Genomic DNA, 60,948 nt, shown 5'->3' on the forward strand with positions numbered 1-60,948 from the left:
TGTACCATCAGGTTCAACCTATCCTTGTCTTTATTGTTGTCACAATGACCTGAGTACGAAGATGACTCTCCTGTGTTGAAGTGTTGGCGATGACAGACAGATTCCCCTCTAACTGGAGTGATGGAGTCACTCTTTTAGTCTTCCCAGGCCTCTATGTGCTCTGGCCCCTCTCACAGTCCATTTGTAGTGTTGCTAGGTGGTAGCTGAGCACTCGGGCAAGAACCTTGAATCCTACTCCAGTCCACTGCTTGTCTTTCTCTGTGTCAGCCTCTGGTCACCATCATTCTACTTTCTTTCTTTTGTTTTTCAATCAATCAATCTTTCTTTGACAATAATTTTCTTTATATTCTCCCCTTTCTACTTCCTAGTCCTTTCAGTTTATCTTTTTTAAATTTCTCAAGTGATATCATGCACCATTCATCTTCCAGTGTGCATTTCTATCTTATATTAGTTAAAATAGTGTGCTCTGGGTTGATCTATGCTGCTATAAATGACAGGATATCCTTTATCCTAAAGCCTCACAGCATAGTGGTCCATTGCATGATAGCATCACATATTTTGTTCTTCACTGAAATATACCTGGGTTGTTTCTCTATCTTGGCTGTTATGAGTAGTTCCACAGTAACCACAAGAAAGCTGCAAATGCCCCCAATTTACAGGCTACAATTTCTGACTCTATCTATCTACCTACCTACCTATCTATCTGTATTACACACACACACACACACACACACACACACACACACTCGAGATTTCTGGATAATAGGATAATTCCATTTTTAGTTTTCTAAAGACTTTCAACATTTTCTCCAAAATCATTTTACATTTAAAATGTAGAAGACATTATTTTATGTTAAAAAATACAAAGGGGTTGAAGGTGAAATGATGAAAAAAATGACATATCATGCAAATTAAGGCACCAAGAAAACTGGGTAGTAACATTTTTAAAAAGTCCTTAAAACGTTACATATCTGGCTTAGGAAGCCTGAAATATATACCATCTGACTTTGTTTAAAAAAAATGGCCATCTTATGGTAATTCAAAAGGATGTAGGAAGATGTATAAAAGTGTTATTTTGTTAAAAATATAATTATTTAATCATTTTATTTCTATTAGGTCTTGTACTCTGAAAACATTAGAATAGCTCCTGCATGTTGTTCATGAACAAATAGAATGTAATATTTATTTTAATATATGAAGAAACATTTCCCTAATTTACATCAGTAAACAAACACCATAGGAAACTGTTCTGAATGAATCCCTTGTCTTACAATAGGAAAAAGGGAATTAGAAGTAAAAATGATTGTCTAATGGTCCACAGTATGAACTATAGCTTCTGCTCTTCACACAGCATCTCTCTGCAAATATGCTCACCTCATTTCTTATTCCCCAGTTCTATGGTTTCTGCAGTAAGACACAAGTGAGTGATTTCAAGAATTCTCTAATGCTACAAATGTTGCCACATAATACATTCTGTATCTTTTCCCTCCTCTTCTTAGCACTCTTAGTACATTGTGTCCTTAAGAGTATCCTTTGACCTCCAGAGGGAGGTTGAGACATGTCCTAAACAGAACCTAGACATCTTTTCTGAGCTGAAAGGTTCTTATAGAAAGATATAAGAGTGATCTGTATCTGTATGGTTCCATCACTCACTGATTCAGGAAAGTGATGCCCAGAACAGCAGGACTGGAAATGCTCTAGTGATTCATTTTTGCTTTCCTCGGTTGGAACGACAGAGATTTCTTGTTAAAGTGAAAGTCAAGAGAGACACAGCATAGGCTGAGTACATTCAAAAAGAGGTCCAGCATGAGGACAGATGAGTAATATCGTGACTACGGATGGGAACAAAGGAATCTTTGTTCTTAATCTAGAGATGGCCCAGGTAGGAATATAATTTTATATTCCAGTGCCTGAATGTAATGTACTCCTGAGAAAGGAAGTATACAGATGCTCCATTGTTCCAGAACTAGGGCCCATGATGGGGTTTTCTGTGATTTAGACGTGGGTACATCAGTTAGAGAAGTCTGGTAGTGAGCAGAGTGTCCTATAGAACAACATCAGAAACTGTGGGTGTAATTCCTGGTTTCCTCTTGTTACCTGCATGACCCTGGACATCATAACTGAAGAGAAATAATGTTTGACAGTGTTGTATGCCCTTCTCCACACTTTCAGTCTCCCTCTGACATCTTTTATAGGATTTTGATATTCAACGTTCACAGAAGAGTTTGGCAAAAGGATTTTTAGTACCCAGTGTCTACCTTTCAGAACCAGAGGGCAGACTGTCTGGAAAGAATTAGGACATAAGGTATACACTACAACAAAAGATTTGGAAATAAAGGAGTCTCATTACATGCCCATCTAGTAACAAATACAAATGCCATACCCTAGGTGTTAAGGTACGGAGGGAAGTTGTTGGTGGGACTCAGCATGCCTGGGCTCCTTGTGCCTGGAGAAACCAAGGGAGCAAAGTGGAGTCAGCATTCAGATTAACCAACTGGAGATAAGAGGACACGAGCTGGCTGTTTGGAACCGTGGGCTTACACAGGGACACTTTGCTCAGCCTGGAAGGAGGGGACTGGACCTGCCTGTACTGAATCCACCAGGTTGAATTGAATCCCCAGGGGAGTCTTGGCCCTGGAGGAGATGGGAATGGAGGAGAGGGGATGGGGGTGAAGATGGGGGTGGGGGCAGGAGGGGGGAGGACAGGGGAACCCATGGCTGATGTGTAAAATTAAAACACAAATATAATCAATTTTTTCATAAAAGAGGACATCCTTAGTCACAGACAGGGAGCCAAGCCTCTGTGAGGATTACAGAATCATTAGGCATTTGGGCCAGTGTCATAAATCACTGATGCCATGGAGCTTTCTTCCCTGTCCTCATGTCATGCGAAGCCCTTCCACTGGCAACAGCAACAGAGTGCTGTCCATTGTCCTATAGTTGTGACAACCTGCTGGGAACCAAAGTTCATTTTACCTGAATCTAATTTACACAGTGTCTTGTCTTGAATCCTGTTTTAGATCTTGATATTAGGGAGGGAAAATATGTTAAAGTTCTTTAAAAATATTGAAATTCATAATAGAGGCTATGGAACATTATTTGCCCCTCTCCTAAAATATCTATTGTGATTATGTTGGGATTTCTAGGATAACCCAAGATAATGTCCCATTTTATGATGCTAAACTTAACCACACAAATGGTGTTTCATTGTTCCCCCAAAACTACACATACTTAGGTCTGGAGGACATTCTCTGAGAGTTATTAGTCTATGTATCTTAGATGTTAATCTATACTTTTGACTGACAAATATACAGAGAAATCCTTAGATGATCTTTCATCCATGCCTTAGTATATTCACTCCTCTAATGTCCACCCCATAGGTATACAAGTGGCCCATGATGCTCATGAAGACTTGACACTTCTAAGGTAAGCTAGATGGCAGCAACCAAGCTAAAGTCTAAAGTTTTGTAAGGCTATCCTTCCTGCCAAATGCTGACTACTGCCAAAGTGGGTAGCTCATCCCAGCTCGTTAGTCTAAGGGATGTATGCAGCTTATAGATAAGACAGTAGCTGAGGTCCTTGGAATATGGCTGTGTACTGTACACAGATGCACACTTAGGTGAGCACTGGCCATCCTTCAAGTGCTGACTCACCTCTGCCTTTGTGTCCATCTATGTCTCCTCAACTTTACCCAACTGATGTTTACCTTTAAGTCCCACCTCTCTCTTGTCTTCCTAGTCATGGAAGTTTGCTGTGTCTTGGGAATCACATTATCTCTTAGTGCATGCTCTCTTGTTTCAATTTTTTTGCCAAGTCATAGTACCTGGGTGGGTAAATGCAAGAGCAAACAAGTGACTCTGCTTTTTGCTGTCAGTTCATTTCTTGTTTTCTTTTGTTTTGTTTTGTTTTGGGACAGAATTTCTCTGTGTAGCTTTGGAGCCTTTCCTGGAACTCACTTTGTAGCCCAGGCTGGCCTCGAACTCACAGAGACCTGCCTGCCTCTGCCTCCCGAGTGCTGGGATTAAAGGTGTGCGCCACGACCGCCAGGCATTTCTAAGGCAAGGATAGAGAATGTTTAGCTGACTAAATGAGGACAGATAAAAGCCCTGAAACAAATTCTAGAAACAAGATCATTATAATAAATACTTTAAATTTTTTAAATAAAATTTTCAAGGTATTATCTACATACTTTTAAATATTCACCACAGGTGGAAGAGTCAAGCACGTCATTTCCTCAGCTGGGATGAGAACTTGCTCTCCTACTCCACACCCCTCTGTGTACAGTCTTTAGCTGATTTATGGTAATGTTATTTTCATAATGTTAAGCCCTTCCATTTCTAAAATGACACTGGCATGTTCCGTGTTTGCCAGTCAACGTACACACACGTTACTCTAGCTTTGCCCTCATGACTCTGAGAGCGTTCAACTCTACAATGTCCGGAGCAAGGGATGAGCACTACCCTGGCTTAGATTCTGCCACTTGGCCTTTTCATAACTCAGTCCACTCTCCTTGTGACTCAGTGCTGTGTGTGTGAAGCCAGGCAATGAAGTGTACAAACTCTCCCCTGCTGCTTTCAGTCTCTCACAGAGAATAGGATTGGCACTCCAGACACCGAGCGAAGGGCAGCTCCAGCTCAGTTTGTTTGTCTGGCAATACATGAGGAAGGAAAGTCACTTAAGATCTACAAGAGACTCTTCCCACAGGTACCTGCCCACCTTCTAATACCCAGGTAGACATCAAGAATGTGGACTCCGTCTAGCAGTACAACTGGTCCAGCTCCCTGAACGAAAGTGGCTGCTTGTCTCAGCATGTCTCAGCATTCCACTCTCCTCTTCCAGCTTCACAATGAAATAGTTAATACGGGAAGGCAGCCTAGATTAGTGTGCAAGTTACCTTTTGTTTGCACCAGACAAAATGTGGACTGAATCCCAGTTCTTCCTACTTACTAATTACATGGCCTTGGGCAAGTTATTTAATTTCTGAAAGCTTCAGTTTTTGCCCTTGTAAAGCAAGAATGAAGACATCTTGCTATAAAGATTAAATAAAAATAATAAAATAAGCTACAGGAAACGTTTAGCATTATTAATAAGAATATACTGAGATTCTATCATGAAAAACACCATGTTTAGCACTATGGAAGCAGACAAAGAAATACACTTCTGTCCTCTAAGCATGCTGCAGACGAATGAGCAATGTAGGCAATAGCAAGGCAAGTAAAGACAATAAATGAGAAAAGATTTGAATGATGATAAAATTGGAACAAACACAACTGGTAGAAAACTTAGAGAAACCTCCCTGACAAGATACAGGCGGCACCCCTCCCCCGCTACCCATACCCTCCTGGAGAAGTTTTCAAGAGTACAGCATCAGAACTATGAAAGCACACCTTTCTGTCTTTTCTGCAATATTAACAAACCACTTTCCCATTCTTCCAACTTCTTATGGTGTGGATTCTAAGTCCTCAGGCTATGTAAGTAAATGAGCAAAAATAATATCTTTCTACCTGGTTAGTCTGTCTTACCCTGCTATTACAATCTTTTTCATGGTTAATATTTGTGAGTGTGTAAATTAGCATACATTAATAATTTCCTAAACATATGTTAGACAGCTCTAACATTTAGCATGGTGTGTGTGTGTGTGTGTGTGTGTGTGTGTGTGTGTGTGTGTGTGTGTGTGTGTGTTTAAGTACTTGCATGCTAGCCCTACAGTCAGTGGATAAACTGTGAAGACAGAAGATTGTCTACATACTTGATGACGAAGTTGCTGGCATATGTGGGCAGAGTTCCCTGAATAGTTTGTGGGCAGGTGGCTGGGTCATCTCTCAGCTCACTTGCACAAAAGTTACATAATTCCCCTGTCCTGAGAATGTCACAAGGAGACAATGGAGTGTTGTAACATGAATCAGGATATCTAGTTTTAGTGTTACCCAGCTGTGACAAATGTATGTAAAATCAGGCAAATTTTCTTTGATCATTTCTCAATCAGCAAAACCAGTGACATAACCCATATCTATAACTTTGTAGAACAGAAATGTGGTTTTCATTGCCAAATATGGTGCTTCTTACACACAAAGTAACAGGAAATTGGTATGTACTTGACTTGGTTGTTGAGAAGCTCAGATAGAGAAAGTTGGAAAACTCCAATATGTTGTGTGTGTGTGTGTGTGTGTGTGTGTGTGTGTGTGTGTGTGTGTGTGTGTGTGTGTGTGTGTGTGTGTGTGTTTGTCTCTCTTGTTGTTGCTGTTTTGGAGTGTTGCTTTTTTTGATACTAGAGAATTATCATTATCTCTAAAAAAGTTGATGGGTCAGTCATTCCTTCTTTTTCCAATCTCTTCGGATTTGGTTTCTAAGTCTCATGTGACTTTCCCAGCCAGCACTCCAAGCTAGTGAATCATTGACAATATCTCCCACAAATATATCTAAGTAGAGAGTTTTAAGCATAGCAGAGTAACAATGGGAAACAGACATTTCCAGATTTTGAGCTTCTCAGAATAAGAAATTGTGTGTATTTGCTAGCTACATTCCCATATATTTAAATCGTTCTGACATCCTCTTCTTTCTTCTGGAATAAAATCCACACCTTTAACAACCACCAGCACTCACATCCTGTAGCCATGGTCTGTCTGGAACAACCTGTGTTATGACCCCATCGTGTGGCACTTATTTCTAGTCTTCTGGCCTGCCAAATCCGTTCCTGCCTGGGCTCTTCCTCTTCTCCTTTTTCATGTAGTACTCCTCCTTTAGAGATTTGTGTGAGGGTCTCATCTCTTTTTCTTCATTCTTAGTTTAAATCTTACTTCCTCACCAAGGCCTTCTCTTCACATGCTATCTAAGGTTCTGGATCTCCAGCCCTGAACGTTATAGCTTTTATCACAAGCTGAGTTTGAATCGGGCACCGTTTCACTTGCTTGTTTACACATTTCTTCTCTGGAAAATAGAACCTGATGTTCCAGGTGATTTCCGCACAATTGAACAACCAGTGACCACGTGCCATCAATCAATCAGAACTGACACCCAGTAAGGCTCCCATTTATGATCAAGCAAGTCTGGACTCTTAAGTTGCTGGGAATGGAGTGATCTTGTAGTCCTGGGGGGGGGGGGCAAAGATGACAGCACAATGTGTGGACTATGAGACTCAGGCGAATGGTGTGCACTACTTAGTATAGAAGTAGTTTAGCATTTTACCAGTCAGTATTGGCCTTCGGTCTCTACTAGTTGGAGAGCACTCTGCTGAGCTCCCATGGCCAGCATTACATTCTGTCCCATGACTATCCCTCACATGGCAGTGTAATTAAGTAGCCTGAGTCTGTTCCATGCACCGTTTTCTCCAGTTTGATATGATGTAGAAAAGTCAGACGATTATCATTTAGAAGAGTGTGCAGATAACTTATATTCATGTTACTCCAGGGAAGATATGCTATATTTAGACTTCATAGTCTGCTCTAATGAGAGCTAATACCTGTAATTCTTCATTAGTCATAAAATGTAGACACCATTTCATTCTTACAGCCCTGCTAAGAGGTTGTCAGGGCTAGAAGTATATCCATTTTTCTTTTGTGTCTTGTGTGTACATGTGTGTGCTGGTATGCATAAATGTTTATGTGTGTGCAGGCATATTTGTGTGTGTGTGTGTGTGTGTGTGTGTGTGTGTGTGTGTGTGTGTCTGCCTCCATGTAGAGGCAAGAGACCAGCTATCAATATCAGGTGCCATCCACATTGTTTTTGAAGACAACCTTTCACTGGGACCCAGGATTCCTCCTGTTTCTGCCTGCTCAAAGCTAGGATCCCAAATGTGTGGTACCACTCCTCATTTTCACCCAAGTGTTTTTCTCAATCTCAGGCCCTCATGCTTATGAGACAAGCACTTTACTGCCTGAGACACCTCTCCAGCCCCATGCTCATTGTCTAGTTGAGTAAACTCAGCCTCCTATAAGTCAAGCACTCACCAAAGATGGGCAGAGATAGGAAAAGCGCATATCTTCAGGGGTAAGATATTGTCTATTGGTTGTGCTCCCAGATCTGGGTGGGTCTGAGCCTGAGTAAGGAGGCAGCAAGGACATGGGTGTAAAGATCCTGAGCTCGACAGCTAAGGCTGAAGATATTTTTATAGGACAACTGCAGCTGCTTTATGGAGAACAACTGAACCCCTCAGACAAGAGCCACCTAGCCTCAGAGGATCTCAAGGGGCCTTGAAATCCTGACCCAAAGACTGGGAGATCAGAAAATGATCAACTTAAGGATTTGTAATGGGTACAGAATCAATATTCTCAGGCACACTAAAATCAGCTCTGGGGACAAGATTGTCAAGAATATTTTCTCAGCAACATCGTTTGGCAACAAAGAAAGGCCATAATAGGAAATTGTGACGTCACCCCGATGGTCTAGGTTTAAAAATAAACATTTTCAACCTGGGAAGTGAAAGGACTCAGAGGTCTGTCGCCACCACACATGGTAAACAGAGAAACAATGTCTAGATGTCTTTAGCCAGAATATGGATGAACATTTTTATAAGTGTTTATTGGTTATAAATATATATTTTTTTAAATTTATTTAAGAAATTTTTAAATGCATTTTACATACTAACTGCAGATCACTCTCTCATCCCTCTTCCCACTCCCCTCTAGCCTCCCCTCCCCAGCCCACTCTCCAGCCCCTCCTCCAAAAGGGTAAGGGCTGTCATGGGGAGTCAGCAAAGCCTGGTATATTCAGTGGAGGCAGGACCAAGCACCTCCCCACCCTGCATCAAGGCTGAGCAAGGTGTTCCACCATAGGTAATGGGATCCAGAAAGCCAGCTCCTGATCCCATTGCCAGGGGCCCCTCACACAGATCAAGCTACACAACTCTCTCCCTTATGCAGCGGGCCTAGTCCAGTCCCATGGAGGTTCCACAGCTGTTGGTCTAAAGTTTGTTGAGTTCCTATGAGCTTGGTTCAGTTGTCTCTGTAGATTTCCCCAACAAATATATTTTTAAATGCATTCTATAAAATGATTAAAATGGAATGATACTGTGATTTCAGCTGTGTGGTAAATGCTTAAATATTAAGTGACCTTCCCCCACACTTTATTCTGATGATCAATCTCAGGGCCCCTCCTCATATATGCTAAGCAAGTGTTCTATCAATAAGGCACATCTCCAGCCCAAGGCATTTATGATTTTTATAGATCACTTAAAGAAAGAGGGTAAGTGAATAATAGTAAAAGTTTTTCACAAACATGCTACAAATGAATGATTAGCCAGTATCCTTTGAGGGGAACTCCATTACTTCATGTGATTGAACTCATTTTTGACATTCTAATGCTTAATTTCATCACTTGCTACCACACGAGGATAGTACTGAGACCTGTTTAATAAGTTTGTGGAAAGTATTCAATGGCTTAATGCATGGAAAATATTCAACACAGTACTTGGCACAAATTGAGAATCAATAGCTGGTGTTTGTACCTTTTATGTGGAACAATGAAATCTTTGAACTGTGGGAAGCTGTCATGGAAAGCAGAAAGCCCATCATCAGTGAAGGTATGTGACTGGACCGACCAGGTGAGCAATCACTATGGATGCTGTACTTACCTCAATAGTGGAGAGCTTAGATCACGTTTAAGGTCCTTTCCCTTAGAAGATTCCTGTGCTTCTACTTTAGATGAATTGTAGGACATAAGAGAAATGTGAGACTATCCTTTCCCTCCTGCATATTTGGAAGACACTTAGTTACTGACCATCTGGCTCAAAGAGCCACTGCTCTGTAGCACCATTGTTGGAGGTGCCACTCAGACCAGGCCTCATAATCACCCACACCACTCCACTATCCAAAAGAGCTGATTGAAAACCACACAGCTATTGTCCCATACTTCTTGCCCAACCAGGAAAAGTGGCTGCTGTGTCTTCACAACCGTGGGAAAAGGATTCTCATAAGTACAGAGAGGATCCATCCTGTCTGTCCCTCAGTGGAACTTGGCTTCTTCCCTGCAATGGCTGGTGATAGGCACCAAATTGTACTCTGAGAACTCAGCCTGTGGGAAAGCCTTCTTTGAACAAGCTGACATACGTTCCTCTTTAGGGTTCACCTGCATATTCCCACTCATCTCAAGCCATAGAGGGCAGGTCTCACCCTGCCTCCCATGAGAACCCATCACAGGCATGCAAACGGCTGGAGTGTTTGCACAGTGGATTTTGGCTCCCATGTTGTTCCCCCTATTCTTGCAGGCATACCTTTCCTGGCCAGAATAGATTCCAGTGCCCTTCCTTGCCTAATCAACAGCACTATGCTTAAATAGAATTCATCTGTGTCTTATCATAGAGACTGGAAAATTTAAGGCCTCTTTTCTTCCTCAAGGAAACTGACCTTTGCTCAGTAACAGCTTAGCTGAAATGTAGAGAGAATTGATCTGAACCCTTCAGTGACAGATCATGTAGCATTTTTTGATACTCTTTAATGTTCTGGCCCCAACACACATATTTCTTTTTCATTTAAATTTATTATTATTATTATTATTATTATTATTATTATTATTTTGCTATTTCACACAATATACCTCTCTTAATGCATACTGACATCTCTTACTTTCCCACAATTCTGGTCCATAATGCAAATAAATCTCTCTGGCTTTCCCTCCCTTCCTCCCTCCCTCCCTCCCTCCCTCCCTCCCTCCCTTCCTCTCTCCTCTCCTCCTCCTCCTCCTCCTTCTCTCTGTCTCTCTCTGTCTCTCTCTCTCTTTCTCTCTCTGTCTCTCTCTCTCTCTCCCCCCTCTCTCTCTTTCTGTCTCTCCCTCATTCCTTACCCCTCTTGTATGTTCATTTCTATTAATTTTGTTTTTTTTCTTTTTTATTATTAAGAAAATTTTCTATTCACTTTACATACCAACCACAGATACCCCCTCTTCCCTCTTTCCACCCTCCAGCCTTCCCCCAAAACCAACCTCCATCCCCACATTTCCCAAGTCAAGGTCTCCCATGGGGAGTCAGCAGAGCCTGGCACACTCACCCGAGGCAGGTCCAAGCCCCTCCCCCCTGCACCAAGGCTGTGCAAGGCCAACACACATATTTCTAAAAGATTTCTTCTAATCTTGCTTCAGCTGTACTCACTCATACATTAGGGACTCTACAATCTCATGTCTGTGCTAGCCGTCTTCTGGGTGCTAGGCTCAAGTACAGTGGCATGTTTCAGCCTCATTGTCCTTAGGACACTTACTTTCTCTCAAGTTATCTGGGGTAATATTATACTTCAGGAGGTTATTAAACATTTGAATAAATGAATGTGTACAAAGCACTTAGTATAATATCTGACAATATGCATACTATTGGTGATGGTGGATAGAAAAACCAGCAGAGAAATGAAATATACTGAAAGTGGAATTTTGTATAGAATTAAAAATTCAGATGAGGGATTGGAGAGGTGGCCCAGCAATTAAAAGTGTGTACTGCTCTTAAAGAAAACTTTAGTTTGATTCCCATCACCCACATTGGAGAGCTCACAATTGCCTGCAATTCCACCTGCAAGGGATCCAATACCTCTGGCCTCTGTGAGCGCTGCACTCCCACACCTACACCCACATACAGACACACACTTAAACTAAACATTTTTTAAATACAGAAGAAGTTTAGAAGTACTAGTATAGATTAGGAGACACCATCCAATAGCTTTGGGACAATGACTAAATAATCTTCAAAGTAACTTTTGGTCACTCATTTTTTTTTTAAATTATTCCACATATTCGGCATGAGCAACCTTATGCCCTATGGCTAAAGTCACTTCTAGATTCCGAATCTATTTCTCTGAATTCCCAAGAGGAAGTGAGTTCATGGAGAGGTTAAATAGTCAAGGGATGAGGGATTGCATTTGGAAGTGGTAGCAGCATGCTTTACGAGGGCTGATGCAAGCACCAAACTTGCTATGAAGAATGATCATGTGAACTTGGAAGGGTGGTTAGTTCGGCAAGACATGTTGAATAGCCCTATTCAAAGTGCTGTTTGCAGGCTTATGCTTGCTTTACAAACTCCTACTGGTCAACTATGTGATAAGGATAGAATTGAGACTATACCTGACAATAGCTGTGCAGTGGTCTTCTAATGAACAGCGCAGGCATGCAGTTGGCATGTGTATATGCCTTTTGATTTTATTTATTGCATTGCTTTGTGTTGAATAGAAAACATACAAAAGAAAATGGAAATATGAAAGAAAGCAAAAGCAGTCAGGTCTTCATATCAACTATTTTTTTAACCAATGAGACAGTGGTCTGCACTTGCACTGACTCCTGGGTTAACTTTGAAACTCCAAACAATTCTTTGGGAATTACTTTCCTTGCCTATGAAACAGCTTAGTATAAATTTCCATGTAGCTTTGATGGCTCCCTGAGTATAAGTATTCTCAATATTTTTGGAATAAATTAGCTGAATGGAACTCCATTACTTGATTTTGAGGCAAACAATCTCATTCTCTAGTGAAAATTAAACCATATCCTAAATCCTGTCTGTGTTTCTTCTGATCTCTAAGAATAATACCTGTTAGTCTTCACTTCAAACAGTTTGTTTTCTTGGTATTTCCCTCTGCATGCTAGATATCATTTATGAGAAGCCTTCCCCTGTTAGGTGTTCATAGGCTGATGATTATGAAGTTGTAAAAGATCCCTATGAAAACATTCTCCAAATAAAAAGTAAAACATCTAGCCACTATGAGGAGCTTGGATCTCATTGTAGGAGTAATGGGAAGTCACAGAGTGAAACTAAGACTTTTTTGTTTTGTTTTTCAAGACAGGGTTTCTCTGTGTAGCTTTCCCCTTGCTCCACATCCTCTCCAGCATAAGCTATCTTCTGTGTTTTTGATCTTAGCCATTCTGACAGGTGTAAGGTGGTATCTCAGAGTCGTTTTGATTTGCATTTCCCATATAATTAGGTATGTTGAGCAATTCCTTAAATGTCTTTCAGCCATTTGAACTTCCTCTGTTGAGAATTCTCTGTTTAGTTCTATAGCCCATTTCTTAATTGGACTGTTGGGCATTTTGATGTCTAATTTCTTGAGTTCTTTATATATTCTGGATATCATCCTTTTGTCAGATGTGGGGTTGGTGAAGACATTCTCTCATTCTGTAGGCTGTTGCTTTGTCTTGTTGACCATGTCCTTTGCTCTGCAAAAGCTTCTCAGTTTCAACAAATCCCAATGATTGATTGTTTCTCTCAGTGTCTGTGCTACTGGTGTTATATTTAGAAAGTGATCTCTGGTGCCAATGCGTTCAAGAGTACTTCCTACTTTCTCTTCTATCAGGTTCAGAGTAACTGGATTTATGTTGAGGTCTTTGATCAACTTGGACTTAAGTTTTGTGCACGGTGACAGATATGGATCTATTTGCAGCCTTCTACACATTGACATCCAGTTATGCCATCACAATTTGTTGAAGATGCTTTCTTTTTTCCATTGTACATTTTTGGCTTCTTTGTCAAAAATTGTATGTTCATAGGTGTGCAGGTTAATGTCAGGGACTTCAATTTGATTTCATTGGTCCACATATCGGTTTTTATGCCAGTACGAAGCTGTTTTTATTACAGTAGCTTTATAGTAGAGCTTGAGGTCGAGGATTGTGATGCCTCCAGAGGTCGTTTAATTGTACAGGATTCTTTTGGCTGTCCTGGGTTTTTTGTTTTTCCATATGAATTTGAGTATTATTCTTTCCAGATCTGTGAAGAATTGTGTCGGTAATTTGATGGGGATTGTGTTGAATCTGTAGATTGCTTTTGGTAAGATCACCATTTTTACTATGTTAAGCCTGCCTATCCATGAGCATGGGAGGTCTTTCCATTTGCTGACATCTTCTTCAATTTCTTTTTTCAGGGACTTAAAGTTCTTGTCATATAGGTCCTTCACATGCTTAGTTAGAGTAACCCCAAGGTATTTTATATCATTTGTGGCTATTGTAAAGGGTGATGTATCTCTGATTTCCTTCTCAGCCTGTTTGTCTATTATATATAGGAGGGCTACTGAATTTTGAGTTGATCTTGTATCCTGCTATGTTGCTGAAGGTTTTTATTAGCTGTATCAGTTCCTTGGTTGAATTTTGGGGGTCACTCATGTATACTATCATGTCATCTCCAAATGAGGAAAGCTTGACTTCTTCCTTTCCAATTTGTATCCCCGTAATCTCCTTATGTTGTCTTATAGCTCTGGCTAGAACTTCAAGTACTATATTAAATAAGTATGGGGAGAGGGGACAGCCTTGCCTTGTTCCTGATTTTAGTGGCATTGCTTTGAGTTTCTCTCCATTTACTTTGATGTTGGCTGTTGGCTTGCTGTAGATTGCCTTTATTATGTTTAGGTATGTTCCCTGTATTCCTGATCACTCCAAGACCTTTATCATGAAGGGGTGTTGGATTTTGTCAAATGCCTTTTCTGCATCTAGTGAGATGCAGAAAATCATGTGGTTTTTTTCTTTGAGTTTGTTTATATGGTGTATTACATTGACAGACTTTTGTATGTTGAACCACCCTTGCATTCCTGGGATGAAGCCTACTTGATCATGGTGGATAATTGTTTTGATGTGTTCTTGGAGTCTGTTTGCCAGTATTTTATTGAGTATCTTTGCATCAATGTTCATGAGGGAGATTGGCCTGCAGTTCTCTTTCTTTGTTGCATCTTTGTTTGGTTTAGGAATCAGGGTAATTGTAGCCTCATAGAAGGAGTTTGGTAATATTCCTTCTGCTTCTACCCATTTGCCCGAGACCCCAGCCACTTCCTGAGACTCAGAGACCAGCCCCCAGCTCCCATCCACCCTGGAACTCCCATCTGGACCAGAGAGAGTCCCTCCGGTGGATACTACAACCTCAATGCCTTGCCCCCACACCCATCTGCTGGAGACCCCAGCCACTTCCAGAGACTTAGAGACCAGTGTCCAGCATTCCATCTTGCCCTGGAAGTCCCATCTGGACCAGAGAGCCCCCAGCTCCCATCTGCCCTGGAACTGCCATCTGGACCAGAGCTTCCATCCTGTCCCGGAACTCCCATCTGGACAAGAGGAGCTCCCATCTGGACAAGATAAGGAGACCCCAGGGACTTCCTGAGACTCAGAATCCAGCCCCACAGCTCCTATCTGGCCAGCACTCTCATCTGGACCAGAGCTCCCATCCGGCCCAGAGCTTTCATCTGGAACAGAGAGAGGTTCCCTAAATCTGTCAGCTCTGTCTGGACCAAGTATACTTGTAAGACCAAGAACGAACCCACAAGGAGATGGGCAGATGCCAAGGCAGAAGTACATACAACAAAACAAAAAGCAATACAGCATCACCAGAACGTAGCCCTTCTCCAACAGCTAGACCTGAACATCACAGAGTGGAAGAAGAAGATGATGATGATGATGAAGAAGAAGAAGAAGAAGAAGAAGAAGAAGAAGAAGAAGAAGAAGAAGAAGAAGAAGAAGAAAACAACCTTATAAGTAACATCATGAAGAGGCTAGAGCCTTATATAGAAGAAATCAAGAATAAAGTGGAGGAACAGACAAACAAAAAATGGGAAGAACGCTATAAAAAGCTAGAGGAAAAGACAATTTAAGCAGAAGAAAACAATAAGTCCCTGAAAGAAAATCATGAAAAAGCAAGGGAAACAGTCCAAGAACTGAAGAGGGAAATAGAAAAAATGAAGGAGACACTAGCTGAAGGAATGCTGGAAACAGAAAATCTGAGTAAATAAACAGGAATTACTTGGTGCCTTAATGTTTTATTGCTGTGAAGAGACATCATTACCATGGTGACTCATAAAATAAATCATTTAATTTAAGCTTTCTTACAGTTTCAGAGGATTTGTCCATTATCATCATGATAGGAAGCATAGTGGCATGCAGGCAGAAATAGTGCTGGAAGAAGTAGCTGAGAGTTCTATATCTGAATTCATGAGCAGCAAGAAGAGAGTGACATTGGGCCTGGCTTGGACTCTTGAAGCCTCAGAGCCAACCCACAGCAACACACTTCCACCAATAAGGCTATATCTCCTTCAACAAGGCCACACCTCCTAATCCAAGCTAAGTAGTGCCATTCCCTGATGAACAAGCATTCAAATATATGAGCCTATGGGGACCATCCTCATTGGTTTTTAAGATGTTGAGCTCAGATAAAATTTTCATCATCTGCATATGAGCTAGAACATGCAATATTTGTCTGTTTTTGAATTAATTCACAATGCATACTGACCTATCAGTTTCAATAATCTTGTTATAAATAACAAGTTGAGTGACAGTTTAATGTACACACATACAAACATGCATATACATACATATATATGTATATGTATGTATGTATATCTATATAAATATATAAAACACATATCACTTTATCTATCTGATCATTTCACACTGCATAAACCAAATTTCACTTACAGATTTGTGCTATTAAAATAATAAAAATAAAATCAAAACTAACAGCTATTCTTACACAAACATACTTCAATAATAATTTTGAAATCATTTTCTAAAAACTCATTAACAGTTTCATATGAACTTTTGTCTATAATTTTCTCTTTGTACATAATTACAGGAAGAAGTCACATCTTCATGGCATTGTGCATTTTCGCTTATGAATATGACATGTTTCTGTATTTGCTCAGGTTCTTCTGTCCTATAACATGATTCCAGGATTTTAGAAGCAATTAAATTGTGTTCACTGTCTTGCAGACATTTACAGAAACTAAGGCTTAAAGCTAAGCACCGAAACAGCTGAGTGGCCACTCTACTATTTGGACTGTGGAGTTCAGACAGGAATGTGCTCTGGTCCTCACATTCCTGAAAAACTTTAGGCAGCCGGAAGTGCTTGGATGAGCCATTCTGAGATCAGATTTCTCCTGATGACATTGGGTGTAACAGTAGTGGTACTGGCCATTGTAATTTTTCTCTTACACTACAATGTGAAAGTACACTTGTGGGAATTCTTTTATTAGTCATTTTATTTGTTAAAGGAAAGAGTTAGAGCTTTATGGCTTAAATGATGCATTGATTGTTAAGTGTCATTCTAACAGGTTCTTATAATTGAAGTAAAAGAGTGTGTGATATTAGTAATGTTGGCATAGACTGATGATTCATGGATGAGGGTGTGAAGAGGGAAGAAAAATAGCAGCACATTGTCTCTTGACAGGTCAGTGTTATTTTAGATGATTCAACACTTTGAAAAAAATGTCAGTTTTGTGTTTTCTGTGAAAAATTATTTCATACATTATTCCATACATTTTGATATGATTTTAATTAACGTTTTATTGGATGAAAGATTATCCCGGGTACACAAATTGGTTTTTTTAGAGCCTATTCCCTATGGTGTGATGCCTTACTCAGCCTTGCTGCAGGGGGGAGGGGTTAGGTCTGGCCTCAATTTGGTATGCCAGCCTGTATTGACTACCCAAGGGAGGCCTGACCCTCTATGAGGAGGGGATGCAGATGGGATAGGAGTAGGTGGAGGGGAGTGGGAGAAGAGGAGGGAGGGGGAACAGGGGTTTGTATGTAAAAGGAAAGAAAGATCTTTTAAATAGAAATTTATAAAAAAATATTAAATATCAACTATGAAATATGTGCTCTGCTGGGAATTAGAGACATAGTCTGAGACCAAGCAGATGTAATCCCTGTCATGACAATCAAACAAAAAACAGATAATTAAATAAAGTTCTTCTGCTAAATAAAGATGACAGAGAGATATAATCTTGTCTTTGGAGTCAAAAGGACCTTTTTTAAGGAAGTCAGGTGCAAAATGGATATCTGAAAGATCAATAATGATTTTATACCTGCAGAGGTAAGTTTAGTTTTGTGCATTCATTTATTCAGTTTTTTATTCACTTATCCTTTCTTGTCACACATGGTGCACAGGCGCGTGCGCACGCACACACACACACACACACACACACACACACACTACATATATTTAAAGGTATATACAGTGTGTGTGTGTGTGTGTGTGTGTATGTGTGTGTGTGTGTGTGTGTGTGTGTGTTTGTGTGTGTGTGTTTAAATTTCTAATAATGAAGCATAGTCTAAACTAGGTGCTAAAAACTCAAGGATGGACAAAGACTCCCATTTTGAAAACAAGGAAATCAATAAACAAATTTATAAAAAAAAGAATTATTTTAAAATAATTTAAAAATAATTAAAATAAAATTATTTTTAAAAAAAGGTTATGGAAAGAGCAAAGATGAGAAGGACAGTGATGACAGAGATGATAAAAACAAGAAGGGGAAATGACCGCAGACTTCTGTCAAGGGATGATCACGGGGGAAGATCTTTCATGCAAGCCACATTTCAGGTCCCTCCTCCATGCAAAGGGTTCAGCCCTATGAAGAGCCATTAAGTTATACTGGAAGTGGCTCTTTTCCTTTGCTATTCACAAAGTCTATGTGGTCAGAGAAAAGACACTCGGCGTAAGGCTGTCTTGAGTAGCAAAGGCAAAATGGATTTGGGTCAAAATCTTCCACAATGCCAGAAGGGCAATAATGATCTCTGGGTAATAAGTGTGTTCAATGGAACAATGATTTTCAGGGGGTAGAGCCAGGGCCAGAGGCTTTGGCATCAGAGCATGATGAAGAGTTGGTGAACAAGAGTCATAAGGGACACACGAAGCATTTCTCTAGAGTGGCTGATCTTAATCATGGGATCATGAGCCCCATCACATCCAGGTCCTAAAGAAGGAAGTGTGACTTCACTTCATTGTCACTTCTAGGTGGGGCCTGAGATGTGCGGATTGTACTTAGCTATGGACCTTTTAATTCAATGTGCATTGGAAGATTTTCATGCACTACTGAACATAAACTCTGCCACCGTCTACACTGTGTTTGCATATGTCAACTCATCTTGTAGTCATCACTCCATTGAGTAGCTAAGACTATTTTCTACTGTGTATAGACCATAGAAGAGTTTATGAGTTTTCCCATCTTCACAAAGTAGATTTTTCCAGAGCCAGGCTTCAGTAGTTCAGAAATAGAGCTCTTGTCTGTTTGCTACATTTTAAGTAATACTAATTTGTTTCTTGTCCTCACCACCGATTGACTGAAAGTGTGTTGTTCTTTAAGTTATGGAATATGAAGTGGGGGGAGAGAGAGAGCCACATTCTTTGCCAAAATATCACAGGAAAGATCTGTAGACCACATACTAAAATTCTGAAACCTCTTGAGCTTGGTTGACATAGTTCAAATCACCCTCAGCACCACTATCTCCCATGCTTCTACTAATATGGCCCATTAGGCCCTACTTAAAACATTCAACTGCTTTTCTAATCCAAAGTTATAAAATCCACATTCCTTCAAATAAAAAACACGGTCAATCCTATCACAACAATGCTCTAGTCTCTGGTATCAACTTCTGTCTCAGTGTTTCTAGTGCTGTGAAGAGACACCACGACCATGTAAACTCTTATAAAAGGAAAACATTTAATTGGGGCTGGCTTACAATTCAGAGCTTTAGTTCACTATTGCCATGGTGTAAAGCATGTTGACATGCTGGCACACATGGTGCTGGAGAGGAAGCTCAGAGTTCTATGTCTGGATCTGCACGTATCAGGAAGTGACAGTGAGCTACTAGGTAGATATGGGCTTCTGAGACATCAAAGCCCATCAGGTCCTTGGTGATGTAATCTCTCCAACAAGGATACCCCTACTCCAGCAAGGCCATATCTCCTAATAATGCCATTTTCTGTGAGCAATCTATGGGGGTCATTTTTTTTCCAAACCACCACAAACACCATAGATGAACCACTCTGGGACAGACATTTATGAACAGAGAAACAAAAAAAAAAAAAAAAAAAAACTGAGACCTTTTATTTGTAGAATCCACTAACTGCATTTGAATTTATAAAAATCCATATCAATGAACAATTCAATGTATACATGGAAAAAAACAAAAACAAACAAAAACAAAAAAACAAAAACAAAAACACCTGACAACTTTGGCCATCAGAGAAAAATAAATCAAAACAACACTGGGATTGTGTCCCAGAAGGTTTATCATAATTAAAACAGAAAAGCAGCAAATGTTGATGAGAATGTAGGGTAAAGGAACCCTATACACTGTTGGTGGTAAAAATAAACTACTGTAGCCATGATGGGAATCAGTATGCAGGATCAATACAAAATTAAAACCAAAACCACTGTATGAACCAACTCTACCACTTCTCAAGTTATACCCAAAGGAATCAATGTCAGCTTAACCACACACTTGTGTTTATTGTACTATTTCAGACAGTCACTTTATGGAATCCACCTAGGTGCCCATCAACACATGTGTAGATAAAGAAAATGTAGTATATGCACACAATGGAGTTTTATTCAGCCCTAACGCAACAATGAAGTTCTGTCATTTTCAGGAAATGGATGATATAGAGATCACCATATTGGAGGAAACAGACAATCTCACAAATCAGTGTCTCACATTTTCTCTTATGCAAAGTATGGTGTAGGGGAAGACATGAATCCAAAACAGCAACTACTAGGGATGTGCAAGGGGATTGGAAAGGGCAGTAGAGGGGGTAAATAAGCACATATAAAAATTTCATATTCAAACTCCAGTAATTCTGTAAAATTCTACCTGATCCACTATAGACATCACCTCTACATTCTCAATGTGATGTTAGGTTCCTTAACAATCACAGAAGTTTGATGTGTATCTGCTTCTTCCATTGGCACCAGGTGTCAAGTGTGTGTGTGTGTGTGTGTGTGTGTGTGTGTGTGTGTGTGTGTGTGTACCTGTGCATGTGTTTGCACATATATGAGTTTTGCTCAATATAGATACATGAGGAGTTAAAACTCTGTAACAGCACAAGACAAAGAACACACAGAAAGTTCAAGTTCTGAGCAAAAGGTAGAAGTGTAAGAGGCAATAGAGAAAGATATATGTCTATGGTTATCCTAAAATTAGACTTACATAAAACACACAACCTACATTGTTTTCAGTAGCCACTCTATGAATATGTCTTCCCTACAGTTACATAATGTTATGGTATCAAGTTTTTTCTTAATTTGATCTGTTTTTCATCATATTAGTGATCATATTTGATTACTAGCACATGTGCTAATAACATCTAAAATTTAAGTACAGGTTCTATGACATTGCTTTTCTTCATTCTTTTTTGGCATAAATTTATTTGAATTTTTGCTCTATTTAATTAACCTCACAAAATAAGAAATTAAAAAACATATTATGAAACTTCAGGCATATTTCATAATAAAGTTACAATTAAAATTAATATACGAAACATTAACCAAAGAAATTCATAAACCAAATGTGTTACGTAAGTTATGAGCAGAAGCAAGTATGATTTTATATTGAATGACCGATGACAGGTGACGCAGAAACTGCTGACCAGAGCAGATCACTGGAAAAATTGTCCAATCATTACAGGTCAACTTTTCAAATGAGAATTTACAGAATCTGCCAAGAAGCACACAAAGGTTAAATAAGTCTATACAGAAAGGAATAGAAGAAAAGCAGTTTCACAGAGGCCCTGTCCTTTTGTTTGGACTCGATTTCTGTCACTCCTCCAGCCTTTTTTTCTTCTAATTTTGGGATTAGTACACTTATATCATTTCCCACTTCTTTTCACTCCCTCTGGTCCCTGCCATGTGCTCCTCCTTGCTCTTTTTCAAATTAGTGATCTCTTTTAAACATGTTGCAATACGCATCTATGTGTTATGTATGTGCCTATATTACCAAGTATAACCTTTGTCTGAATAATGTTATTCACACATATGTTTTCAGGGATGACCATTTGGTACTGGATAATCAGTTGGTTTGGTCTTCCTGGAGAAGGCTGTCTGCTCCCTCCCTCCACTCTCAGCATCCACTCCTTAAGTGCCTGTAGTAGTTTGTGTAGGTTTGAGGCGGTGTGGGCTTTCTCTTATCCATTCTGGCACGTCCATTGTTGTTTGTATTCAGTCCATGCTTAGGCAGCCATGCTGATGAGACTTAAGGGGTGCAGCTCCTGACATTACTAGGAGACTGCCAACTCCCTGCCCCTTTGACTCTTAACCATCTTCCTCCCTCCTCTTCTGCTATTTCCCAGAGCCTCAGGTGTGGGAGTGTTTTGTAGATGTATCCCCTGGGACTTCTCAGCTATTTAAACAAAGTAAAATGAAGTAATTAGTTTTTAATTCTGTTTTTGAATGTCTCTTAAATCTGCTTGGGAGACCCCCTGGTGGTGGGGTCAGAATCCATCTCTGGTGCATGAGTGGGCTTTGTGGAGCCCACTACCTATGATGGGACTTGAGGCAGGGGGGAGGGCTTGGACTTGCCTCTACTGAATGTGCCTCCTCATGGGGCCCTTGCCTTCTTTCGGGTGGGAGTGGGGGGTGAGTTGGGAGGGGGAGGCTGGGGGTGCTGGAGGGAAGAGGGGGATCTTTGATTGGTGTGTAAAATGAATGAAAACATTTTCTTAATAAAGAAAAAGAAAAGAAAAAGGCAATACTGTTTAATTTCACTCTATTTAGAAATAATGATACTTTTCATGTACTAAATATACTGTAAAAACTCAAGAGAGGGTGGGTCTTTTTGGTATCACTTTCTGAACCAAGACAGTGGAATGGTTTGGGGATTATAGGAGCATCCAAGGTATGAGTCCCCTCTTTGAGAAGATAAGCACATACCCCTTTAAAAGTCATGGACTGAGCCCCTGACTATCTCATCCCATATTTAAAAACATGTGGATGCTCAGAATCAACCTTAGCTGGCTGTACATCAAATCTGTTACCTAAAAACCTGCTCCAGCCTTGACCCTGAAGATGGGCATTTCAGACCAGTCTGGGCTGCATGTGCAAGAAACACACACAGATGCAGAGATGTGTATTTGTATTTGTATACACAGAAATCTCATTTAAAAAAAAACCACAAAATCAAAAACCATAATAATGTAAATAGAAGACCTGTCAGGTTAAAAAAAATTACCCCGACAAAAGCTTTATGAAATACACACAGACATACTCACACATACAAACTTCACAAATACCATTGAGTTCATTCTGTACTGGACATTTAATGCTGGAGATAGAGCCTGTCCTTAAGGGTGCTTTATATACCAGTGAGACTCCAATCAAGAATATTTTTTTCCTTGTGAGAGGTTATCAATTAGAGATAACTTCTGGAACGGAGATAGGGCACTGTGTCCACTTCCACTCTCAGCATTGGAGAGCAATTTGACTTAGACTTATGCAGGCCTTCTCCTCCTCCTCCTCCTCCTCCTTCTTTATTTTTATTTTTGAGACAGGGTTTCTTTGTGTAGTTTTGGTGCCTGTCCTAGATCTTGTTCTGTAGACCAGGCTAGCCTTGAACTCACAGAGATCCACCTGGCTCTGCCTCCCAAATGCTGGGATTAAAGGTGTGTGCCACTAACATCCAGCTCAGGCCTTCTCTTAAATATCTTCTCTGAAAGGTTCCTGAAGGCCTGACAGGCCTTGTTTTGGGTTATTGAAGGATCACCTTATAATAAAATAAAATATGATTGTCATACTTTCGGTTTATCTTTCATACTAGCCTGCGTTCTTTGCTTAATTTATGCTAAAAAATACCTTTGTTCAAGAAAAATATTATAAAGAACTACCTTTTTTATCTTTCATGCTCTTTTGGATTCCTCCCCTATGTCAGTTTCTTGATCACATTCTTGCTGTCTTTTCTGTTTGGTTACTCAGTGGGGGGTGGTGGTGGTGGTGGTGGTGGTGGTGTAGTATGCATGTGTGTGTTCATGGTAAGCAAATATGTGCAAGCGTGCCCGTCTCGGTGTGGGTATTCTGAAGCTGGAGGTTGAACTCAGGTGTCTTTTTCAACAGTCTCTCCATAGTCCTGTCATTTTGAGATAGGGACTCTCATTGTCCTTGGAGCTGACTGGTGACTGACTGGCCAGTGAGTATTGGGATGACAGAGGAAACAGTACCTTTTCTGGCGAGCTTGAGCCGAGAACTCAGCTACAACAGAACACAGTACCCTCTGAGCTGACTTCCTGGCTTCTCGTGCTCTTGGAAAGTAGAGTTGGAAAGTCCCTCTCTTTGGTTGGGACAATATAAACTATCTACCCTGACTAAGTGTTTTATTTATAATTGGAATTCTGTATCTTTTTAATGGGCTTCCTTGACCTATTTATACTTATTGTTTGGTTGATTCTTGTTTATTATTGTATACATTATATATTTTTTATTTAAAATTATTTATAATGAAAATAATTATTTTTCTATACCATTATTTCCTATATAACTAATTTCAACCCTAAAATTATCTTTTTTTGTTTTTGTTTTTCGAGACAGGGTTTCTCTGTGTAGCTTTGTGCCTTTCCTGGAACTCGATTTGGAGACTCGGCTGGCCTCAAACTCACAGAGATCTGTCTGGCTCTGCCTCCCGAGTGCTGGGATTAAAGTCGTGCACCACCACCTCTCAACCTAAAATTATCTTTATAAACTCATCCAAAATATATATTTACATCATTTATAAAAAAGAAAGAGGTATTTATTTATTTATTTATTTATTTATTTATTTATTTATGTTTTTCGAGACATGGTTTGTCTATGTAATTTTGCACCTTTTCTGGAACTCGCTTTGTAGACCAGGCTGGCCTTGAACTCACAGAGATCTGCCTGCCTCTCCCTCCTGAGTGCTGGGATTAAAGGCTTGTGCCACCACTGCCTGGCATAAGGTAATTCTTTAAGACTATTCTTACTGTTAGTTTTTGTTTTGTTCTACCTGGAGATTGAATCCTGTCTTTGACATTCAATACTAAGACATCATGAAAATTTCCCATTTTTTTTTTTTAAGGATTTATTAGATTAAATACTTCAAATTTACAAACAATGTTTTATTTTACTTTACTTTCTTTCTCTAATGCATTTAAATACTTGTTTATTAAATACTTGTTTATTTAATTTTATGTGTATGAAGGTATACCTGAGTATATGTATGTATGTGTACCATGTGTATGCAGGATCTCTTGGAGATCAGAAGAGGTATCATATCCCCTCTGACTAGAGGTAGAGATGGTTGTGAGCCACTATATCGGGGCCAGGAACTAAATCTGAGTTCTCTGCAAGAACAGCTAGTTCTCTTAACCACCAAACCACCTCTCCAGCCTTTCCTTCCTAATATAATTTTTGGTCTCTTGAGTTTGTTTTAATCTTCTCTATTTTGTGTAAAATCCATATTATTATTCTGTCACTAAAAAACAAGTTTCCCGAAACTAAACAGTGGGTTAAAGCAACCCAACTTAACTCACAGTTTTGAGGAATCATGTGTACAGCACAGACCACCATGAGAATTGGCTCTTTTCAGAAAGGGCAAGATGCATCTTCCATATCTACCATATGACATGGTTGTATATTGTCATATGTTATACTACCTGCCTCATTCAATGGAGGCTATCATGGAGGGCACATGGATTGGTGGAAGGGATCTTGAGGACCTTCTTAAGCGTATGCCTATAATCATGTCTCTCTGTAACTAATGAATTTAGTATGCTTTTTGAGGAAATATTTTTAACATTTGATTGAGACTTTTTTTCTGTCTGAGTAACTTCCCTGATGTTGAAAGAATTTTCAGTGTGTTCTCTTCCTAATCAGCCTCCTTAGCATGGTAGGCAGGAATCAGTCTCATAATACATTCTTTTTCTGAAATTTCTGCTAAGACAATATTTATATAGATGAACAAAGAAAATAAATATCCTAAAATATTGGTAAAAGTGTAACTAAAAATGTAATCTAATATACTACTTGGTTTCGACTCTAAAACCTTCTGGTATTATATATTAACATACATCATAAGAAATTAATCTTCCCTAAGTTGTGCAAAAATATATCTTTTGGATTAAAAGCCCCTCATCGAAGTGTGCACTAAGAACATGATTAACGTCAATAAAATATTCCTGTGTAAAACATTAGTTTTCATTCACATCATTATTATTTTTACTTTTACTGTGTTTTTAATTAGCTTACAAATGACTAGGTTTCTGTAAGGCTTCTTCATGTACCCTTAGCTTTGTTTAACCTACCTCTGCCTCTTCTTTCCTCCACCCTCTTCACCACTTCTGCTTAAGCTTTGGCTCTTCAGCATGAGCTACAATGTAATTCTTTTGATTCATCACTAGGTAATGATAAAATCAGGGCAATTGACATACCCATTACCTCAGAATTGATCTTTTCCATATAGTGAGTGCAGGAAATCTTTTCTTCTATACTGAGACATACACGACATTGCTGCCAACTGCATTCACTGTACTGTGCCACAGGACACTAGAACCTACTCTTGCCACTTACTTGTAGCATTATACTACTTGTATATGTATACAACCTCTCCCCAGTCTTTGTCTTTCTGCTTTCCAGCCAGAAATTGGTAACTATTATACTCTCAATTTCTATTAGATTAAAAACTTTCACACTGTGAGAAGTAACCCCAAGCTATAGATGTAGGAAAATGTTATTGAACTCAGTGAATTCTCTGGAGATCAAATGTGTTACAAATACGACTATTGTGACAGATAACATACAACATTAGTGAAACTAGAACACACATGTGTGCTCTGTGGCTAAAACTATGTAAATGATGGAAGCAGCTGCCATAGCACTAGGAAAAATTATGGGGAAATAGAAGTGATTGATATACTAGGATATTACCACATATGTGAAAATAATTTATTTGCAGATCCTAAAATGTTTCTAAAAATGTATGTAAGATAACCAGGTTTGAATGCCTAGTGCCTGGGAAGGTAGGAGGCGTGAACATTCTAGACTTCTGGCTCTTTGTCATCTGAAATCTGCTGAGCTTTTATTAAGTGAAGGGTGAAATCCATTGCCACTGATGAAAACTAAATGAATTATATTGGGAGTAGACAGACCCGGCCCTTCCCTCCAGAGGATGATTAATTGGCATACCTTCCTGACTGGGTGTGATCAGAGCTGACCTTTGAACACTAGGGATGGATAAAATGCAGAATGCTCACCTTTCCCTTCACTTCTATGAGGTTTCAGAAAAATAAGAAGAACTTGCCTGATTAAAAAAATACTATGGTTTAAATGTACTTTTTGAATAAGCAGCATTGTACATTTACTCAAGGTGTGCATTCATTGAATAAAGTCATCAGGACTGAAAGAATCACAGAGGATGGCATAGTTCTTTCATACAGCATGTAAACATGCTTTCCCATGCATGTGTAGAATGATCCCCCTTTGTCTTTGCTATTACAAAGCATACCACTTATAATTGAATACTCCTTTTGTTTTTGACAAGTAATATACCTTCCTTGACAACTGAGCATCCTCTCCTGGGAATACATTTTAAGAACACTGTCTTATGGAACATAACTATGGAAAAGGTTAAATTATAAATAATCCTTTAATCTCCATACATTCAAAGAGTAAATCCAAGTGGTGGAACTTGAAATTTGAAAGAGGATTTACACTTATTTTACCTGAGAATAGGGAGATTAGAACTAGAACAAAAGATTAAAGTGCATTAGGTAACTGTCTAAAAATATTATTTTGTTTAACAGTCAAGCTTCCTACTAGGACTTGATGATCATTTGCTGCAAATGTAATATTATGGAAATGCTTTAAATTTTAAACTGAAGGTTGGGGATTTAGCTCAGTGGTAGAGCACTTGCCTAGCAAGCACAAGGCCCTGGGTTCGATCCTCAGCTTAAAAAAAAATTTTTTTTAATTGAAAATTTGTAGACTTGGGGAATTTCAACCTTAGCTGAATATTGGAAAAGTAAAAGAAAGAAATAAAGGAAGTAATGAAGGCAGGGAAGAAAGGAGGGAGGGATGGAGGGAGGAAGAGGAAGAAAGGAAGGAAGAAGGAAGGAAGGAAGGAAGGAAGGAAGAAAGGAAGGAAGGAAGAGAGGGAGGGAGGGAGGGATAGAAAGAGGACCATGAAATGGAAAGGTAGAAAGACAAGAGCTGCCTGGACTCTATACCAAATAAGCACTGCTAGCTTAGAACATCTGAGTTTGAAGCTCAGGAATTTGGATGTTTAATAAGCTGCCTGGCAGAGTCTTAAGTAAAGGATTTGAGAGGTTAGGAGTGAAAACTGATGGGCCAGAGTCTTTATTTATTTTTAATTTTTATTAACTTTTTATAAAATATTTGATGATATTCTTTTCCCTCCCCCAACTCTTTCTAGAACCTTTCCTCCTCCTCCTCCTCCTCCTCCTCCTCCTCCTCCTCCTCCTCCTCCTCCTCCTTCCTCTCTCTCTCTCTCTCTCTCTCTCTCTCTCTCTCTCTCTCTCTCTCAAAAACAAACAAACAATAAACAAAGAAACCTGCAAGTGGGGGGAACAAGAAGACAATCACAGCATAAAAATTTTCCCACAGTATGAACAAACAACGTGGTGAATTTAAGCAAGTAGAGATTGTAAAGTATGGCATCTCTCATCTTCTGGGAAGTACAGAAGAACTTAGTACCTGAGAATTCCAGTGTGGGAACAGAGGATTAGTTGTTTAATTTCTCGCCTTATTCTGAGAAGCTGTGAGAACTAGAAAAGAGGGAGGTGGCCTGGGAGGACATTTTGGAAATTACTCTCTCCACCCGTATCCAATCCCTTCTTTGCATGTTGCTGTACGGTCTAAAGTTTTGATTGCTTGAAATGTACTATTGCTTCATGGTGTTTAATGAGACATATTCCATATAGGAACCTGCAGGATGATAGGCTCTTACTAGGAGTGGCTTCATGATCTCTGCAATTCATTTAATCCCTCCTCCCCCAACAAGGCAGCCATTGGCTGTAAAGGGCTCCGAGTCACTGGTTCAGGAGCTGGTTTGGGAAATCTGGATACACCTCCCAGAAAATGGAAGCTCTTTTTAAATGTGCATTAACAATTTCTGTTCACAAGGGTGCCCACTTTCTTGGCACCTGGGAGATAACCGGAAGGCCCATTTATCTGAAAAGAAAATATGTTAATAGATAGTAACAGACATGATGAGTTTTACAGTCTTCTGGTTTTGTACTTGTGCTACTGACCTGGACCATGGGGCCATTCTTCAGTGACAGAGTTCTGAGAGACAGCATAGGAGATTAGAAGATAAAAAAGATAGCATATATAGAGAAGATAATAAAGTTTGGGATTAGAAGGTTTTCCACAAGCTATGTTTTATGCCAAGAAAGCTTATTAATAAATACCATGTCTTGTATATTATTTCCCAGGGAGAAAGGAGATAGAGTCAGCAGAAACTATCATACAATGAGATGAAGTCAGCGGAAAGCTAATCAAGCAATATTGTAGAAGGGGGACACAGTGTATCTCAAAATCACTATAGACAAAGCATACAGCAGCCTTGGGCTGAGGACCTTAGCCTCAATGGTGGGAAACATAGGGTTCTCAAGATCTGAAGTGTAGTCCTGGCCCTGGGCTATTAACAGCTCTGTTAAGCATATTCCTGATTTTTCTTCTCTAAATATCTGATCCTCAAGGGAAAGCTCTGAAAGCCTTGGCCCCAGGTTGTTACTGGCTCTGCCAAGCATGTTTCTGGTTTTAGAAGGAGGAGCCATGTTTCTTCCCTATGCATCAGACACTCAGGAAAAACTTCAGTTGATCAGTCAAGCTCCCAATGGGTTATTATCTCTTGACAACCGTCATCATCATCATCATCGTTATTATATAATGAGAATAACAGTAGCTCATATTAATGGACTTGACATTTATGTGCTGAAAATGTTTTAATGAAATATTCCTAATGAGAATAGTATTATCATGTCCAATTTTCAGATGAGAAAATAGAGATAAGGCCACTGAACCAAATTATATGGCCTGTATTACCAAAGAGGTAGGCATGAGAAAACAGAGCTTTTGTGATGGTTTTTTTTCTTTTCTTTTTTTTTTTTCACAGCTCCTTTGATCTTGTGGAGGTAGTAGTAAATTTAAAGAAGCCATTGTACCTGGCATTTACTCCAGAGCGATGGCCACCTAGGCTTTGAAGTAATTTTTGGTAAATATCAGTAATTGTCACCTGAGATTAATGGAGGGGCTTTTCCTCTAGAGGCTCCAAAACCTTTGCATGACTCCAGTCACAAGCCGTTCCTGGCAAACCAGAAAGTCTTATAACAACTGAGAGTTAGTTAGGTAATGAGCTCTTTCAGACAACTCCTAGATCTGATCAAAGGTTCTGGCGTGCAGATCTTGACTTGTTAAAGGTCTTTTGTGTAACAATCAATAAAACTGCTTCTGCAAAGCTGTCTGGAGTTCAGACTGTCCCTCCTTCCCTACTGCTCAAAGCTTCATTACATCCTGTAGCATCTCTTTATTCCATTGTCCCATGTGAAAGTTTATCAGCAATCTTGAGCTTTTCTTGCTTTGGATTTTAGGACCTGAGCTATGTCTGAGGTAGACCAATCTGTGCAAGTACTGTGTGAACACAGTTCATTCTTAAACCTCCAGTGAGAATCCATCTGAGAACTAACAATGTTTTTGGCCCTAAAATAATAAATTTTGCCACTGATGCAGTAAGTCAGATCAGGCCAAATTGAAAAAGTATAACAGCAGGCTTATTGAGAGCAAAGCAACCCCTGGGTGGGTTCACTGGTCTCTGCGAATGAGGCCAGAGAGGTTGTGTGCCCAGACTAAGGCAGGGAGGTTTTATAGACTATAGGTAAGGAGTAATGATGTGTTTGCCATAAGGTAGGTATGTGACCAAGTATGGTCAAAAGCTGAGTGCTTAGATGGGGACTTTGGTGGCTGGCAACTTCAGGGGAGGATACTAGAATAGCCACCAAGAGTTTAGCACTGGGCTTTTAGCACATTTTCTTTGTTCAAAGACTCTCTGAGGCAGTGGAGTTTGGAGAGAGAGAGGGAGAGAGATGATGCTTCCTGGACCATGGAAGGGTAAGCAGAAGCTCCAACCAAATGAAAACCAAGATTAAATCCAAACCCTGAATAAGAAGAGAAAGGGAACGGTGCAGACAGTAGCTATTTGGACTATCTGGGACTCAGCCTAGGCGAGGCAGGGAGAGATGGAGAATTAGAGATGGCTACAGCTGAGCTGTCTTTTGTGGGCATAGAACAGAAGGATTCCCATATACCAAAGTCTTTACTGCTTTAAACATACACCTCAGTCTGACTTGCCCAGTTCAGAAGGGTCAACTGGGTCCAGCTCTGGAGAGTCAAGGGAATTGCCAAACCTGAACAGCAGTGTCCTGAATAAGCAGTTCAGAGTCAGTAAAGTCTTGGTCTTGTAATACTGAGGAAGGGTCAAGGATGTATTTCATTTAGTGAGACTTAGGAGTACCACCAATGGATTGAGGTGCCTTCCATTTGCAGAGCCTAAAATGTTCCATGGCAACAGCAATATCTTAGGATGTGAAGCACCATTATCAGTTCAAAACAGGATTTGCCCTTTGTTCTATAGTTAACCTTTTGGCAGCTCCTTCAAAGAGGATTTACCATTTATTTATGAATAATATATTTTTCCTCATAGATATATTGATGTTATTATCTATTTTTAAATATACATTTATGTATTTATAGGGGATTTTTGAAAAACAATGTTGGAATCATATACTATAAAAGAATTTTGGTTATTTTTTTTCTCTTAACATTTTCAGTGAAATTCTGCAACATTTTCTTGTATCAATCAAGAGCTAATCTTGCAAAAGCTAATCTATACTGTTTTGGAAGATAGAATATTATTTTTATAAAATCAAACTACAATTATTCAATAATTTCTCTACTGCCATTTTCAGGTTTTTATTCTTTTCTTTTGCTGGTTATATTTATGACAATGAAAAAAAGGAATCAATTTGAATGCTCTCTGTTCTAAGTATACCTGTCCACAGATCCTTCTACACTGCTGTGGTGCTCGGAAAAAGTGCTATGCTTTAATTTTTCTTAATATCTAAGATATGTACAAGATAAGAAATTTGAAGAGTATTTGTACAGCTGTAGTAGTGACTTTGGAAAAGTTTTCCTAACACTTTGTTCTTGAAGTTCTTCTCTAATATAAGACCAACAAAAGCACCTCCCTCACAGAGTTGATCTAATAATGCAAAATACCAAATAATACCTGTGTCTTACCTAGGGTTTCCATTGCTATGAGAGACACCATGACCATGGCAACTCTTACAAAGGAAAACATTTAGTTGGGGCTGCTTTCTTACAGCTCAGAGGTTGAGTCCCTTAACATCAGTTTGGGACACAGTAGTGTGCAGACAGACATGATTCTGGAGAAGTAGCTGAAAGTCATATATCTTGAAGGTAACAGGAAATGATCTGAAAGTCACACTGAGGGAAGCTTGAGCAAAAGAGACCTCAAAGCCCACCCCACAGTGACACACATCCTCCAACAAGGCTACCGTACTTCAGTGATGGCACTTCCTAATGGTGCCATTCTCTGTGAGCTTATGGGGACCAATTACATTCAAACTACCACAGCCTGCAAAGTAATTAAGTCTATATACACAACAGAAACCTTAGGCTTGCTATGTCTATTATACTTTTACAATACAATATTTGGTGATAATTTGACAACTTTTCCCTTTATTGTATATTTGAGAACTTATTTATAAAAAGAAACACTATAAATTTATACATTTTAACCACTTTTCTACTTTGTACTTATTTTCTACTGTATATCCTTTCCTTATGAATTCCATTCACTCATTAATTAGATTCACATTATTTTCCTTATGAATTTTACTCATTTTCTAATTGGATTTCCATTGCTTTCCTTACAAATTTACAAAATCTTTATCTGGCTACACTTTGCTTTCATGTTACAAATTTTTTTCTAGGTTGTAAGACAAAATTTCTTTTGCTCTAGTATTTTTAACATCACATTATTCATTTAATGTGTGTGTGTGGGGGGACACATGTATGCCATGGTGTGCATGTCAGAGGACAACTTGCAGATGTCAGTTCTCTTCTTCCAACGTGTGGGTTCTGGGGTTCAAACTCATGTTATCAGCCTTAGGGGACAGCATCTCTGCTCACTGAGCCATTTCGCTGCCCCATGTTGCAGTAAGCCTGAATAGATAAAAGTCACCCTTGAGCTCCTTGTTAAGAAGAGGTGAGTGGACTTTGTAAACTTCAGGAGCAGTGACTGGAAAAGAAGAAATTAAGGGTCTTTTCCTTGTACAGGTAAGTTAGCATATCCTCAACCTTTAATGTATTCATTTCCAAGCAGACTTTTATCAATGATTGTAATGTATAAAGATTGGATGGATTTACAAATAAAAATTCTTAAACTAAAGAAACTTTGTGCATGTGTGTGAACTTTTATTTTTAACATTGTTGACATATAGATTGAGGTAAATAGGGTCAAGAGACCACCTTTGTTTTCTGTTATGTTCGGCTTGCTCATAGCAGACTCCTTAAATGTTTCCTGGTCTAGATTGCTCATTTCTAATGCACAAAATGAATTTATCTGCTGAAATCCTTGACTTCCACATTTAATTGTTTAGGCTAAATACCACAGACTCTCTTATGGCACTCTGCACACACAGTACAGTTATCATTTCACTGTTATTCATGGGATTTCTTGATAAATGCCAACCTTTGCTTAGGCATCATACACCAAAAGCAGCAATGGGTCACATGGTATTTTTGCTTACCATAGTGCTCTATATATGAATTGTGTCTGAGGACATACTCAATTTATAATGTGTGAATGACTAATAGGATGGATGCATATAGAAGGGCTTTAGAGGGCAAAACAATGTAAGGAACAGAAGTGAGAACGAATGTGTAATGCTAGAATGCCATTTTAGAGACTAGCACATTATAACTGAAGATTTTATCTGAACTAAAGATGTGGGACATCCATGAGAAATGCAGTTGGAAGGAGGGATTTGGGTTTAATCTGAGAGAGCCTCTGATACTGGATAGAAGCATCCTATTGAATGAAGCATGCAGTGAACAGTCATTGAACAATTCTGAGCAAACAAGGTATACAAAATAGTGTGGTAAAGATATGCATATAGCATATAAAATATACTTGAAGAGAAAGACTGTAGCCAAGGAGTCAAGCTGGCAGTCTTTTGAAATATTATTTTTGTGAACCAATGAGTATTTTCATTGTTAACACTGGACAATAGCTGGAACTTAAGTGTATTAGCTCCTTTTTCATAGCTGTAATGAAACACAAGGTAGAAACAGCTTAGAGGAGCAAACCTTGGTTTAGGGTGTCAGAAGGTTCAGTTCATGGTACATGGTTCTAGACACTTGAGGGGAACAATATGGTGTGACTGGGAAGTTGTTCACCTCATGATAGACAGGTAACAGAGAAATGGATACAGGAAAGGACTTCTGAAAAAGATACCCTAAGGACGCAGCCCAAGTGACCTACACCTTTCAAGGAAAATCCATCTCTTAAGCTTCACCCAATGGCCCAAAATAACACCACCAAGGGAATCAAGTGTTCAGACCATGAACCACTGTGATGAATGTTTCATATTCAAACTGTAGTTGGAAGCAAATATGAGTACTATATTCCAGGAAAATGTTCATATTGCTTGTTAGGAGGAGGAGAGAGAGAGAAACAGAAAGAAAGATTGTGAATGGTAACTGCCATGACAGTACTTTAGGTATTTATGGAATGGGGTTTCTTAGGTCATACAGCATAATATTCTTTACGACAGTGGGGGTTGAGGTGAAGAAGAAAAGTAAAGCACAGATGCTGCCTCCCACATGGCATGTTATTGGTGGGTAGAGATCATGAGAACAGTTTTCCTGATTCATGGTAACTGACATTTCAGCGACATCTTTGGCAGAAAGACTGTAAGTGAACTAGAAGGTAAAGTCTGGAATGACTGATGACATAATCATCAAGTGTCAGTGCTAGGCAACTCAATGTCTGTTTCAAGTCTGGGAGGAAGGCCAGAATTACATACTTTCAGTCCAGTGGTCCTGAAACTGTGACTTCAGATCACTGAAAATGTTCATTCTGAATTTTATTTATTTGTTTTTGTTTTGTGTGTGTAAGTGTTCTGCCTGTATAAATGTCTGTGTACAACATGTATGTGTAGCCCTTAGAGGCCAAAAGAGTGCAATGGATCCCCCAGAACTAGAATTACAGATGATTGGTGAGTCACCATGTTGGTGCTGGGAATCTAACCCAGGCCTTTTTGTATATCAGCTAATAATTTTGACTACTGAGCCATCTTTCCAATCCATCATTTTATAGTCAATCATTAGTCCTTCAATTTCCTACTACTGAAAATAGCTAATGATGTTCATGGTAATGGAGTACTTACAATAGATAACTAATGTGTACCTCAATTCTGTCATGGACATGATTGCCTCTAATAATAATATAAAAAAAGAAACAAGATCAGAGATCTTTTTAATGTCAATTAAGTATAGTCACTTATGGAAATTGATTAATCATGATATCATTCACATTTTTGATCAGGTTCTCTGTGTTCAATCTTAGGGTAGAGAACAGCATCCCTAAACATTGAAAACTTTACATCAGTATTTCTGGTGTTTACCTATTAACTGCCAAATGGACTTACCTTACAGCTATAGTGACCAAAGAGTGTCTCAAACATCAAAAAATGGCTGGGTGTGCTGCACATCCTATAATAACCGTTACTCAAAATGAGGCCAGGGGATGGTTATTCTGATCCCAAGCTGGGAAATGGTGAGACCCACTAAACAATTGAATCTGGTGGATTCAGTACAGGCAGGTCCAGTCCCCTCCTTCTGAGTCTGGGTTACCTCCCTCAGGATGATTTTTTTCTAGATCCGTCCATTTGCCTGCAAACCTCACAGAGATCCTCTGCCTCCTGAATTGCTGGGATTACAGGCATGGGCCACCAGTGCCCGGCTACATTTGTTATAGTTTGATTAAGTTAATGTTTAAAGGAATATTGTCATTTCTTTTTCAATTATATTTAGATCTTCCCTGTCCCACACCATTTCTTTTTTATGTTTCGCCATTCCTCCTTCTGAGTATAGCACTTGGTTTTCATGTTTTCCGTGTGAAAAAAAGAAAATGTTATTTTTCTGTTTGTTGTTCTCGAAACTAAAAACATGGTAATGTTAATTAGGCTTTACTTGCATTTTCCCAAGAAGACATTTCAAAATCTGTTGCAGTCTATTTTGGGGTGTAATGCATGGAAGCATTTTCTTTTACTATTATTATTATTATTATTATTATTATTATTATTATTATTATTATGTGTTTTAATTTTATACATCAGCCATGGGTTCCCCTGTCCTCCCCCCTCCCTGCCCCCACCCCCACCTTCCTACAAGCCCCTCCCCTCCATTCCCATGTCCTCCAGGATCAAGGCACTCCTGGGGACTCATTTAAACCTGGTAGATTCAGTACAGGCAGGTCCTGTCACCTCCTTCCAGGCTGAGCAAAGTGTCCCTGTGTACGCCCAAGGTTCCAAACAGCCAGCTCATGCACCAAGGATAGGTCCCGGTCCCACAGCCTGGGAGCCTTCCCAAACAGATCAAGCTATGAAATCCACAATAATATATCCTCTGTAGACTGCTGGCAGTGGTTGAGGGAGGGCCTGATCTGACCTAGACTCGTGATCAGATGACTAAACACCCTAACAGTCGTATTGGAACTCTCATCCAATAACTGATGGAAGTGGATGCAGAGATTCTCAGCCAGGCCCCAGGTGGAGCTCCAGGTGTCCAACTGTCGAGAAAGAGGAGGGACTGTAAGAGCGTGAATTGTTGAATCCAAGATTGCAAAAAGCACAGGGACAAATAGCCAATCCAATGGAAGCACATGAATTATGAACCAACGGCTGTGGAGCCCCCAGCTGGATCAGGCCCTCTGGATAAGTGAGACAATTGAATAGCATTTTCATTACATAGTTCTATTTATTTACTAAAGTCTAAACATTTACAAGTATGCATGTACCATGGAGCTTCAGAAATGTTTGCTGCTAACATTGTATTTGGATGACAGGGTATATAAAAGTCATAGGGTGGTTTGATAGTAACTGTGTGGATCTGAAGTCAACACCAAGCCCTGAAAAAATACTGTGTTTGAAAAATATGTTCATTTTAAAGAGCAAGCCTAGAAATATATTCTTTGCAACAGAGAGGTTAAAAACTGTAATGAGAAGTGCTTTGTGTTCCGAAGTAGGATAAAGTGCTGTTCAGTAATCTACAGAGTAAGTAGAAAGTGTGATTGTCAGAAATGGAGAGAACTGCTATAACAACCTGACTGTTAATCTGAAGACTCCCACCACCTTACCTCCTCACATACTCTACTTCTCATTGATGGATTTCTGTGGTTAAACAATGTAAAATAATTAAGCTCAGTTTAAGAATCCATTCAAATAAGTATGTACACAGAGCATAAAAACTAACACAAGCTGAAAAAGAATAAAAAGAACATTTTAAAAGTTTTCCTTATGGGTTTTTATTTCTCTTCCCAATTAAGTGAAAACAGTTAGTCCTTGGGAAGAAATTGCTTTACTCCTTTTCTTTTCTTACTAAGAAGATTTGACAGACTTTGTAATACAGCCTACATAGTACTGTGCCAGTAACTTTGTGTCAGTAATATGAAATGGCTAAATGAGGGTACCCATGAGGAACCCTTTGATTTTGGATTTAATTGGGCATTTTTCTCCTGATGTCTCCTTGTGTTCTATAGACCTAGCTGGCTACAAAGAACACACCTCACTTTGTAAAATGAAGTTGTGGGCCCCTTTCTAGTTTCCAGGTCTCTATCCCTACATCCTCCCACACAAATACAAATATACAGCAGTTAGAAGCTAGCATCCACACACAAGAGTGATGTGTTGATCTTTATGAGTCTGAGTTGTAAGTGTTAATATATTCATTTTTGGTTTTGTCAATTTCACTGCAAATTTTATAATTCTATTTCACTTGATAGGAAAATAAAAAATGTGTATATCTACCAAAAAATATTAAAAACAGTAATTCCACTTCCTCTATTAAAATCTTCCCCATAAAATCCTACATTATGTATTCCAGCAACATTATTGGTACTGAACAGGTTGCATTTATATATTCATTTCAAAACATATTTATATATTATGTATATTATATACAATTATAATATATATAAACAATTATGGAAAAAGAGGCCATCAATTTGAGACAGAGCAAGTGGAGGAAGGAAAGAGAAGAAGAAAATGATGCAATTATATTTCTCTAAAATAAAATGACAAAAATAAAGTTTAGAAGAAAAAATCAACCTTAGTTGATATGTTGTTACTCTATATTCTTGAGCTACTTATTTATCAATTATTAACTTTCTATTAGTTTAGTTTTCTCTTGTCTTACAATGAAGCTTAATGTTTTTGGAGATTAAGTCTTCTACATTTGATAAAATATTAGAAACAGGAATCTTTTGCCAATATCTTTACTTCTTTGTTCTTATAGTCATTCTGTTCCTTTTCCATCTAAAGGAGATCCTTATAAATGTTGCCTAAACTATTAAAGTACTCAGCTTTAATATATTCTTTCCTATATTCTCCCCATTCAATTTATATTCCCTATTATACATTCCTAAAATACAGCCAGGATAATGGGTATGTTTCCTGCTTATAGTTTCACCAAGGCACAGGGCCATCACCTGATATTTAAAGTATTCCACATTATATTAATATTCTTTTTCAAAGTGATTTTTTATAATCTTTCTCTAGGTAAGTTTGGGTCTAGTAATAAAAGGTGTTCATGCTACATCTTCTGAATTCCTGCCTTTGTGTTTTTAGTTTTCCTTTTACTCATCATCAGTTATGATTAGTAATACTTCTAGCATGGTTTGAGGATTTAGGTTTGGTAGACAGTACAAATTCAGCTTTGGTAGACAGACAAATATCTAAGTTCCCAATAAATGTTGCCTAATAATATGTTTAAGTACAGTGACTTTGGAAATGATTTGCAACAGAAATTTAGTGATTTGATAAATAGAGTCCCTGAAGAATATGCTTTGGAGCCAATTGGGAGCCTCCATTGTCACAGATAATATATTATTCACAAAAGAAAGTCTATGTTTTTTGCTTTTTGATTTTTTACTTGAGCAGACCACTATCTGATTTTACTAGAAAATACACAAAATATTTCCTAGTTAGTAAAAGCTCTCTATGAGCACTGAAGCTTGGTTGGTCTCAGATTTAAAAAAAAATACATTAGCTGAAAATATTAAATATGTTTGTATGATAAACTTCCAATTGGAAAAATAATGTTTCATACCAATGTAATGTACTTATGATAATAATTACTGATAAATGAGATTTAAATATTTGTGTTTTGATCCATTTTGTGATCAAGGAATGTTTAACTTGTGCAACTGTAAATCCATTTTCTACCATGAATTCATCATCGAATCCATACATTAGCAATGTGAATATAATGAAACTTACAACTGATTAAATTGAAGAAAAAGGTGTTTGTAGAGTGTTTGGCCATAGATGAGACATCTACATTCCCCACCAAGGCTCAGGAACCATCCCAGAAGCAGAGCAGAAAGATTGCCAGGGGCACATTAGGAAAACAGTATCTTCTGGACATGACAAAACTGGTGTACTCAAGCACTCAGAAGCTGTGATTGCCTGTACAGGGTCAAGACAGTCAACATTTTTGCATGGCAGAGGGGAGGGACTTATACCTCTGTAGCTATTGGCAGCGGTTTCTCAAGAGTGAGAGTCAGTTTTCTTTGAGAGAGTGGCTCCTGTTAGGTTGATCACACTCCACTGGATGTCCTCATACTAGTGACTATATGGGCAGCACAAAGTAGACTTGATATGTTATAGAAACAAACAAAGAAAGAAACCTCACAAAGTTAGATGGGGCTAAGGATATAGAGGGCAAGTCTGGGATAAGTTAGGGAGAGGTTGGGAGTGAATATAAATAGAATGCATTGTATGAAATTCTTAAAGATTTAAGAAAAAATATCTTTTCAAAAATGGCTGTTTGTAGTGGCACACACCTTTAATCCCAGCATGTGAGAGCAAGAACCAGGGGGATCTCTAAGTTTAAGACTAGCATGGTCTATATACAGAATTATTGGAGGCCAGGGAGAGCTATACAGTAGGTCTCTGCCTCTAAATGAATAAATAGCAAATTATTGAAAAGGAAAGAATAAAAGATAAATTTCTCAGTATCCACTTTTGAAGAGATACTCTGACCACACAAATATTCCTAGAAAAATTAGTGAAACCAAGTGTCTTCCTTGCTTATAATTCTTAAATTCTTCAAGTCTTACTCTGTTATCTACACAATATACTGTGAACTTTCTGGTATAAAATACAGAGATCTTCATGTTCCAAGCATTTTTTTCTCATTGGATATTTGTTTAGCATTCATTCTGTGCTATCATTGGACAAGGCATTTGGCATGGAATTTTTATGTGGATATATATTCACACATACATATATTTATGTATTATATACATATATTTATTTATGTTACATATTTCATTGTAGCATAATAAAGACCATTTGTATTACACAGCTCTGACAAAATAATAGAGCAAAGACACTGAGAAGCTAATTTTAGTAGAAAGATTTCTTTAAACAACAAGCATTCTTTAGATACATACTTTGATGGGCATGAACAGAGAGGCCTTCTGCTTTAGAATACCAGAAAAGGCATCAAACAAGTGAAGACATTTGAGTAATTAAGGAAAAATTCGTCAAATGGACTGGGTGGAAAAGGGCACTCCAATCACAGACAGAAAGTAGTGCAAACAAAGATAGGAGGCCCCCAAGACCTTAAAAATCATGTGTGAAAAAATGAAGCATCTGTTGGATGATAGTACAAGGTATAGTAGTGGGGGGCAGTTCCTAGAGAAGAGATTGATAAAGTCTGCTAGGTTCAGTTTGGGGGTTCATTTGTGCAACACTAGTGGTTTTAAAATTCCCCTTACTGAGGAACCTCAATGATGTCCTATTACTTGGAGGCTAGTAAACGGAATTGCATGTGAAATAGACAACCTGGTGATCTGTTTCAGTGACAAGGGAAGACTGGAACGCCAGAGATAAGTATGAAGGCAAGTGGATAGGACTTGGCATGAGAAGAGTAAGGCTGTGAAGATTAAGGTAGTGTTGACAGCATTGAAGAACGTAGGATGAATTCCAAAGGTTGTGAAATTCAAGTGAATAATCACTTGATTGACTTAAGTAGACATTTAAAGTGAATAGAATGGTAAGCAACAAAGAAAGAGAAGCATGATTCCTCACCAGTGGACAGGAGCCCCTTGACACCCAAGCTAATGAATGAAGCTTTAAGAATCAAAAACGGCAAGTAAATAGAAACCAAAAAGACGTCCTATAGTCGTATTTGTACTGCTACAGATACAGGGGCTTCTTGTGCTGAATCAGAAACTTGTACCATCATGAAGACAATAACAAAGTGAAGACAAGACTAATGTGTGCCAGTTCAATGGGAAATAGCCTAGCAGCAGAGCTCAGATCCCATAATACTTTTTAAACCCAAATTTCACTTTTATGTACCTCAGGTCACTCCTCTCTTCAATCCCTACATTCAGTCATATGTTGTGGCCCAGTATCAGATCAACTTATGAACGCTTTTGATTTTTTTTCTTTTAAGTTATGTTTTGTTTTGGAGGGAAGTTTGCGAGGTAGAGGGAAGATTCAAGGGGACAGGGAGTTAAGTGGAATCAGAATGCATGATGTGAAATCCACAAAGAATAAAGGTTAAAAAAAATCTGATGTATATTACTGAATATATCTTTGAAAAAGTGGGGAGAAGTCTTACAGAAGACACAAAAGCCTTGAAGATGAGGAGTTCACTGGCTCTAGGAATTGGACAAGAATGAACTGGGATCGATCCCTGAGGCTGATGCTAGCGGTCTGCCACTGGTCTAACCATCCACAGCCTTCCGAACCCCTGGGGACCATTACAGGACAAGTATACTCAGAAAGCTGATGAGATGCACCCAAAACTACAATGCTTACAGCCAACATTGACTAACAGAAAGAAAACAATTCTGTGACTTTAGACTCTCATTTCACAATCAAGGCTTCCAAAATTGAATGGATTGGGCTCTGAAATTTTCTCTCATCTACCATATTTATCTTGCTTCTCACTAACCAACTAACACTTTTTCACTTATCTGAACAACATTTTGCAAAACATTTTTTCAAGATGTGTGTATGTGTGTGTGTGTGTGTGTGTGTGTGTTTATGTGTGTGTGCACACAAGCATCCAAAGAGTCCACAAGAGAGAAGAATAATGGGTCAGATCCTCTGGAACTGGAGTTGTAGGTGGCTGTAAAATGCCAGACATGATACTGAGAATCCAACTCTGGTCCTTTGGCAGAGCAGTGAACACTTTTTACCACTGACCTATTTTTTCCAGTGCCAGTGGAAGCAAGGAAAGAGGATCAGATTCCCTGAAACTGAAGTTGCAGATGGTTGTGAGACGTCTTGTAGGTGCTGGGAATCAAACCCTGGTTTTCTGGAAGAACAGAAATTGCTCTTAACCACTGAGTCATGCCTCTAGCCCTTGTCTTTTGCTATCTCCCATTCTTAAAAGTATCTTCTCTCTCCAGTCCTATGTACTAGAGAGAGCATCAGATTAGAACAGGAACACAATGCCAGATCATTCATTTAATCTCCCCAGTCTTTCATTATATCATGGCTTTGGAAACTGTGTCTTAATTTTGAGAAAAATCAAACATTTGCTTTTAATTTATGGAATATTGCATGTATCAAATATCTTTTGAGGGTATTTCATGTATATACCCAAAATAAATTGAAATAAATGAAAATCCAGTTTGTTGAACTAATTATGTGTAATGCACAGACAAGATGAGGCAGACAGAATGATTGAAACCTGGTGCTTCCTGTCTACCATATCATCTATCTATCTATCTATCTATCTATCTATCTATCTATCTATCTATATTCACATTTTGTAAAAGCAAGTGATTATCATGAACAATACTCCAGTCATTCGTATCTACTGACTAAATAACAAAATGGTGTGTGTAGTAACTAGGTCATAAAAATAAGGAAAATCTGGCAACAATTCCCATTAGATCATTTAAATATTGGAAATCCTGCTCTTTTTGTTAATTTTTTTAAGGATGCAACTCTCCAACTGTCTTTAAACTCACAATGTTGTTTAGGCCTCCATCTCTCCAGTGCTAGGAATGTAGGCATATGTCATCATACATGGCAATTTTATATATATATATATATATATATATATATATATATATATATATATATATGTTTAAATGTCTGATCATTAAGATATTTTTTAAAGAGTGAGTAGCTCTTAGATCCACCTCAGAGATATTCTTTCAATGGGCCTGGATGGGATTGGGGAGTTTACTCTTTTAACTAAGTAGCCCATGTAACTTTGACATAGGTGGAACATGCAATGTATTTTCATGGTGATATTTTATCTGTGCTCTAATAAATAAAACTTGCCTGGAGATCAGAGGAACAAGCCAGCTATTATATTAAACAGAATTCAGGCAATGGCTTTAATCGTATCAGTTGGCAGGCAGAGATCTGTCTGGATCTCCATGAGTTCAACACCATACTGGGGAACAGAGTTAGGCATGGTGACACATGCCTTTAATCCCAGCACCAAACTAGAGGTCTGGAAGTCTGCACAGACTGACAGAGAGTAACAGAGCTGGGCAGGACAAGAAAGCGATGTATCTGAACAGAGAGAACAAATCAGATGGCAGAACAGCAAGGCATATAGGCATAGGTAGACAGGAAGTATCTTGCATTTAGAAGCTGCTGATTTGGTGAGGTAAGGTTAGCTGTGGCTTTCCCTATTTTCCTGATCTCTCAGGTTTTCACCCCTATATCTGGCTCTGTGTTTTTTATTTAATAAGATGATTTATAAATTCATTTACACATTTTAGCCAAAGCTTCTTGAGTGATTAAAAGTACAGGTTTGTTGACAAGAATCTGATTTTTGCTCTCCCATCTACATTACTTACATACCTGGGAAAATTGCTTCACTTCCCTGGGTTTTAGTTTCCTCATCTGTAGAAGCAGCAATGACAATAATAACAACAACAATAGCTCTAGGCTTTCTGAGAAATAAGTAAGATTTTATGTGTAAATTCAAAGGATTACATTTTTAAAATTAATTTTAACTAGATGTTAAACTATTAATCTTTTGAAATGTTTTACTATTATTTTATGTATATGAGTATCTTGCTTTCATGAATATCTATTCATCACATGTGTGCATCAGATTACCTGTAACTGGAGTTACATATACCTTTGAGATGGCATGTGTGTGCTGTGAATCAAACATGGGTCTTCTGGAAGAATGGCCACAGCTCTTGACTGATGAGCCATATCTCCAAGTCCACACTAGAGAATTTTTTTTGGAGACTTTCATTCTCATTCCAGTGAACACAGCCACATAGACAGGTAGATGTCAGCTCCACTGATCTTGGCAGAGATGATTAATTTCTGTTCAATACCAAGTTCACAGAACTTAGCCTCTCAAACTGTGAGCAGCCCCATATGATGCCATCATGTATTGGAATGGGGGGGGGTGGTTCACAAATTTTGGCAACAGTGAAACAGGTTTGGCAACAGGTTTCTGAGCATGCAATGACCAAAAGGTAATTTAAAGTCAGTTACGTACTGAATCTGAGGTGTTCCTTGCAACACTAGCCCGTGTTGCCCTGAGTGGCATTGTGACAGCCATGGCTCTGAACATGCAGAATGTACTCTTGATGTACAGTTGTGCATACCATCACATCACAGGTTGCCAATGAACGCTGTCTAGTACAACTGTAGTTGTTAATACTGATTGCCAAGTTGACAGCATCTAGAGTCAACTAGAAGACATAACACTGGGCATATCCATGAAGGAATTTCCAAATTCCATTAATGGAAGTGTAAAGGCCCAGCCTAAATATGGCTGCAGGCATTCCATGGCCTGTTTCCAGGCTGAAAATCAAGGATAAAGTAAGTAAAACATTAGCATTTGCCTTCCTCTGTTAGCTGACGACTGATACGCTGTCACCAGCTGACTGCCTTACAGTACTGCTCCCATAATTTTCCCATCAAGAAAAATCATAACTTCAAACTGTTAGCCAAAATTAACCCCTTTCTCCCTTAAGTTGCTTTTGTGAAGCCTTTGGCCATGGAAATGAAAAAAAAATTATTAATAGAATCCCTTATCTCTAACTCAAGAATACAATAGCACACAAATATGTGAAGCATTCCACATTAAAAGAAAAGAACATTGTTTATCAATGGCAGTGTTATCCCTTGTACTTAAAGGTTTCCTGTTCTTATAGAAATGTAATGGTTTAATTACAGCAAAGAAAAACTTTATCCATTTCCTGCTGTCATTCCTCAGAGTGTATCAGTAAATGATTGTATGCCTATATAGCAATCATCGCATAAAACCTTTTCAGGTAGAAAGTGGTCATAAAGTGGAAACTGTTTAAGATGCAGTTTAGACTACTGAACATTCAGAACTTGCCCATCTGATTCTTTAAGTTGATGATTGAGCTGTATGCATGAATTACAGTAGAGTCCCATCACTGCAATCCTTGCATCCTACATCAGCAGCAGTTTTCTGTCATTTAACAAACGCATAAACTACATTGTGTCATTAACATAAACTGTCCTGGTTGGTTTCCATTTTAAATGAATGTATTCATTTCTGCTAGATAACCATGTTCTTAATGCCCATTGATCAATCTTGGACCATCTCTCCTCCCTTCCCCCTCGCCTTCTGCCTCCACATATTACCATTCTATTCTTCATTTCCTTGAAATAAACTGTTTTAGATTTTACAAAGTAGTGAGATGGGTGCACTACATTTAATTCTGTATGTCCTATTTCATTCTGGAGTGTTGTCTTTGTTGCAAATGCAGTGTTTCATCATTTTTGTGGATGAATAGCACTCCATTCATTTACTGACTCTTTAGTAGATAAGCACTTAGGTGCTTTCCGTTTCTTGATTCTTAAGATTGTGCTATATGCAGCTCAGGCATTTCTGTCACACAGCATTAAGATTTCCATTCAAGTTTTCTCTCATCTGGGTCCTATAGCATTTCATTGATACACTTAAATGTTGGCTTCTGGGGCGCACAGATGCTTCCCTCATCGGTGTGTGCTCTATGCTCTTCCCTACTGAAGTTGGACTTTTTATCTACTCATTTCTTTCATGTCTTATCCCTTGACCTTACCTGTAACTGAAGGCTGAGACTGACTGATAGATGAAGAAAATTCTAATTCCCCAGGGAGTCATGAGCTTGGAATGACCTGAACTCAATGCAAGCCAGTGGGACATCCATCATAAGCTTCTAGGAAAGGTTCCTTCTCTTAAATTATGACTGAAGAAGTTGTGGTCTTTTCTCTTATGACTTTGTACTTAAAATTACTGTAGTCAGTTGGCCCCTACCTGATGATGATCTAAACTCTGCAGCTGAGTCACTCAGTCCTGAGGTTTGCTCTACTTCTAGACTTCCTGTTATGTGAGAAAATAAATCCCTGTGTACTAAGGTCTTTATAATTGGGACAGGATTCTTTCAAATGGGCAATTTTTCAAACTATGTTACAATAATGGTTTTCAATAAGGGGGCTCCAATTCCTATAATAAAGAGGGCTTTCTGAGGTTATTCAAGGTGCTAAAAGGTCTGTATGAGCATTAAGTGTCATTTTTGAAAACTTCTGACTTACATAGTCCTTTAAAATTATTATTTTATGTTTTAAAATGTTTCTGCAATATTTTTTTTATCATATTCTCTTTTATGCTCCCCAATTCTCCTAGATCCTCCCCCTCTCCCTACCCATCCAACTACATGTTCTTTCTCCCTACTAAAAATAACTTTAGTTATTTCTGGGCAGTGGTGGTGCATGCCTTTAGTCCCAGCACTTGGGAGGCAGAGACAGGCAGATCTCTGAGTTTGAGGCCAGCGTGGCGTATAGAGTGAATTCCACGACACCTAGGATGGCTACAGAGAGAAACCTTGTCTCTAAAAACGAAAACAAACAAACAAACAAACCAAAAAAAACCACTTTATTTAGTTAGCCAATTAATTGACTGGGTTTTTGTTCTTCATTTTGAGACAGGATCTTTCTTTGTAATCCAAGGTGGCATGCAATTAACTGTAAGGACCAAGCTGACCTAGAACTTGTGGGTTTCCTCCCTCACCCTCCTGAATCATGGAGTTGTCCTACTATGCCTGGCCTTATTTTATAATGTGAAAACAGCATATTCTAAAAACATGAAAAATGTTAATGAAACTATTGATATTTACTTTTGAGGAATGAAGTTCATGATTCAGAAAATCTCTTCACATGTAGAACTTCTCCAGTTCCTTTACAATGGAGCTCAGGAAAAATACTCAAGCTCACAGTACTACAGGCACTGTAATGAAATGAGAAAATCCATCATTGGTTTGCTGTTGTGAGTAAGCAGTATGATATGAGAAATAAAATGGCCTTTGTAAATAAAGGTGTAGTCCACAAAGATGATAGTACTGAATGATATATCCACTCACCATGCTTCTCTTCCATCACATTGCATCTTCTCAACAGCTGTCCAGGCAGTACCATGAAGAATGTCCCTCTTTCTGCTTGTCAAGTTTCCACCTGCTCTCTGGCTATTATTACATTAGAATGAAAATGACACCTCCCAAATTCTTGAACATCTAATTTTTGCTACATGTTGAGTATGTGGAAAGGATTGTAGCTCATTATCCCTACATCACTATAAATCAAAGGCTCAGTCAAATTACCACATTCTTCATTTGCAGGTTTTATATCTAGAATTGTTATTTGAACTGCATAAGAGAAAGATTCATATATGTGTTCCATAAAAATTTCTAGCAGATTTAGGAAAGATAAACACAACAATATAAAGTTAACAATATAAACAGCAAAACAGAATACAGCAAATCATGACACTAAGCTGTAATAGGCACAGGCTGGGGCAGATGAGCCAGCCCAACTCCATGGATGTGTTTATCTTGGAAGATGCATGCAGGAAGAAGGAGAAAGATTACAGTTCCCAAGAAGTAAAACTAGGGCGGGTCTGATCCACACTATGGGAATGCATTATCTTATAAGGATACAGCTGAAGTAAGCTTGGTTATGAAAGCCAAGACAAAAATACATATAAACACACTTACATATGTTTACTTATATCTACATATGCATATACAGGTACTTAAAACTCACATACTTAAATGGTTTTAATAACTAGATATTTTGCAATTATAGACTAATATCAGTAATATCCAACAGATCATCTCATATGCTCCTTATAAGACTGGGATTTAGATGGGGCCATCAAGCTTTCCAATATGAATAAAGGAACTAAATCTGAGAAATAGTTCATTGAGATTGCTTTTTTTCTTTCTTTTTTTTTTTCTTTTGCACTTTATATGTGAGTATGGTATGGTGTAAATGCATGTGTGTAGAAACCAAAAGAGGATTTTCAGTGTCCTTCCCTGTCACTGTTGACCGTATTCTATTGAGAGATTCTATACTGAACATGGAGATAGATTGACAGTCACCAAGCTCCAGCAAGCCTGCCTCTGTCCTTTGCTGTGCTAGGGTTACAGATCCACACAGCTATGCCAGGCTTTTTATGTAGAGGCTGGGATTTGAACTCAAATCCTCACTCTTGGGCAGCAAGCATTCTTGCCTACTGGGCCACCCCCCTATCATCTTGACTTGGGATTTTAAACTGAAACTTTTGGACTCAGATTCTTGACTAATAAATGCTCTATTTGGGAACACAAAGTCTCATTGTTTCAAGGCATCTTAAAATGGTCTAGCTTAACTCATCTTTGATTCAAGGACCAATCCTACACTTGATTATTTGCTTGATAAGTTCATCATGCCATGTGGAAAACAAAAAGAAAACAAAAAAATTACATCCAGAGGGATTTGTCAAGTTTCCACCAACACCTTTCATCGAAAAGATACAAAGATAATGCACACAATAATCATCCTGAAATGATGATGCTTTGCTTTGCTCAAGTGAATAAATAATTGTTCTAGTGGAAGATCCACCTCAACTCCCCTCCGCTATCTCTTTCCCTGAACTCATCCCTTCAGAGCCTGCCAACCACAGCTCCTCCCCAAACCTGCCCTGCTAAAGCCCGCCAAACACAGTTCCTCCCCGAGAGAGGCTCAAGACCACCCCCACAGGGTATATAAGCTGCATCCCAGAAAACAGTCATGTGTTTTTTTTTTCTGGTTTCTCATCCCAGTCTCCTCTCTGAGGGGCTAGGGAATCACCTGGGAACGCTTTAGCCATTAAACCTGGGCTTTTCCAATTTGGTCTGATTTGGTTTAATCTGGATTGCTGCATTGGCAGAATGGCCTTCAGGGTGCAAAGCCTTATAAATAAGTAAGTAATCAAGTCTCATGTTTGCTAATTAGATAAAGTATGAAACATAAACAAGAAAATCTCCACGTAACTTCTGAGTAGAAAGAAAACTGTTGTGGGTGCACTTTGCCTCAGTTTGGCAATGCTCAACCGTGTGGCCTTTGGCAGATCAATTGCTCTTTCTGTGTGTGGATTATATAATGTGCCAAATGACTGGGTTAGAAGATATGATGCTTCAGGGCTTTTCTACTCAAATGCTTTACATCACTCCAACAAGTTGAATATAGCCAGTAATGTGGCCAAACCAGGGTATAACTTGAGTGCTCTCTCTTGTCCTCTTGTGATTTTTAGGTGAATTATTGCAAGAGTTGGGCAGAATTCTGTTGAGTGGTGTTGATTGTGTTACTCTGGAGCATATTAGATATCGAGGGGCTTAGCCCAAAGTAATTTTGAAACCTAGACCAGCCTTGAAAGTAATTTTATTTTACCAAGATAAGCCTATTAACATAATCTTCCCTGATTTCTGTCCAGAACTACCCCAGGATTTTACCTGTTACTTGTGGAGGGCTATAGAGGTTTCCTCGTGAGATCTGAGCTTGCTTTACCCAGCAGGATGGCATTAGAGGATGGCTGGACCATGTGCAGGATTACCAGGTGATTTTCCAAGGGTTTGCATTTGGCTGTGCTAGGGAAAGATCTTTTGCTCCTCTCATTGACATTCTTATAAAAAGCCCTTTTGAAGAGACAGAAGGGGCTGGTGGATAATGATCCAGGCCCTCCCAAGGCTATCCTGTGTTTCGATCTACTGCTCTCCCCTCTATCCTTCTATCTAAATATTTGTCACTCTTCCTTCCTCAAGAGTACCCTGGGGAAAAAGTGGGAGCAGGCCTCCCACAGAGAAATGGGTAGGCCTCCCACAGTTACTTCATTCAGTTGTTCTTTTCCTTCTACTCATTACATAATGTCATTTATAGTTACTGGGTCATAGACTGTGGACTAATTGTGGCTGCTTCCTACTCTGACGAGACAATTGTTCTAGTACATGGGATAATGTGGACAATGAGGCAGTGAGTAAGGGTGGAGAGGCTGGTGATGCCTTCACCCCAAGCAACTGCACAGCACTTCATCTGCATACACTTTAACACAGATATGGATGGGACTCTGTATGGTTTTCCAATTTCTTAAGTATTTTAGATGAACTTGTGGAGAAGTAAATGTACAATGCTTTCATGTTTTAGGACAGATAAACTATGTCTGGTTATGGTTTTACCACTGTCTGCTTATATTAAACCCAGACCAATTATCTAAGTCTTAACAATCATTATCTACAGAATGGGACTTTAGATATATATGTTATCAATTCTGCAAAACTTTAAGGAAGATTCTGTAGGTGATGTGTTACATCCCAGGACTAATTCTAGGAATGACCTTTTGATGGCAGGGAAATTGCTAGAATGTAGAATTCTATCTATCCACTGCAACGGGAGAGTGGTGGTCAGAGACTCTATTATAGATTGTGCAGTTAAGAGTTCCAAGTCAGCCAACACAGTTTAATATGTATAGGAAAGATATGGCTAAAGACAAGTGATAGTTACCTCATGTAGTTGACTTATTTCTGCTATCAGTTATCTACACAGTTCTTAAAAGAGTTCAGAGATTCACTAAATCCTGATGTCAATCAATATCTGTAATAACTTGTCCTGTGACCTAAGGTAAGTATCTCTTCCCCTTAGACATTCATCAGAAAATAAAGTCACTGAACTAAGTAAACACTAAACTTTCATTTTAACAGGTCTAAGGTCAAATATACTACTTGTTAGCTGTGGAAGCTAATCTTTCTAAGTCCCAGTTCACATAACTTCAAAATGAAAGCAATAAATTTTATACAAAATTTCTGTGAGAAAACTTGTGTAACATACTCAACAATCTCTTGGAAACAAGAAATTATGTTACTGTTGTCATTTGGTGTTGCTTTGTGTTAAATCTGAAACTGTGATTCCTCATGGAGGTGGCTGAACATTATTGAGGGGAAATTGACAAAGTGTTCCTTGGACATTGAGTCAAGTTGGCAGTATTGAAGAATTCTACCAGCAAAGAAGTAGGCTTGCTCTTTGGGAAACAGTTTAATACAGAATTTAAGGGGTCTGGATATTACTTGAGTAGATAAAACTGGAAAAGTAGAAATCAAGTTCATTATATTGGCTCTAGTAGATAACAAAAATATAGGGGAAGTGAACACTCTTGGGGCTCCTGGAGCACTTAGCCAAGATGGATATAAATCAGGAGTCCCTAAGCCTCAATAACATCATAGTAATGAGCAGGATGGGATATGATCAAAAAAATCATTGAGTACCCATTGAAAACTACAACACAATAAAGTTAACATGAGATACTATTCATATTTATACAAGAAATTTAGACTCAATTTCATTCCTGGAAAATGAGCACTAGTAATGTTGGCCTGTGATTTCATCCAGGTGTCTGCAGAGAAAAACATATGGAGAGAAGGATTCACAGAAACTGAAAGAAGTTTGACCATTTTTTGTCTCAGCCCTTTGCTCTATTGTATAAATAAGAAAAATGAAAGTATTGTATCATGGTTTTCACACTTCATAAGGGTTATCTGAAGATTGCATTAAAAGGCAGCTTTTGCAACATTTCTCCAAAAATTCCAACTTAGTGGGTATAGGGCAGTATTCATGATTTCACAAAGGGTGAACAATGGACAAATGCAACAGAAATATGAAGTGAATGTTATTCCTGGTGAATTGATTGTCTCTACACATTATAGCACAAGAGCCCATAACTGGGAATCTAGGAACCCTGAAACTTAATTCTAGACTCAGATATCTATACAGTTCTTAAAATAATTCAGAGGTTCACTAAAAACTGATGTTAATCAATATATGAAATAACTTGTCCTGTGACTTTAGATAAGTATCCCTCCCATCAGACATTCACCAGCAAAATGAAGGCCCTGAATTAGGTATAAACACAAAGGTACTTTCAAGCTTTGAATGCCTTTGACATTCTAATTCTAAAGCTTATTATGGAAACAAGTGTCCACTACCAGAAATTTGTTTAGCTACATAATGCAGCTGGAAAATGGCATTTGTTCTTTTCAGCAAAGAAAGGGTTTTTTGTTGAAAAACAAATAAACAAAACCAACCAATCAAACAAATAAACAAAATAGGACTTTCCAAGTTGATAGGCTGTTGACCTATGATTTTGGCATGATGAATTTTGAGAATTGTCTTATATGTAAATGTAATCTGACAAACTGAGGTTAAAGGCTATCTGGACATAACAAAGGTCAAGAGCTATACTTTAAAGAAATGAAAGCAAGCAGATGAGCATGAGACACTTGGTAATAGTAATAATAATAAATAAACTATTAGTATATTTAGGTAATAATGATAAACCAAGGTTTGGGATGTCTTGGATAGAATTGATAAGAAATTATGACTAGTTAGAAGTTCTTGAGCAAAATATAGATTGAAAACAACTTGAAAGTTTCAAGCTGGTGGTGAGGAAGTTCTGAATACAAGGAGCGAAAGAGGAGGAAGAGTCTTTTCACAAATTAGAAAAAGTGAACTTGATTTGAAAACACGTGTAATAGTGTTTCATTAAAAGAAGTTTGCATCAAGAGTAAGGTTAAAATGGGAAACAAAGATTTGGAGTTCTATGTCCTGAACACTATAGAGTTTCCTGTGCTATCAGGCTATGTGAACCCAGTTCTCATAGGACTTTGTTTACCTCCCTGTGAGGAATGCCTCTGCCTGTCCAAGAAATGATACCAGCAAGGTTCCTCCTGACACCCCAGCAATACAGCATAGCCACTCAAGGACACTGTGCAAACAGCCCCTGTCTGGCAGTAAGAGTTTCTTTTCCCCGCCCCCAGGATACCCAGTGAAAGTGATAAGAACTACTCAGTAGGTTTATCTGTCCCATCTTTGAACGCTGAGCTATCCCAGAATAAAAGCCTCAGAGAAGCCCAGTAGAGGGCTCTTGAGCAGTGCAGCCTAGGGTCCCATGCTCCTGGTGAATCTCAAATTCTACTTCAGTTCTTCAGCACTGGTCATTTGAGGTCAGCACAGGTCACCTGCATGTATCAGAAGCGGTGGATCAGATACTAAATTTCCAAAAGTTTCCTATTTAAGAGTAGGGAGGGGGAAGGACAGGGGAACCCATGGCTGATGTGTAGAATTAAAACACAAATATAATAAATAAAAAAAGGAGAAAAAAAAACCCAAAAAACAAACCACCAACAACAAAAGAGTAGGCAATGAACTTGGAATTTTCATGAAATTTGGGATGTTGATTTCATTTGATAAGTTCCCATCATATAACTGATTGTTGTCTCACACCATGCTCTACCTGGAGACATACAGAACCAAGGCACATAGAGATGGAATAAATGGTCTCAGCCTGGATTTAGCCAATGGAAGAAGTGGAAGTCTAGGTTAAATATATCTAAATCCATAGCTACACTATCATGTGGAAATAGCTTGACTTTATTGATTGGAGTCACAATTTTCTAAGAAGTAACTGAAGTTAGTTCAAAATACTATATCACAGAAGAAGATCAAATATTTAGAATGCCTGAATGTTGCCTTTACTGGAATAAAGTGATAGCAAAGCTAAGAAAGAATAGCTGTCATAGGGGTAGGTAGAAATTAATACCCAATTATTTAGAAAACTTAACTATATTAAATAATATTCTCTAAAAGATTGGCTCCTTGATATCTCACTTAAAAATATTTTTCATTACCATTAGGTTCACTGTATGAGGTAGGCAATTGTGTAACTAGACTTTCTGTTGTGTGTAGCCAGGCTACCCATGGGTCTTTGAGTTGCAGTGCTAATAGGGGCAGGAGTCTCCACATTTCCAATGTCCTACATTCTTTAGTGACAGATCAACTGAACTTTCTTTCCACCACCATGTCTGAGAAGGTATTTTTCCTCCTTCAGATGACATTTCAGGAAGTTGACACACTTATTCCACCTAGAGTCACAGCTACTTCCTTCCTACTCAAATACTTCTTGAGTCCTATAAATATCTTCTTTCATCTAACCCTCCTGTCTTCTTATTGAAACAAGTGACCAATTCTCAGGAAGAAAAACAAGCCTCCATAAACAAGAGCTTTCACAAAACTTTGTCCTTGTGGTCCTAATGTGGCAGAGCCAGGGCATTTCCAATTCTCTAACTAATTAGAGACATTAATATCTTGCCTAAGCTTCTTTCTCTTAGTCAGTAATGGTGGCCATTAGGAGAAACTTGATTTTGAAAATCCAAGCTCAATTTCCAAAAGCATCATCTAATTTATATAGTATTCAGAGGTGAAAACAACACATTTAGGTAATAACAATGTCACCTTTCCATTTACTGATTAAAAACTTTACCCTCAATGTTTTCAGCAAAAGGTACATTTTTCTCTTCCTCTCCCTCCCCCCTCCTCCTTCTCTTCCTTCTCCACATCCTTACCCTCTTCCTCCTAGTGTTCTTTTTCCTTTTTTTTTTTTTTTACTTTCTTTTAATTTTACTTTGAGTTTATTTCATTGAGGCCAGTATATGGCACATGATCCCCTAGAGCTGGAGTTCCAGGCAGTTGTGAGCCACTGAGTGGACATGGGTGCCCGGAACCAAACTTGTGTCCTCAAGCACTTTTAACTACTGAACCCTCTCTCCAGCCTTCCCTCCTCCTTATTTCACTACTAAAATATTCCTTGCACATCCCCTTATGTACTCAAACATTGAGTGGTGACATCTAAATATCTGTTTCAAAGAATTTTTTCCCTAGAATAAAAAACTTTATTCAAAGTTAAGGGGGATATGCAATAAATAAATAAAATAGATTTGTGATATTCTAAATACATGATGAATTTTGTCTTCTTGAGATGATATTTTTCCTTTCTTAGATCCATTCATCTAGGTTTATTAGATTTTTTCTCTATAATGAGATAAAATGTTCTCTGCGTATCTTCTGTTCATGGACTTCTACCCATTACTTACAGCCACACAAGTGAAAGTATCCAGCCCCCACTTTCCCGAGGCCACCTTTTAGTCTTTCCAGGTCCTCTTCTCAGGGAACAATATCACTTTTACTTATCAATCTACAGAATGTATCATCCAGTTTCCTTTAGGGAAATCTCCTATTTCCTTCTGGGAATACTTTATTGATTATATCCTTAAAACTTGGTACTAACAGTTGATTATAGTTTTTAATGTGTTCCTTCAACAGATTATAGCACAATTCAAGTTTATCCTTCCTTTATTACAGTAACATGTTACTGTTAAGTCTAGAGTCCATGATGATGTTTTGGGGTAACCAATAATGGTCCATATTGATAATAGAGTGAATTATAAATATGAATGTCTTTTCCTATGATCACTCTACAGTGATTGTGTCTCTATACTCAGATTCCTAATAAAGGCTCCTCAACCTTTTTGTAGAAATAATTCCTTAACTGGAAAGATGACATATAGGGACTTTCAGTTGTAAATTTATGCTTCATTACATAATCTTCAGCAATTCTGGATGTTTTACTTATTAATTAATATATTTAATTTATTAACTTGGTTGTAAGTATATTTTAACAGTGCTAGTGTAAAGGAAATAGGATCCCTTACAACAGTTTGGACTTTTATTATCACTGATACATTTCACCTGCTTTAACATAAAAAAGGGAATATAATTTCCTGTCTTTTTATGTATGCTTTTTTTCAATCATAAAATGCTACTGAGATTGATTCAAGTTGCTATAAAGAGTTTTAATGACCCAAAGATCTCTCTTTCTAAACAATGAAGTAGAAATGATCTGGCTAGATCAACTGTGAGGCCTTTTTGAGTTCTGGAAGTCAGTGAAAAGCTCTCTCTTTTGTTTGGCAATAATTAAAATGTAGGAATTTTGACCTGAATCAGTTGCCATGACACCATAACAATACTGGGAATGATAGTTTTGATACGTAATCCAGTGAGAGCATTGACATTGCATGTCTGGTCAGGGAACATTTTATGCACCTGCATTATGTAAGGTTAGAACCAGTGTTCCAGCTATGGATGCCCTCACTGACATCTGAGTTCTCCCACATCCAACATTCTTCCCGGGTGACTTACTAAGGTGGATTACACACATCACAATTAAAAAAAAATTGATAAACAGGATTAAAATAAAACTCAATTCAAAACTCCTACCTACTTCTGTTTGGCAATATACATTTGTAATGTTTAGGAATAAATCTATAAGGTCAGGCAGACTGGTATTCAAATTCTGTAAGACCATTGACAAATTGGTGAAATCGAGTCTACATTTCTTCATCTGGAAATGAGATAAGGATAGCTACCTCCCAGGTTACTATAAAGGATTGATGAAATAATGTATGTAAAGTGATCAGAGTTCCTGGAATAGGGATCCTGTGTAATTTAAGCTGGTCATGAGTGCTGATGTTTTTCTACAGTCAGCAATCCTATGATCCTGCAATTCTAATGTCTCAGGGATAGCCCATATCTATGGCTCTTCACATTTGATGGGAAAAGATTGGCGTAATCACTGAGTTGTAGACTACCAAATGGTTTTTAAATCAATGCTATGGAGAGGGAACATTCTAAAGAGAATGGATTGGAGCAATAGAATTAACAATATGAACAATGACTGAGTCTAGGAGCCCTGGTTCCTTATGATTTCTCTAACAATGGGACATTTCATGATTTTTGAATGAAACATTAAATTTCTTTGGGAAAAGCAATATCCTTAATAGTTTAGAGCACAGTATTTTTTGTTTGTTTTGTTTTTCCCTATTCAAACCATATTTTACCACTTAGTCTCATTTTTCTTAAACATTTCCAAAGGAAGTTTCCCCTTAGGCAGGGCAATATTGCACAGAAGTTATGAAAATGAGTTAAGTTTCAGTCTCAATGTTGCTATTAACAATATGGATGAGATTTCATGGAGTTAATTTGAGTTTTCCATTCTTTGACTTCTTGAATTTAAAATCAATTTCTATGAGTTGGCTAAGAATGTTTTAAATAATGTCTGACCCAGAATAACTCATTAACAAATGAGTATTATTTGGAGAATAGCCATTATGATATTTACCTCTTCAGATTGTTGAGCATATCCTGATGAGACAGGATAGTCTAAGTGTCTGGGACAGGTCCTCAAGTACTCACACGCTATTGCTAAACATTGTGACTTACAAAAACACAGTTTGGATAGCTGTAATGAGGAGATGTGGGGAAAAGTCAAATTTCCCAGTATTGAATTAATAGGGTCATTATTTTTTTCAGTGAGAGAATAAGGAAACATGAATGGGAGATAATGAAATTACAAAATCTATGATACAAAAGGATAATTTTAGTTTTTTGCTCTATAACAGGGAAAATCAAGCAGAAAATCTCAAATCAGGCAATAAAAGTTTATAAAAATAACAGTGATAATAATACCAATAAAATATGTTTGCATGAATAAACAGTTCTTTGTAAGATAGAGGCCTTGCTCTATGGAGTTTGTGTTTTCTGCAGAAAAACAAACACTAAAGCAATACATATATTCATAAAAAGGGAATCAATACAGTGATTGCTCTACAGAGGTAAGAAGATAAACAACATGTTAGAAAGTGATTGGGCTTGGAAGTGGGCAAAAGAGAGTCTGATTTAGATTTTTTGTAAATAAAAGTCTCTGAAAAACTAACAGTTATGATGAATGTTGTATAATGGTACAGAACCAGGCATTCGTAACACCATGTTTTCTGGGCAGATGGAGCACCTGACCTATGATACTGAAGTCGAAAGGGGCTCCACATGTTGGAAGAGTTGGAACAGTGTGGATGCTTCTAGAATATAAACGAGGCTTTGAAATAATAATATGACTCGATATTGGAGGATTCATAAGCATCCTGTGAGACACAGATAGGGCTTGTATCTAATTCCACATGTGAAGTTTAATGGAAAATAAATAAAAGGCTGTAAAACTTAACGCAACTGCCCTAAGGTATTTTTTTCTGATTAGTCATCTCATGCTACTATGTGAAAAACGGCTTCATAGCAGTATCCAATAGGATCAAGAGAGCTGAGAAGCCTGGAGCAATATGGGTAGGCAAGACATAAGTCACTTTCTTCAGAGGATTGGGTAGAAGTGGAGAGTTTAATAGGATTTTCCAGAGAAAGAATTTATAGGTTTCATTGGAAGAATGGACTTTAGAAATCAGATAGGAATTCTAAGATACTGGCCTGGGAAATTGAATTTCGGTTGCAGCCACTTCCAAGGATAGGCTAATGTGATGGAGGCTGGGACTAGAGAGCTGAGGGGCTCCAGCCTAAATAGCTGCATCACTGTTATTTTAAAAGTAATTTTAGTGGCACACCTAAGATATTATTTTTAGTGGAAAATCCTATAATTACACGTATTTTTATTTCATTAGTATAAAGAACAAACTATTAGATTGAGATAACCTCATTTAAAATATCTACTGAGGTTGAATGCCTGAATAGGCATTCTTGAACAATAATGTGCAAATGTCCCAAAATACCTAACATAATTCTCAACCTGATTACTATGAAAAGAGAAGTTAAAACCAAGATCATAACAAAATATCACTTCTTCGCATTTAGAATGTCTGTTAACACAAAGATCAAGAAATATTAGCTAAAAATTTTAAAACTTCAATTAGTGTTGTCAATGCAGAAGACAAAGGATGGAACTTTCACATACTGTTGGTAAAAATGTAAATTAGTACAGTCATTATGGAAAACAGTATGAAATTTCCTCAAAATATAGAAATAGAGCTGTTACCCAGATACCAATTTCTTGACATACTTCAGAAAAAGGAAATCACTATATTGAGAGAATATTATATTTTCACCAAACCAATATTTTGAAAAATCAAGATTATAGCATCAATCTAGACGACCGTTGACAGAAAAACTAGATACAGAAAATGTGGCCTTTTCGGGCTCCCGTGGGCCTAGAGAGCAGGCACGGCCTTGACAACACAGAATGACACCAGCGAGTTTGTGGACCTGTATGTGCCTGGGAAATGCTTTGCCAGCAACCGCGTCGTTGGTGCCAAGGACCACGCATCAATGTGGCCAGATTGACAGGGTCACAGGCCAGTTTAACGCCCAGTTTAAAACCTATACTCTCTGTGGGGCCATTCAAAGGATGAGCGAATCAGATGAGTCTATTCTCCAATTGGCTAAGGCTGATAGAATTGTGTCTCAAAGAACTTTTGACCAGAAGAGATCAGGGAATATTTGTCATGAGTAAAAGTGAGAAAGTAATAGAAAGAAAGAAAGGAAAAGAAAGAACGAAAGGAAAAGAAAGAAAGAAAGGGAAAGAAAGAAAGAAAGAAAGAAAGAAAGAAAGAAAGAAAGAAAGAAAAAATGTGGTAAACACATACAATAGAATATTATCCAACCATAAAAATATTCTGTAATTTTCAGAAACATGTATAGGATCAGAAGACTGTAGGTTAGGAGAACCATATCTAGCACAAAAAAGGCAAATGCATTTGTCACTTGTATGAGGAAGCAAGAGTTGATCTCAAAGAAGAGAATAGCATAGTGGTTATCAGAATCTGGGATGGGCATTAGGAGCAGAGGGATGATGAGATGTAGATAGTAGAAGGAAGTGTGAAAAGGAATTGGAAAATGCAGATGGATAGGGGACAATTAGTGGAAGCAAATGTGTAGTTACATACAAAGAATAATTTCTAATATTTTATAATACAATAGACTATAATTGATATCAATTTGTTGAATATTTCAAAAATAGATGTTCCTACACACAAATAATTGATATCTGGGTCCAAGGAGATTGGACAGTTCATAAACTACTTTTTCCCCAATCATAAGGGTCTGCATTCATATATCCAGCACTTGTATAAAACTTGGACATGGCAACCTAAATACCTATAATCCCAACACTAAGGAGTTGGAGACAGGAGAGTTCTTGATGTCCATTGGCCAGATAACTTCACTTGATTTAACCAGGCAGTGGTGGTACATGCCCTTAATCCTAGCACTTGGAAGGCACAGACAGGTTGATCTCTGAGTTCAAGGCCAGCCTGGTCTACAGAGTGTGTTCAAGGAGAGCCAGGGCTACACAAAGAAACTCTTTCTTGAAAAAAAAAAAAAAAAAAAAAAAAAAACAACAACAACAAAAAGTCAAACTTTACCTTCATCTGATTATGAGGTCTAGGTTCAGTTGGAAACCTTGCCTCAAAAAAACCAAGACATAGAGCAATTGAGGCACATGGGAATATCCCTAGGTTATTGAACAGAACAAAGTAATCATACTATCTAATACTTATTGAGCCTTAATACAGCAGGAACTGCCATAAAAATTATATAGTATAATTTACTTAATTTTAATTTGTGTAATCATGAGATAGCAACTGTAAAATTCATGGGCAATTAGAGCTAAGGAGTAATGTAACCTGCCTACAATTCCAGATGCAGAACCATGGAGAGTCTGCTTCTCGTCACCATGGTCTTCTGACCTTCAACAAGACATTAGAGTATTTTCCTCACAAATAGAAAACAGCATAAGACTATATATGTGGCCCAATTCTCAAGCACTGTAGTAGTTATAAGAAAATGCATATAAGCTGCATAATACATTGTCTTGCTCAAGGATGATCTATCTGGTTAGGACTTGGTTGAAACCCTGAGAGAGACCATTTCTGCTCTTTGTATTTGTGCAGGTGGCCAGTTATACTCACTCATCACCATTATTAACAATTATTGGGAGT

At 38.3% G+C, this 60,948-nt stretch overlaps 1 pseudogene; it reads left to right on the forward strand.

The window, feature by feature from the left end:
• Window positions 1–9,457: 9,457 nt before the first annotated feature.
• Window positions 9,458–59,462, forward strand: LOC118594975 (annotated as a pseudogene).
• The last annotated feature ends 1,486 nt before the right edge of the window (window positions 59,463–60,948 follow it).

This window comes from Onychomys torridus, chromosome 13, assembly GCF_903995425.1.
Source record: "Onychomys torridus chromosome 13, mOncTor1.1, whole genome shotgun sequence".
Lineage (NCBI taxonomy): Eukaryota > Metazoa > Chordata > Mammalia > Rodentia > Cricetidae > Onychomys > Onychomys torridus.